Source organism: Micromys minutus, assembly GCF_963924665.1.
Source record: "Micromys minutus genome assembly, chromosome: 1".
NCBI lineage: Eukaryota > Metazoa > Chordata > Mammalia > Rodentia > Muridae > Micromys > Micromys minutus.
The window spans coordinates 181890567-181962655 of NC_137969.1; the positions used below are offsets into that span (position 1 = coordinate 181890567).

The 72089-nt window shown below is 42.2% G+C and overlaps 2 protein-coding genes across 2 annotated transcripts; one reads left to right on the forward strand and one right to left on the reverse strand.

The window, feature by feature from the left end:
- Positions 1-5064: 5064 nt before the first annotated feature.
- AGR2 (anterior gradient 2, protein disulphide isomerase family member) lies at positions 5065-12903 on the forward strand (the record flags this gene model as incomplete). The annotated part of the gene is made up of 7 exons (XM_080937472.1): positions 5065-5203; positions 5464-5527; positions 5642-5694; positions 7023-7096; positions 8172-8235; positions 10686-10769; positions 12826-12903. 7 exons carry the CDS (start codon positions 5065-5067, stop codon positions 12873-12875), a joined length of 528 nt encoding a protein of 175 aa, XP_080793598.1. The 3' UTR covers positions 12876-12903.
- Positions 12904-25554: 12651 nt separating this feature from the next.
- On the reverse strand, positions 25555-52711 carry TSPAN13 (tetraspanin 13). Its single transcript, XM_080939225.1, has 6 exons — positions 52472-52711; positions 34328-34495; positions 33251-33331; positions 32354-32467; positions 31188-31301; positions 25555-26768 (listed from the first exon to the last, which is right to left on the reverse strand). Exons 1-6 carry the CDS (start codon positions 52532-52534, stop codon positions 26694-26696), a joined length of 615 nt encoding a protein of 204 aa, XP_080795351.1. The 5' UTR covers positions 52535-52711; the 3' UTR covers positions 25555-26693.
- Positions 52712-72089: the final 19378 nt, after the last annotated feature.

Below are 72089 nucleotides of genomic sequence, written 5' to 3' on the forward strand. Positions count from 1 at the left end.
AAGCAAAAATAGCCTGGTCTTTCAATAATTGCTAGTTACTATTTGTCTTCAGAACATATACAAGACGGAAATAAACTACTTAGAAATATGGTTGTTTAATGGTCTTTAAACTGTCAGCACAGAAATTTCAAACATAAGCATTCTCATCATAACCTCATATGATAAATCCAAGGATCACTGGTACCATGCTTACTTCTATTGATCCAATAGTTCTACCCATAGAAACCCCCACTCATATATTACCAAAACTATAGACCTAGAATAGCATATCTTTAGCTTTGGAGCAGAGCAAGTTTCCTCCAAAGAGTTAAAAGATACAGGAGAGATACTTTATGTCATGTAAACTTTCTTTTGTAGGCAGACAAACAGAATGCCAATTACCCTATTTTATACAAATATCTAGAAGACACACACACACACACACACACACACACACACACACTTGACTAATTACTGAGATTTTTTAAATTGGAACTCAAGTTTTCACTTCAAAAAATTCATTTCTGTGTTTTGCTCTCATATAGGCTACTGCTATTCAGCCCTTAGTTCAAACTGTTATTTTACAGATTGAAGACACCCAACAAACAATAACTAGAACAATCAATAGCTTTCTAAAAGCCCTACAATTATTTGAGGGCAGGGCTAGGAGCAAAGCCAGGGCTCTTCTACTGCATCATCTTGGACCATCTACCCACTGGATGGTGATAATATCAGGGGTGTCAGTGAACACCCTGAAACTTTAGTTTCCTACCTGTAATGGGGATATATGCAATAGTTCTCATGACATATTAATGAGCATAGAGTGACCAAGGAAGGGGAAGAGACTTGGTATGAACATGGGATTCCTGCTTCAACAGGAATGGCACATCCGGGGAGGCTGAAGCATCAAAGATTTACCTTTTCTCAATTCTGGAGGCTCCATACAGACCACCTGTGTGTCAGCAGGGTTAAGTTCTTCCACCCTTGCCCTATAGATGTGTCTGCACCTACCTCCCCTCTCTACCTAAGTTTTTTTTCCAATGAGAATAATAGCCATATTAGATTAGAACCCAGTCTAAGGATCTAGTTCACTTACTATTCACTTATGTAAACTACCTTTACTTTACTTACTGTGGTGCTTAGGACCAAACTCAGAGCCTTGCACATTCTTCGCAAATGTTCCACCTGCAGAACTGCACCATCAGACCTTAGCTTAATCACTATTTAAGACCCTCTCTCTGTGTATAGGCATCCTCTGTGATCCTGGGTATTTCAACACATAGATTCTTTTGAGATACATCTCAACCACATCTCCTGATAATTAAACAGTCTCTGATTTGCTATAATTCATGGTAATGATATAACAGCTATCTTGGAGTATCCCTGTGTCTAATATCAAGCTGGTAAGGATCTGGTTGTGATCCAGCATGGAGGAAGTAATTATTGCAACATCCTGCACACACTGGGATGTCTGTGGCATCCTTGGTGCATCCATCCTGAAATGAAGCAAATGTCTACAGTAGCTTGGAGAAAGGTGGGTGAAGGTAGGTCTTTTATGCAGCTAAGGCATTACTGTGTGGTCGTTCTTTATGATCTCCTGATGCTGTGATGCACACATACATACACACATACACACACACACACACATACACACACACACGTGTGTGCGTGCACACACACATTTATTTATCTATTTATACATATATATTAATCATCAGGGCAATCCTAGATCACATTAGCCTATTCTTTCTTTCCTCAATAACATCTCCAAGTTTGAAGAGTCTATGGGTGATGATTTGTGGGTTTTATACCTGTAACTAAAGCACATTTTTTTTTAAATGAAGAAGGATATTGTGGAAAATAACATACATGGTGATTAAGCAAGGCCAGCTATATTACTGTAAGAAGGGTTAGAACTATGAATCATCTTTCTTTTAAAAGCTAAATAAATGCAATCTGCCCAAGAGGGAGGAAATTAATATCTATAAACCACAACTTTCATCCAATCACATTCAGACAAATCAGCCTTCAGGCCAATCAAATTTCTTCTTTTAAAGCTTACCTGGATTTGGCACACTGCCCAGCTTTTCCAAAACCACTCACAATAATACCTTCAACAACAATTAAAAACGCTGCTATTCGAACAAAATCAACAGTCTTTTCAATGACTGTTTAAAAAAAGAAAAAGAAAAGAAAAAACAAAACAAGGAACTTTTTAACCCAGAAAGGACAATTGCTTGAGAGAAGGGAAGTTGGCTTCTGAGTTAGCAGCCTGTGGAAACAGGATTAGTGGGTGGGATTGGGGTGTGCTCTGCCCATAAATACAGGCTCAGAGCTGTGCTGGTACATTCAGAAGCTCGGACGGCAACCCTTGAGGCTCACACAAAGCAGGAGGGAGGGGAGCCCAGGTAAGACAATTGACAAGTATTGCGCTTGCTGGAGGAAGTTCTGATTGCTCTGCACAGTTAGCAGGTAGTCAACCCACAAGATTCCCAGGACAGTAAGCAGGATCACACAATCTAGTGGCAGCTTGCAGGGGCCTTTCTTTGACTAAAAGTACTGGAGGTTCACATTTCTGTCTATGTTCAGGGTGACAATTGCCTCCTCAGGAAACTGGAGGTTTGTGAGTGGGAGGGTGAAATCGGGGGTTTTCAAACCTGCGTTAGGGCTCAGAGAATCCTGTGTCAGTCGCTGTTCCACTCCCACTGGATAACGCAAAGGTGCACGGGCTCCTCCAGTGTAAAACCTCAGCTCAGACGCCCCCCCCCCCGGAAATATATTATTGCAAACCAGGAGACAGTGTTCTTAAGGCTTTTATGGTTTTTAAGACTGTCAGGAGAGCTGGGCACTTTCTGAAGCAACAGCAACAGAGCCATAGATTCCTGAAACACGGATATTCATCATTCAAGACAAGACGGGGACAGAGCAGCAGAGAAATGCACCAGTTTCAGGGGGTCAATGTCCCAGGGATGGGAAGGGGCTGCAAATTATCAACCCCCCCATGTCTTCAGACATTGGGGCTTTGTGTTTTGAGAGGTTTACAAAGGAGGTTTGCAGATTAGACTGTGTACAGAATAGAGTGCTTTCGTCGTGAATTCAGAAAGCCATGATTTCAGAGCGGGATGTTTGTACAGCAGTGTTATATTAACCTTTCTTGGCGCATCCTGTCATAAAATGCATGGGACACATCAATAGTTCCAGCCTGTAATCTGTAGAACTATTGCCAGGAGTCCTAAGAGCCACTGATACAGCAACAATTGACAATGGACTAAATGCAGCATGTTACACATTGACTTTTATCGTTTCAATGTATGTAAGTGCTGCTATAAACAATATATAGTCAAATATTTGTTAATAAATCCAAGGAAGTTAATCTGCACTTCTGAACAAGCTTGTATTCTAGAAATATTATAATTCTCATATGAAATACTTTATCCATCTTTAAATATTAAATAGAACTCATAACACTGAGAGGGCTGCTGGGCATTGCTAGATTATAATATACTTGAGTTGTTATCCTAAAAGCTTAGAAGATATAAAAGTCATTATCAGCATGCCTGCGTCCTTATGAGTGTAGAAAAGTATGACATTATATCACTGCTTTGCGTTGGGTCCTTTCTGAGCCACTGTGTGTCCGTATTCTAAGACTTGGATAACAACTGGCCAGTTTCATTTAAGGCATCACTTGGGATTAGTAACTATGCAACATCTTTTTATTCATCTACTCTAGCAAAGGTTCAAGCTCACAGTTTATGAGGGTCTTCCCTCTTCCAAGAACTAAGCCAAGACAATCTACCCTGCTTCCTTTCTAGAGTCTTGTTTGACTTCATTCAAGACCTACATGGAAACTAGAGATGGACACTGTGGTTCTACATTGCTTTCTGGGCAACTTTAGCATTTGGCTTTACCAGCTTCTAAGTCTTCAGCAGCCTGTGGTGTGGCCCATGGGCATCCTTAGTGACATGAAACATAACCTACCTTCTTTGCCCCCACTCACACAGTGTACCTTGTCATGTATAGCCCTGTTAATGATCATCTGCTGCAGCTTTTCTTAGTCATTAACTTCCAAATAACAGAGGGGAGAAAAGAGAACATAACAAAGAAACACCCTGGGTTTCATTCTTAATATCTGGGTCATGTATATCACAGGATACATCTGTGCACTGGAGTAGATGCTCTCCCCTGCCTATACAGACCCAGTAAAAGGTCAAAAATGTTCGTTTGATGTTTATTAGTTCAGAGGTAATTCTATTTGAGAAGATGCTCCACTAGGAGGAGAGAATGGGTCTCCAATGAAGCGAAAAGCTAGTATACTCTAAGTGAAATAAGAGTGTGGCCATGTCATTCATAGTCAGTCTCCAATGGCAATGTGCCCACTGCAGTGGAAGGGTAAAGATTTGTACATTGGGCTGGAGAGATGACTCAGCAGTTAAGAGCACTGACTGTTCCTCAAGAGGTCCTGAGTTCAATTTTCAGCAACCACATGGTGGCTCACAACCATTGGCTGTGTCTGAAGACAGTTGACAGTGAACTCATATACATAAAATAGATAAATAAGTCTAGAAAAAGGATTTGTATGTTTAGGATAACTGTGTCAGGAAAGGCAGTGGGAGTTAACACTCAGAAGTCTTAGCTCTCAGCCTGTTCCCCAAACCTTCCCATCTCTTTGAACTTTAGAGTCTTCATTTACATAGTGAGACACTGGAAGGGAAGAATAAGAGGTACCCCCAAATTACCTTCAAATATTATGCTCTTTTGCTACAACTTTTAAATGTGCATTTCCTAACAGAAACATAGACATTTAACTAGTTGTGTGTTTTCTTAAAGTGAATGTATCAATTCTATTGCAAGATAAGATACAACCAATATTATATATCCACTGATAGATAAAAGCATTAGACAATGGTGGCATAGACCATGAATGGATAGATACCCATAATAAATATCTCCAGGGTTTTCTGCATCCTGGAGAAGGTGACTTTCCACTCGTGCTTGGTGTCTGATCTCAGTGCCGCCTGCTTTCCACAGCTGGGATACCCTCTGTAATGTTTGTTCTCTCCTGTTTATTTCCCGTGTAGATTTGCCATGGAGAAATTTTCAGTGTCTGCAATCCTGCTTCTTGTGGCCATCTCTGGTGCTCTGGCCAAAGACACCACAGTCAAACCTGGAGCCAAAAAGGACCCAAAGGACTCTCGGCCCAAACTACCCCAGACCCTGTCCAGAGGTAGAAGTCGACCTTTTGTTGGCTCCCAATTGTAACTTAATTCATAAAGACTCCCTGACTTTTGGTGTCAAGTGTGTACAATGAAGATATTTAGGGATACCCCCCCCCCAGATTTAGCAGTTTATAATCAATTTCTCTCTGGGGGCTTTTGGTCTTTGGTAATGAGTACCCATTATCCAAGTCTTTACCATTACTGTCCAGCAGCAGGTTTGAGCCCGAAACTGTGATGGATTTAAATACACCAAGTCCTCTTGTTCTAGGTTGGGGAGATCAGCTCATCTGGACCCAGACTTACGAAGAAGCCTTATACAAATCCAAGACAAGGTAAGGCAGAGGGTTACATGGTGCTCCCTCGAGTCTCTCGTTCGCCATCTAGTGGTTACTATCAGATGTTCATGGCATTCTATTAAAAGTCCAATGTCCTTGTCTCTCTCACAGCAACAGACCCTTGATGGTCATTCATCACTTGGACGAATGCCCACACAGTCAAGGTAATTGGTCCTTCTACATTTCTTTTATAGACTTTTATGTCAGTACATGGTATGGTTCACTCAACTTTACATTCCTAGGACCTAGCACTGTTGAACAAGAAAGAATATTTTAAAACATTTTAAAAGAAATTTGAATATTTCCATGTGTTGAATTATCTATTGAATTAACATACTTTGAGTAAGACATTCTGAAGTTCGTGTTCAACTTCTTCCACCTTTTTTGATCCAATCCATTATTAAATATCATCAGATTTACCATTAATGCATAACTTCCAGCCAGCTCTGATTTCACAAACACACCACATGCATGGCTATACAGGCCCCCACATTTGTTGTAATGAACCTATTGCTGTCTCCACTTAATAATCGTAACACAAGGGGCTCCTACTGTTTCATTTCCCAATGCTCTCTGTGCATTATGTAGCCTGTCTTGCCCAGATCCAGGCTCCTGTTGCCTCAGGGCTACCACTTTAGTCCAAGCCAACACCACTCCTTGTCCACGATACCAAAATAATCACCTATGACACAATTCAATGCTCTACCCAGAAGTCAGACCGATGATGTTCAACACAAATTAGATCTTGTCACTCACGCACCTCAGTGGCTTCTCATTGCAAGTAAAATAAAATCCCAATTTGTAGCCTTAGCCTTCAGGGCTAGAACTGATCTGTCCAGTTCGTGGTTTTTCTTTCCCACCAAGAGCATGTGTTCTCCCTCTACCCAGCCTGCCTTCACGCTTCTCATCCTTATTAACCAAGGCTATTATTCATACCCTTCTCGCTGCAGTGGCCCATCTCCAATAGTCTTGACAATCTGCCCCGCCCCCAATAAACCACTCCCTGACCTCAGTATCACCTCCTAAAAGAGATCTGCCACGTCAAACTAATAGTTCTTCAAGACTTTGCTACGCTTTGTTTTCCTGCTATGTGTGTATCTACACATGAAATTGTTACAGGTGTAGCATGCACTGGTTGATGCTGTGATGCCCACATAAGCACCTAAACTCAGGAAGCTGCACATGCTTGCTAGGAATTCCTGGGATTTTCCCTCCTGTATAAAACCACATCTACCGCAAAGTAGCCATTCGGTCAATATGGTTTAAACGTAATAAAGGGGTGAGTGAGCAAATGCATTAGGGAGTGAATGAAAGGAGTGAAGGTTTTCAACACGTCTCAACTGTCCAGAGCAAACATCACAAATCACTTGCTGGAGAGGAAAAGTAGGTCTTGTATTTAAAACACTATTCAACTTAAAAGACAAGAAAAAAATACGGGTTCTAATCAAAGCTGAGATAAATGTTCAAGAAATTTTTTTTTCTTATATTTCAGCTTTAAAGAAAGTGTTTGCTGAAAATAAAGAAATCCAGAAACTGGCAGAGCAGTTTGTTCTCCTCAACCTGGTCGTAAGTCCTCCTCTTCATCCCTCATGTCTCCTCCCGGTTCAATGCCTCATTCGCTTCTTCTGTGTGTCTAAGTCGTGCTGTGTTACCTAGAATCTCCTCCAAGTCCAGACATAAAACATATTTTCCTGTATTAATAATCTTTTTTGGAACAATTTTGTGTTGCGGGTATTGAGCCCAGGACCTGGCATATGCCAGGGGATCGTCTACCACTGAGCCATACCCTCAGCCCTTTGTTAGTAATTTCTGCGGCACACCAGAGGTTTAATGTGGTAATCAATAATCTTATCTGAAAAAAATCACCTCGGTGGTCAAGATCTCTGCGTGGCCATAGTAATTGGTTTCTGTGTTTTGCAAATCACCACCTTTTCCCATCTCCCTACCGTCCTGGCTCACTAATCCTTGTCCCCTCTCCCCCTGGGAGAAAGAGCTCTGACTGTCCCTATCTACCCATGAGCCTTTGGCTTCCTTCCCTACCTGCTGTCTCACTTCCTCATTACCAAGCCTTAGCGCATGCTCTGTAGCAAATGGTCTCCTGCCTCATTCAATCACAGCTTCGTGAATTCGTCCTCCTTGAGTTGTGCTGTTCTGCTTACAGCCCGCTTTACACACTGATCTTTCTTCTCCGTGACACTTGACTTCTCATCCGTGTCGTGAACTCTCTACAGAAGAGATTCCCTGGCAGTACTGGAGGCCCATGGTACAGTCCTAGACGAACCCTCTTTTCTGATTCCATTTTTAAATTAGCACGCAAAGTAATGGAATGCACTGTGGCACTTTCGCGTGCATTTGTTTTTGCTGCCTCCACCCCCACTGGTCTCCTTGCTCACCACTAAAACCCTCCTTCTCTGGATCTATACCATCTTTCTCTTTCAACAGCCCCCCAACCCTCTCCTAATAACCGTGTTTCTTTCTTGTGGTGCCCTTTCTAGTGCCAGGAAGATTTAATAGACGTGGGGGGCTGTGTGTGTGTGTGTGTGTGTGTGTGTGTGTGTGTGTGTGTCTGTGTTGGCAAGTTTCAAAATAACTAAAAATTAAACTAACAGCTGTTTTTGGTTTTGTTTTGTTTTAATCTCAGTATGAAACAACCGACAAGCACCTTTCTCCCGACGGACAGTACGTCCCCAGAATCGTGTTTGTGGGTAAGTGGAGGTCCCGGTCACATAAGACACACTGAAGACGATGCAGCTGCAGCCACACCCTGTCTCCCTACATCACACTCCCCATCCATCTCCCCAACCTCACCAGACACTTTGTGGTAACCAAGGTTAGGCCCCTCTAGCAAGGGGCATGACTTCCTGGGTGGGACTTAGTGTTACCTAAGTCTCACAATATACTATCACCAGAAAGTGTGACCTACTCTCTCCACAAATGTCTTCTCCCCTCTGTTCATTTTACCTCCAAGCACAGCTGCAGAGGGAGTGCCATGGTCCCCTTGCCTGTTGGTGCTACTGGGGGATGGCGAGGCAGAGCTGCATGTATTTCTCCCCACATAACAGGCCCCTGTGGGCCTTCAATAGGTTCTCAGCAAGTGTTTGTTGAGTGGATTAATTAACATGTGAAGCTTGACTTTAACCAGAGCTCATCAAGTGGGCAACCTGGGGAATGTGTCAATGCTTACATTTAAAGTAAAAGGCAGAGAAGCCAATGTCAGGAAAAACAAGGACTGAGCTAGAGCCCTCGTTTGCAGAGGAGTCCAGCACGGAGGGTAAGCTGAGGTCATCTAGCCACTCCCTGTGTGGGACTTTCCTTAAAATGCTCCTGGAAGCTTCTGAGCAGATTCATCCCTTGTTGCCTGCAGCCTTAGTACAGACCCTGAGGCACTAAGTTGCGAAGCTCACTGGTCCTCCGTACAAGCTGGCTGAAAACCAGCTGCCCTGGCTGCACCTCACACCAGAGGCTCCAGATTCTCTAGGGGTGGGATGCAGGAAGCCACGGTTTTCAAGAGCCTTCAGGAAGTCTGAGTGCATCAGCAGGTGTATAAAGGCTTTGCGTTGATCTAATAGGAAGACTGTGGAGGTAACATCACTGAGCCTCTGTTGAACAAATGAACATCTGCATCTGGTAATGTTTGCCCTGCTCTAACATTCTGAAGCAACGAAAATGCTCCCTCCAGGATGTGACAGGCTGCAAACATCCAGCCTTTCTCACATGTCACTTCCCCACTTCAGGACATTCATTTCTGGCCCCAGCCACCACCCTTCCCGTAAGTTTAGAGAATCCAGATTGTGCGTGCTTGGCAGATGCTCTACCATAAATCTCCACCTCAGACCTCAGTCACTCCTTTTAAGACAAAGTGTCTCATTATCCTTCTCCCTGTACATATACCTCTATTGTAAGATATATTATATAGATACATATGTAACATATATATACATATATATAATATTTCTATCTACCCCTTACTGTTCTTCTGGATGAGCGACACCTCTAAAGTGCACTCTTTTCCTCATTAATTACATAACTTCAACTTACATAACAACAAGATAGAACGGATTTGTTTGTTTGTTTGGAGGCTTTGTTGTTTGCTGTCTTTTGCTTTTTGAGACAAAGTTCATGTAGTCCAGGCTAGCCTTAAACTCAATATGTGGCCAAGAAGAACCTTGAACTCCTGATCCTCCTCCCTCCAGGTTCCAAGCATTAAGATTCCCCGAATACACACTGCCATGCCCAACCTGATAGGTAGATTTGTTTTATCTCTATTATTTTTAAAGTACAGGTGATCAACCATAAAATATTTTAAAAGTAAAAATGGGATGTACCGTATGTCTGCAGTTATCTGACCCTGCTGTGCCTCAGGGCTTGCATTAATTGGTTTAATTAAAGAAAGAGGACCAGGGATACAGTTTGGTTGGCAGAGTGCCCAGGCAGCATGCCCAAAGCCCTGGGTTTGATTTCCAAACTGGGCATGGTGGCTTGGTTCTAAAATTCCAGCACTCAGCAGGCCGAGGCAGGAAAACTGTAATGAATTCAGGGCCAGCCTGAGGTATACAGTGAGATTCCTGCTATCCTGGGCTAAAGATTGAGACTTGATCCAAAACAAATAAGCAAACAAAAATAATAACAAAAATAAACAACTTTAAAAAACAAAAGAACCAAAAAGACAGAGAATCAGCCAGAGCCCGGCTAACATTTTGCCCCTCCCCTGCTCACCCCTTGGCGAATCACGTGCTTTATTCCATCCTTCACTTTTCAAACACCTTAGTGGAGGAGACATTATAACCAAACACCAGCATGAAACATGGCTGTTCTATACCAGGGGCAATGGAATCACTTTAAAATCTCACAGTAAGTCTGAAGTAAAGAGACTAATATTTTCACAAAATAGGCGCTGTCCTATTTTCAGAGCATTTTAGATATATGCCAGGGTTCCACAAACATCACGGTTGACTGTTCCCTACACTGCCCTAGACTGCTGGGGGTGGGGGGTGGGAGTAACTCCCTCCTGGGGGTGGGGTAGCAGCACGGACTACCGGAGCTCCACACCGGCCCGAAGCTGCTTCTTTCACAGAGCGTGGCGTTTGTGGCTTCAACACACACAATATAAGCTCCCTGGAAGCAAGCGTTTCATCATTGTACTTGATCTTTGCAGACCCGTCCCTGACGGTGAGGGCAGACATCACTGGAAGATACTCAAACCGTCTCTACGCTTATGAACCTTCGGACACAGCTCTGTGTAAGTGTTACCTCCAGCTGAGAAGTCTATTGCTGTAGGGATGAGGGAGAGGCCCCGACAAGAGGTTGGGCAAGATCTCTGCCCAGGGCTGCCAGAGAATCCGTTTGACCCAGACTAACGTTTTGCCCGTGGGCAAATCGCATGCTTTGCTCCGCGACCCACTTTGTAAACATCTCCATGAAGACTGAGGTCCAGTTAAGGTATCTGTCACCTGCCCCTCCAGTTTTCTCCCTGCACCTCAGCACACAAACCCTTCTGCCACAGAACTACGGCAGGCTTGCTCCAAATGTCTCCCCAATATAATGAAAAGGGAAATAATTTAGTCCGTTTTGCTGTGCTTAAATTCCCGGTCCATTTAAGGACACAGGCAAATGATGTGGAGAGTTGTTAACTCCTCATTTTCTCAGTGGCCAAAGAGGGAGGGGGAGAGACAGGGAGTCCGAAAGAGACCGATTTAAGGCAGATGAGACCAGTGGGAGGGTACACATTTGCACGTGATTAGTTCTTCTTGAAAGAAACTGGATTTTGTCCTAGGACCAGTCCCAGATTATTTTGGTGTCCCCTAGAACCTCCCTATCTGACCTTAGCCATTACCCATATGCTACCTTGGTTTTGGAGTCACAGCAACCACATTACTCGGTGTGCACACTCGAGATACGGTCATGGCCACAGAACCTTTGTATTGGGCTGCGCTGACTTAGTAATTACACTGGGAAGGAAAGCCTGGAGCTGGTGAACAGGAAAGCCCCCATGCAATGTCTCCGGGAAGCACGTCCAGGACAAAGGGCAGCATGTGCCAAGCATGGGTCTCTGAGAGAGTCAGGGTATCTTTACAAGATGGAACTCATTAAGGGCTGGTCTTCTATATAGGTGAAACCACCAAGCCTTCCAGACTTAATAGTTGCTTGTAGAAGTGCATAAGCAGCTTCTTCTGCCTCCCCCCAAAAGTCCCTTTCTGTATCACCAGTTGCTGCTGCTGATCATAATAATCTAGAAGTCTGGGCTCTGGAGCAGTCGTTTTCATTACTTGTCAGCTGTGTGGTTTTCGATAAAATCTCAGCCTCTCTGAGCCTGACCCACTGTTATGAAACAAAGACAAATCGTTTTTTGTAGGGATGAGGAAGTTCATCTGTCTAAAACACACAGTGGACAGGATTCGTTCATACTCCACCCCCTTCTAGAGTAAGTGGCAACTCAACGCACATGACAATATTCCTTGTGAACATGATTTAAAAGTTGCTTCTGAGCTGGGTGAGGTAGTCCCCCACATTTAATGCCAGCAACCAAAAGTTAGATCTCTGTGAGTTCAAGGTCATTCCAGTCTACACAGCAAGTTCCAGACCAGCCAGAAGTACACGGTGAGCCTCTGTCCTACTAAATAAGCAAATTCATTAAATTAGAAGCTAAAATTAAATTTGCTTCTACATTAGCTACAATAACTTGAGGCTGACAGAGGGTGTGCAAGTTCTTTGGGAAGAAGAAACTGGAGGAGAAACTGCTAAAGAAGAACTGAGAACTCGGTTGCCAACAAACTCCATTTTACTTACTTCTACCATGAAATAATAAGACTACCAGCTATTCACCGTAAGACTATAGGGTACTCTGTCAAACAATACATCCAGTCCCTAAATGTTAGGTCTAACACATCACTGGTGTCTGTCTTAGTTAACATTCTATTGCTACAAAGAGACACCATGACCAAGGCAACTTCTTATAGTTTATTAGCAGCTTGTTTACAGGTTCAGAGGATGAGTTCCTGACCATCATGGTGGAAGCGCAGCAGCGGGCAGACAGGCAGCCACAGTGCTGGAGCAATTGCTAAGAGCTGCATTGATATATAAGCAGGAAGCAGGAGAGAGGCTGGGCTGGGCTGGCCTTGGAAACCTCAAAGCTACCTGCCGGCGTCCAACAAGGCCACACCTCCTACCCCTTCCTGAATAGTTCTGCTAACTAGGGACCACACGTGCAAATATCTGAGGTTAGGGGGGACATTCTCATTCAAACCGTAATGCCATGTCTGAGGGTAACGTGACTGTCCTAACTTTTCATCCATCAGTGCTTGACAACATGAAGAAAGCTCTCAAGTTGCTGAAGACAGAGCTGTAGAGCCAACTGTGCACTGCGTCAGAAGACGGGAAGGCAGAAGCACTGTGGACTTACAAATTCCACTACAGTTTAATGTTACAACAGATGTATTTTTTAAACACCCACATGTGGGGAAAGAATATTATTATCTACTACAGTGACGCATGATTTTCTAGAAAATAAAGTCTTGGGAGAACTCCAGCAGAAGAGTGTTGTTTTATTGGTTCTTCATAGAAAAGCTTTTTGAACCAGCCTAGCATGGCAGCCCATGGCTGCCGTCACTGACCTGAACTGGAGGCCAGCTTCAGCTACAGAGTGAGATACTGTCTCAAAAGTGAAGGTTTTTATTATTATTATTATTATTAAAAAAGAAGGAAAGGGGGAAGAAAGGGCTATTTGGTTCTGATTTGCTCACCAAACAGTAACACTGGACACACACATAATGCTCATTGAGAAGCAAGACAAACGTAATCCAATCTACAGTGACAGAAGGTGTCAAGGTTGTTTCTGTCATCCTGACATACTATAGTGCCTTGCTGACACAGGCATGAGCTTACCCTGTAGAAGTGTTAAATAGATTAGGCTTTAGTGTAAACTATGATACAGGAAGTGCCTCCTCCTACACACACACACCAGAATCTCATGCAGAAAGAGCCATTCCCATACTAGGTATAAACTCCTAGGTAGATAATTAGTAATTGCACTGTATGCAGATTTCTGTCCCACTTAGTGATCTCAGGGCACCTCAAGTGGCTGTCCCCAGAAGACTCTTTCAAACAGTCATCTAAAGATCACCTGCACCTCTCAGGACACCTTAAAGAAACCAGGAAGTGCCTCTGTCCAGATACAAATCTCAGGAGCCAGAAACTAGGCTTAGAGTGGGCTCAGGGAGACTGCTTTACCTACACGTGACTGAGAGGAGAGCAAAGGGCAGCAAGAGCCTGTGGGTGAGGCAGAGCTTAGAGGTCACTGCTGTCTGGAAAAGTGACAAAGGCATAGCATGTGGCAGTGAAGCAGCTGTGCTTGCTTTAACTTTATCCTGCCTATCCACATTAAATCCCACGTCATCAGCAGGCGGACTTTCTACCACCCACCTCTGCTGGCCCTCGATGACCTTGGGTGGGTAACTTAACTGGATATCTCCTTTACTGAACGGAAGTTTTGACACCATAGATTTTTCTCAGGATGCTTTTCTACCTCTCACATGGATGACTCTGACAAGTCAGAATGAGCACATGTGGGTGGCCAGGTGACACAAAGCCTAAGCTAGAGTATCACATGGGCCTCAGTTCGCCTCTCACAGGAAAATTACATGTGCTGAAAAAGAGAAACCATTTCCTACAGGAAGCTTCAGACAGGCAGGTAAGATGATTCTGCAGGTAAAAGTGTGTGCTGCTAAGTCTGAGGATTTGATTCAATCCCTAGAATCCACGTGGGAGAAGGAGAAAATAATCCTCTACAAGTTGTCCTCAGACTGCCACATGTGAACCATGGCATACATATATAGAGATATGTAACACACATACACACACACACACACACACACACACACACAGCATTGGGGCTGGAGAAATGATTCAGAGATTAAGAGCACTTACACCTCTTGCAGAAGACCCAGGTTCAGTTCCCAGTACCCACAAGGTGGCTCCCAACAGACTAACTCCAGTTCAAGGGATCTCACAATATTTTGAACTTCATGAGCACTGAGCATACACACAGTATACCTATATACAGGAAACACCATGTGCATGTGTTACCCTATACATGCAGACAAAACACTCATACAAATAAAGCAAAAATAAATAAATCTTTGAAATTTTTTAAAAGTAATGTGTAGGTTGATGTATATATGCAGGTAAGGGCTGTCACTAGTTAGGTCAAGGTGATACATGATTGGACAGTAGAGAGTGGGGCAGGGACAAAGTTTTGGTAAGGCGGGAGAGAATGAGAAGAAGAAGAATCAAGATAGAGCCAAAAGAGAGGTTCTAGACCCAGGTGGTCTTAATTGACAATAGATAGATACGATTATTTCTAAAGGTTTCTATGGGTCAATTTGTCTTATCTAGGTGGGCGGTTTACATCTTTGTCAAATGGTTGTAAGCTTATTGTGTGGATGTATTGTGGACTGGGAATTTAACATATAAATATGTTTGATAAATTATTGATTATTAAATCATGATTTTACCAGGCTGTGGCAAATATGAGCTAAGTTCCCAGATGGAAGGCAGACAGGTAGGAGAGGTCTGCCTGGGTCTGAAAGTACCCAGTGCAGTGAGGAACTGCTGAGATGAAGATCCCCCACAGTGCCATGTGGCCCTAAGGGTGCTGGCACTAACACAGGATAAAAGGTTCTCATTTTAACTTTTACTGCAACAGTAGTGAGTATGGAAAACCAGAAGAGCGGAAGACTTGCTATCTTATATTTGTAGCTACAGGACATATGCACACACACGTCCTAAAAGAGCTTCAGATTCCACCCTGAAAGTACTTGTCCTATACTCATGGAAACATTAGCAACTCCCTCTCTTTCTGCCAAATCCAGCTCCTGACATTCATAATCTCCCATCTGTGCTTAAATTTCAAGTATCTAGACTATTTCATTTACAGAACAGTTCAGATCACCCCAAGACTGGAGCCAAGTGTGAGGAATATTATGTCTAAAAGCTGAAGAAAATGTCAGTAGCCATGGGAATACAAAATGATACAGGACAGTGGGGCTCAAAATACTAAGCATGTAGTAATAACCCAACCTTGCAATCCACATCTGTGTATGCTCGAAAGAACTGAGGCAGGGCACAGATTGTTCTCTGCCCATCTTCACAGCACGATTCACAACAGGTAATGATGAAAAGCAACCCAAGTGAGCATCAGTGGACAAAGGGATAAACAAAGCACAGCTCATACATACAATGGGGCCCCGTTCAATGATCAAGAAGAAAGAAACCTTGGCCTGTGTTACCATGTGACTGAAGCATGAAGACACCATATAAGCTAAGGAAAGCAGGATAGCCATAAAAGACAAATTCTCCCAAAATTGTACCTAGGTACCTAGGGCCTCATGGAGAAAGCAAATCTGGTCATTAGGACCTGGAGAATGAGCAAAGAATTGGGGAGAATTTACTGATCAATGGATGTGGCATCTCAAGTTTGCAAAGAAAACATGGTGTGGAAATGAATCGCCAGTGTGATGACTTGAACAACAATGGCCCCAGAGGCAAGTATGTTGGAAGGCTTGGTCTCTAGCTGAAGAACCTCTTTAGCGTTAGGAGGCATGGCCTCATTGGAAGGGGTGTATCACTGGGAATGGGCTTTGAGGTTTCTGAAGCCCATGCCAGGCCAAGTCTCTTTTGGTCTCCAGCTCTTGGATAAGATGTGAGCACTCACCCATGGCTTTATTCCTGCCTGCCTGGTGCCTTGCACTCCACCATGATACTCAGGATTCACCCTCTAAAACTGCGAGTGAGTCCCCATTAAATGTTTTTTGTTACATTAGCTTGGTCCTGGTGTCTCTTCACATCAGTAAGAAAATAAGACAGATGTTAATACTTGGGAAATATATATGTACTTAATGTCATGAATATATATATATATATATATATATATATATATATATGCCACTTGATAGATAGATAGATAGATAGATAGATAGATAGATAGATAGATATAAAATAGAGATATATAGTTTGGTTTGGTTGTTTTTTCAAGAAAGTATTTCTCTGTGTAGTCTTGGCTGTCCTGAAACTTGTTTTGTAGACCAGGCTGGCCCCAAGAGATTCGCCATCTTCTGCTTCCCACGTGCTAGTATTAAAGGCATGCACCATCACACCCAACTGCCACAAAAATTTTTCCAGTTTTATTTTAGACCCCATAGCTGAGATGGGCATAAAAACTAGCTTTAACTAATTGGTCAGGGGTAGCATAACTTTAATCCCAGTACATGGGAAGTAAGCAGATCTTTGTGAGGAGGAGGCCAGCCTGGTCTACTCAGTGAGTTCTGAGGAAGACAGGAACACATAGAAAAACCTAGTTTCAAAAAAAAAAAAAAAGAAGAAGAAGAAGAAGAAGAAGAACAAAGAACAAAGAATGTAGGTAAATAGACCAGCCATAAGTTAACATAGTTTGCTCAAACAATCATTTTGATTTGGGTCTGTGTTTTTGTTTTCCCCTTGTGTCAGGTACTCTTTTGTAGCTACTGAGGTCTTCGCATTATCTATGCTGAGAATGGCAGACAGGGAGAATGGAAAAGTTCTACACAAGACCAGGACTCTATCCTTTCAATTTAAGAAGCTGTGATCAAGTGGCCCTTGCCGAAGGCCCCTTGCCAAGTCATGACCTCACCTCTTTGAAAAGAATGAGGCACTGAAAGTAAGCAAAAGCAAAAGCAACTTCAACCTGACACACATGGCAAAGTCCATGCTGTGACACATATTTTACTCCCTCGGGATTCACTGGAGAATGAAGTTCCAAGCTAGGTTTCCTAAGGAGCGTAGGGAGAAGAGGCTGGAAACACAGCAGGGGAATCTGGCTTAGCCCTTTTCAACTGGCTCAAAGCAATGGCTTAAGGACAGCTGGACTCGAGTATAACAGGACATTCAAGAAAAACTGTAACGCAAGGCTGGAAACTTGCTGCTCTTGAAAAGGATCCAAGTTTGGCTTCCGGTACCCACATCAGAAATGTCTGTAATCCAGCTCTAGGGAATCTATCTCCCTCTTCTGGCCTCCATGGGCTCTGCAGTGACATATACATAACCCACATACACATACGTGTAGTTTTAAAATTAACTTTAAAAATTAAAAGAAAAATGGCAATGGGGCTACTCATGTCCTTTTGCTGTCTCTCCTCAAACACGGACTGCACAACAGCCCTTACTGAACAGAAGACTAGTGAAGTTGGTCTTCAATGTCTCTGTCATAGCCAATAATGCAAAACCATTCCCACAAGAGCAGGTTTGCTTGTACAACTACAATGTACCTTTTCGTATAATCTACTCTGTAGAAATGAGCTCCCATGTCAGTACTTTCTCAGCTAACAAGTAAAACATTTGTGTATATTCAATGTATTTATAAGGGGATGAATAAACTTAGGCAGGGTTAAACAAATATTTAGAAACATAGGAGGGTTTGGCTCAAAGAAGCTAAGAAGGAAATGCCAGGTTTCCTCTCCCTCTCTGGAAGATTCCATCTGGCAGTGTATTTTCCAGGTTGAGCATGCAGAACTGGTTTTCACAGCAAACACTCTGTGGCCCACAGAGATGAACTTCACCCGCAGTGAGCTCAGATGTGAAAGATTACAGCCAAGCCTTGCTCCTTTGCACTAGCTGTATTTTCCCAAGCTAAAATTTCACATTTAACATCAAGGCTGACTGAGCAAATGTTCTAAGAACATTCCTCTAAATGGAAGATGTAAACAGGGGACCGGAGAACTGCTTAAGTAGTGAGTTCCTTTTAGAAGGAGTTACAAGGTTCGGATGGAAGGGACCGAGGGTTTGCTGTAGCTTGAGATTCCCCACTCCTCTACCCTAGGCACCATACACTGTGACAGAATTTTGTCCACATGGGAAGTACCAACCTTGCAGTCAGGACTTGCCAGAGCTTTGTGGGCTCATGGCTGAACCATACGAAGAAGACACCATAAAACAGCAGATGTCTTAGTCAGGGTTTCCATTCCTGCACAAACATCGTGACCAAGCAAGTTGGGGAGGAAAGGGTTTATTCAGCTTACACTTCCATACTGCTGTTTATCACCAAAGGAAGTCAGGACTGGAACTCAAGCAGGTCAGGAAGCAGGAGCTGATGCAAGGCCATAAGGGATGTTACTTACTGGTTTGCTTCCCTTGGCTTGCTCAGTCTGTTTTCTTATAGAACCCAGGTCTACCAGCCCAGGGATGGCACCACCCACAATGGGCTGGGCCCTCCCCCTTGATCATTAGTTAAGAAAATGCCTTAGAGCTGGATCTCATGGAGGCATTTCCTCAACGGAGGCTCCTTTCTCTGTGATAACTCCAGCTTGTGTCAAGTTGACACAGAATCAGCCAGTACAGCAGATGTGTGTCTGCAATCAGAAACAAACAGGGATCCCAGCATCATAGAAGGATAGTCACTACCTTCAGACCCTAGGCAAAAAGAAAGCCAGATTCATCTGACAGAGAAGCCCCAGCTCCTGAAAATATGCACCCTACCTGGCACATCATTTATTTATGTTCACTTACACCATCCAGCAATTTCATAGTCCTAATGATTCACCATGGGGTGTGTGAGCACATGAGTAGGAGAATTACCTTAGGTCTGTATACAACAAACATTAGGTTAGTTTACAACAAAGACCAACAGATGAGGATCATCCACAGAACTATCAGGAATTCAAATGGCAACTCATGGATGTGTTAGAACTGAGAAAATTTAAGGAAAGTGTCACTAATTTTGGATTGCATTTACCATTAATAAAACAAATCCTGACTTCTTAGGCTACAAAAAAAGAGAATGATCTCCCAAGACTGGGAGGGTATGGCAAAAGCAATACTAGAACCTGGGTCACGTTTACAATGGTTATCATGGTGGAGAGAAGAGGTGAAGGAGATATAAATAAATTAAAGGACAAAATAAAGCCTTAGGTATCAATATTTCTAAAGATCAGCTGCTTTGTGAAGGCCATTTTGCTAGGTAGAGGTTCAGATTAAATATGATAAATAACTATGTTGTTTGGCAGGCTTAAATGCCTGGGACAAAGTTGCAGAAGCATGGACAAAACTTGGACTATCTTTTCAAGTCATGCAAGGTCCAAAAGAAACATTCCCTGACTTTTTGCAAAGGTTGACTTCCTCTGTAGAAATGAGTATATCAGATCCATTAGCAAGAAAGGCACTAATCGAGTCTTTGGCTTTTGAAAATGAGAATGCTGAATGAAAAAAAGTAATCAGACCACTGAAGGCATGGTCAGCATCAATAGATAATGGATTAGCTGAATGCATTAGATATACAACTGATGTTAGACCTCGCTTGTTTGGTAGAATCTTAATAAAAAAAGAAAGCAAGCCATTGAAAGCATTTCTAAATATAGCACTGGAGAAATTGATAAATTTTAGGAAATCAGTGTTTTGTAAGCAACTGGTTTCTTTGAATGTGGGCTCCACAGGAATTCTTGGATTGCTTAGCCTGGCACATGACACTCCAATTGTTTTAAATTGTCTTAATTACCAAAATGCAGATGGTTATATGTTTGGTGATTAAGGTATTACAAATCCTTTATGAGAGAGGTTAAAATAGAGCCCAAAGAAAAAAGGAAGCTGCTGAATGGAATCAATCTGTACTTTTGATGATTTCTGGTTGATGGACCAGTTGCATGCTATTTTTGGAGAGAGACTCTGTATCTGTGTTAACAGGAAAGGAGAAAAGGCTTTGGACCCTTTCCAAAGTGATATGGAACAGGTATGGTAGGGGAAGACACACACACACACACACACACACACACACACACACACACACACAATGATCTTGGCTATATACAGAAAACAATAAGATCAAGCAGGGCAGGTGCCATGATTTGCTCATTCCTCTTCATGAGAAAAGGCCAGTAACTGGCTTAGACATAAAAATGTCTCTAGCCAAAACTTCAGCTAAAATTAGACAATAAATCTTGTTGGTTACAAAATTCTTAAGATCTACCATGCCATACTTCACATGGCATGAATGAAGATTCATTACAATTGGTTATTGATCAAATGAACTCATAAAATAGACAGTTGTCTTCCACCTGTTCAAACAAGGGGCACAAATCCATCCTTAGCTGACCTGTGCACCTCAAACGATCCATGTCAATAGCAGCGCTAAAAAATTGGCTGTAAGATTCATATTGCAGAATGGAACACCAAGATGCAGCTCTGACAAGACTCGTGCTCTGGGACACTGAAATGATCCACTGTTCAAATCCCCTGCCTGCCGATGCTCTTTCCAGAGACTAGCTTAAAGAACAGCTCCAGGAATAGCTGGAGGTTCCCAGTGACCTCAGTTCATCCAGTCTTTCAGACAAATCCAGTCAGAACTTTAGTCAAGCCCTGAGCCTTCTAACCTTCTAAGCATAGACGGGATAAGCAATATGAAGTCTTAAGTCTGATTTTTCCAGTTTTCTACCTTTCTCCACTCTTTAAAATTACCCATGGGCGAACACACACACACACACACACACACACACACACACACACACAAACTCATTGCCCATATTCAGCAAGAAGCAGCCATGGAGCCTCATCATCCCTATTCTTTGGGTCTAAATGTCTGGTTATGGTTATTTTATAATTATAGATAGGTTGTCATTTTAAGAAATAATTTGGAAATGGTTTTAATTTTAGACAAGGATGAAACTAAATAGAGAGCTCAGACTTGGGAATTTCTTATCTTTCCTTTCCTCTTTATCCTTTCTTTCTTAGGCAAAGAGAAAAGGATTGAAAGAAAAAAAAAGGGATATAGTAATAAGAAATTAGGTATGTGGGAATGGATTACTAAATTTATTCTTTAAAAAGTACTGTATAACAACAAAGATATATGCACCACAATGTTCATAGCGGCTCTATTTATAATAGCCAGAAGCTGGAAGGAACCCAGATGTCCTTCAGAAGATGAATGGATACAAAAATTGTGGTACATATACACAATGGAATACTACTCAGCCACCAGAAACAATGACTTAACCAAATTCTTAAGAAAATGGCTGCATCTAGAGAAGATCATCCGGAGTGAGATAACCCAGTCACAAAAGAACAGACATAATATGCAGTCACTGATAGTGGGATGCTAACCCCAGAGGCTTGCACTCCCCCAGAAACAACTCACAGACTGTATGAAGTCCAAGAAATAAAGAAAACAAAAAATATACATATATTTATAAAACAAGAAGACTTTGACTATTTCCATGTTGCGTTTTGTTTTGCATGTACTTTACGCTTATTGTAACTATTAGGTTTTCAATGCATACTGTCAAGCCCTTGAAAAAAATCAAGTACTGACTAAAAAAATATATTCACATGGTTTTATGTAAAACTTATTTTAATGTCTGAAAAAACAGTACTGACAAAAATGTATAATTTAAAAAAAAAAAAGAAAAAGAAACTTTAAGCCCAAATTAAGGCAGTATTATTGGATTTCAGTCTAATTTTTAAAATTCTGTTGAGTTCCTCTAACCATGAATGTACACTGGATTTCTAGGATTGATTCGTTAATTCACTCATTAATAACATGGAGTGTCTGGCAGGCAGAAAATCTTCAATAAATGCTCATTACAATGTCATAGTCACACACGTCTATCTACATAAGAATGCTGACATGGGCTCTTCATGGTCTGCAAGATTTAAACTGTTTACATAGTATGTTCAGTTTATAATAGATAGAGTTTTGTTGTGAGTTTGTGTACTGACTGGTTTTTCATGTCAACTTGACACAAGCTGGAGTTATCACAGAGAAAGGAGCCTCTCTTAAGGAAATGCCTCCATAAGATTGAGCTGTAAGGCATTTTCCCAGTTAGTGATCAAGGGTGGAAGGACCCATTGTGGTGGTGCCATTCCAGGGCTGGTGGTCCTGGGTTCTACAAGGAAGCAGGCTGAGCAAGCCAGGGGAAGCAAGCCAGTAAGTAACATCCCTCCATGGCCTCTGCATCAGCTCCTGCTTCCTCTCCTGCTTGAGTTCCAGTCCTGACTTCCTTTGGTGATGAACAGCAATGTGGAAGTGTAAGCTGAATAAACCCTTTCCTCCCCCCCCCAAAAAAAAGTACTGTATAATCTTACATTGATAGAAATTTTTATATTTGATGCAAAATTGAAGTTATATTCCCTTACACTGGCACAGAATGCATATATTAATACAAATTCAAGGTTTTCATTGGTATAAATCTTTGTATATTAATACAAAATTTAAAATTATTTTTGTTTAGTCTTAGAAAGGCACTGGCCTATGCAACTCATTTAAGAATACAAGGCTTAGACCCAGTCCTTTTAATAACTATTACAAACTATTAAAGATGATTAAGTACTCTAAGTTAATAGTGAGATAGTGAAACTCATGGTCATACAGGATTCCAGTTTAGTTAATTACAATAGGTGTTTTTAATATTAAATAGTGACTACCTAAGAATAACCAATGTTTGACAATTAGGTTATGTGTGTATACACATATATATCATATATAGTTTTTAAAAGTGTCAGAGATCCACAGAATAAGACGTCTAATGTTATTTCATTAAAGGTCATTTGACTATGAGGCTCCTGACAGTACCACCATTCCTCTCCAAGGAAGACATTGAGCATCATTATCTCCAGGTGAAGGTGCTTCAATCCAGGCAAGGTAGCCAGAGAAAGAATTGCCTTAATTCATCTACAGACAAAACAAAAAAACAAACAAACAAAAACCTATTCAAAAAAGGACAAACAGAGGTGGGATAGTCGACTGCTAACCTCTGCCAAGACAGGTTATGCTAGTCTTTCATAATTCCTGCTTCATTTAAGGTCTGAGAGATGGCTCTGGGCCAGAAAGCTGAAGACAGATGCTCCAATGTTAGAGGAAATGTAGGGACTGTTCAGGAAGCCAGCTGTCTCTACAAATTGTATAATTTTGGAAACTAGGACTTTGTACTTTCTACATATTAGGTAATATTTAATACCTTCTCAGATCTGATGGGGTTGAAGACTAGTTTTGGTCTCATAACTAAACTTAAGTTGTTTAGCATTTTAAAAGTTCCAAATTTGAAAGGATGGATTTCAGATGGTAATACAAGTTAAAATCAACATAATTCAGGCACAGAATTGTGAACTCCTTAAGTTAGGATAGATAATAGTGCTTTATCTAAATTGACAAATATGATGGACTGGATGTTAGGTATATATCATATACTATAATTTGCATAATTGTTATAGTTATGCTCAATTTATATCTGAGAAAAAGAGCCTTTTGATTGGACAAAAATGGGGAAATACTGTGGGTTGCCATGATGCTGTTCATATTCTGATGTAAATTCTGCTTCCTCAAAAGGGGTTATGGCCGATGTGCAATGCATCATGGACCCAGTTGATCTCATGTAAACCTTCTCCCCATTTTTAACTGGTTAATAAAGGCTAGAGCCGGTGATTGGGCAGTGGGGGGGAAGAGGTGGGACATGAGGTCTTAGGGAGGAAAACAAGTAAAGAGGAAGGCGAGGGAGGAGAGAGGTGGAAGAGGAGGAAGAGATGGGAGAGCAGAACCTCATGGCCAGGAGAAACTGCAAGTAGAAAACGGTCTTTCTTATACCTTGGAATAAGTTAGTATAGTGTTAGATCTGCCCAATCTAGGCATATAGCTTATTATAATAACTGGATTGTGTATGTTTTATATTGAGGTTGAAAATTCCAGCAACAGGTCTAAAGCTACACTGGGCCATAAAGAGGTCAAAATAAGTCTGGCATACATAGGAAGGCCTGTCTCAAAAGATAGAAACCAAATCAAACAAAAATACTCCCCAGGGCCAGATCCTAATTTAAAAAACAAAACCAAAAACCAAATTTACTTTGTGTGTGTGTGTGTGTGAGAGGGGGGGGGACGGGGGGGATGCATAAGTGCGCAGAGAGAGGTGTAAGATCTCCTGCAGCTACTGGAGTTACAGACCTTGGTGAGCCACCAATGTGTGTGCTGGGAAAGGAACTCACGTCCTTCTCAAAAGCAGAGTGACTTGTTAATAGTTAAACCATTTCTCCAAGCCCCCAGATCCTGACTTTTGCATGTCTTGACTCCAATAAAACGATTGTAATTAGACCAAAAGCCATGTTATAGGTGGGTTCTCTATGCAGATTTCCATTTGCAGTCATTTGTACCAAGATGATTATGCTAGGATTCCAGAACCTCGTAGGGTATTTTCATCTGCAGCTGAATAAACAGAAAAAATACAGGAAAGAAAACAGAATCCACCCTCTCCTTTCATGAGTCACTTCTCTCATTTTATAGCATAAGCAGTTCTGCCCAGGTGGCCTTGGTGTTCGGCATGACACCCTAGAAATAGCATGGCTCTACTTCTGTACAAGACTTGCCAGAAGCAGAATAAGAGAAGAGTCAGAACAGCAAAATGTCCTAAGGTGCACTCACTCCTCTGTGCACTGACCATTTACAAACCTCTTAGCATCAACTTCCAATCACCAATAATGTTTCACATGCTACTCAGAACCAAGACAAGAAATTAACTGTCACTAACAGAAAAAAATGTGTATACTCTTTCCATATAAATATGAATGGCTTCTTCAAATAAATAAAAATACTTTTCTCGTCATACAGATAACATTAACCAATAAAAATGTTCAACAAAGCACTTGAGGACCAGCAGATTATTTATAAGTAACAGGGCTTGCCATTTAACCTGATTATCTGAGTTGGGTCCCTGGGACCCATATTGTAACAGTAGAGAACCAATTTTTACAAACTGTCCTCTGATCTACACACACACACACACACACACACACACACACAACTTAAACATGCATACAGACATGTACAATTTTTTTTTTAACTTAAAGGATTTGGGGATAACTACCAACAGGCATCATGGTGGGAGTTTATTGCCAAGGCTTAGTTAAAACAACATCTTGGGGGAATAATAAAAGACTATGGAAAAAGCAGAGGGAAGGATGCCTACTTACCTTGTCAATGTTTCTAGTACCTTCTTTTGATTCAAACATCCAATTACAAAGGACGATTTTCAGCTTTTATTTTTTTAATTTAATATACAGAGCCACAAACACCATTTCTCTCTCAACTTATGGGAGGTAGAACATTCAAATATATTTGGATTTGATAACTTGCTGTCACAATTTCAAGAAATGTTATTAAAAAGTTATTTTTTGACAGGTGGCACGTGCCTTTAATCCCAGCACTTGGTAGGCAGAGGCAGGCGGATCCCTGTAAGTTCAAGGCCATCCTGGTCTACAGAGCTAGTTCTAGGACAACCAAGGCTACACAAAGAAACCCTGTCTTGAAAAAAAAAAAAAGGTTACTTTTTAAAGATAATCAAATTATCTATTTGTGACATGGCCTGACAATGTATTGATTGCAAGTTGTTTACATATACAGTGTTTTGAACTTCATATTTTTAAATGTCAGATTATGAAGCTATACACTCTATCTTCCTCAAATTCATCCCATTTTGAGAGCTGAAGATAAATGTTACACAACAAAACATTTCCCAAATGGTATCTCTTTTGCTCTTGACTAAAAAGTCAAAAATTAAACTTCATTTTCCTAAAGACACAGCTATTTCTAGAATACATGGATGTGATCCTGACAGACTGCTAGAACTAAATTATCACTTCCTGCTAACACTTTTCACTACAATGTAGCTTTCCCAAGAGACAAAAAGTATCAGGAACTTAGATTTCTCCTAATGAACTCAACACAACAGAGTCTCTTTCTTTCCGGTTTCATAAAACATCAACTGTCTTGGGTGAAGAAGCCTCCTGCACAGCGCAGTACTCTGAACAATTAACCCGGTGTGATGAAGACCTCCGTTCACAATATCATCTACCCAGGGGTGCCATACATAGTTTACAGCAGGTAAAAATGCTAAGAAAGGCCCACGGTGGACAGTGCCAGACACTGACGACAGGAGATTACAGGGACCACTGAGGGTCAGGGTACACCAGAAACGTCAATCACTTTTTCAGCAATGGAAAGAGGGGAAAAAAAGATTGGAGAAAGTTAGGAGTGAAATGTTTAATTCCATCATTGATAGTGTGGTCTTCAGATACTGTTTCCTCTGTCACAGGAACAAATTGGTTTAACTTGAGATTCGAGAAAGAGGACCAGATCAACACAGGAAAGTTTCTCCTTGTCTTCTCGTCAAAGGAAAGCACTCGGGTTGGCACGAGGGTCTTTCTGGTTCCGGTATCTGTAGGTCAGCCAAACACCCAGGATCTGGGATTGAAAGAAGGAAGAGACAAGTTTTGAATCAATTTTGTCAATCAACAGGATAAGTAAAACTTCTGGATTACTTTTGCCTGGTTTCTGATCAAAGAGGAGATTCAGGCAAATCAAAGGTTGGGCACTAATAAATCTAAAGTCTGAATACTGTGTTAGATGTTAGACTGCATGTTCCTTCCCCAACAATGCATAAAACCTGCAAATGTTTCTTTACAAGAGGTAAAAGGCCTTAGAAGGTGTGGTTATGTTAGGGAGAGCTTATCCGGGTGGGCTCAAAGGTGCAAGTCACTGTGGTGCTGATAAGGAGACGACATGGACAAAGAAAGGCACAGATAAGGTGTGCTGATCTGGGCAGGAAGCAGGGTCCACACGGGAAGCTGGATCTGAAGTTCAAACAGCAAGCTTGACTTTTCCATTTTGATAAATAGCCAAATGTGCACTTTGCATGGCTTTTGCATTTATCTTTATTGTTTTTAATGTTGTGTATGTGCACATGTGTAGGAGGGCCCCCAAGAGGCACTGCAGCCTCTTGTTACAGGTGACTGTTAGAGGTGACTGGCAGCCACCTGACCCGGGTGCTGGGAAGCAAATTTGGGCTGTGAACCTAAATCTTCCTCTCCGAGATAATGTCCTAAGCAGCAGGAATGACTGAGCCCTGTCAAAAGTTTTAATAACAAAAATATCTAGAGTTAGTTATTAAATCAAATGTTGGTAAATTTTTCTCAAATAGTAGAATTTAAGTTATTGTTGTTTTATTCGTTTGTTTGTGTGTTTGACAGGCTCTCACTATGTATACCAGGCTTGCCTGGGATTCAGAGCAAATCGCCTGCCTCTACTTCCAAAGTGCTACAATTAAAAATGTGCACCAGCAACTCCATTCTACCAACATCTCTTGACTATTCCCATATTCCCTCATTTTATACCAAGACATGCATCGCTAGGGGGAAGTGGGCTGGGTGGGAATGACATTCCAGACACAGGAGGCAATTGTGTAAATATTATCACACTAAAAGGAATTCTGGGATCCGCCTGACTCAGTGGGTGGAGGCCCTTGCTAGAACCTCATGGCCTGAGCTCTTTGACTTGATTCCCAGGACCCGAATAGTAAAAGGAGAAAACAGACTCCCAGAAGCTGTCCTCTGACCTCCACACACACATATCACGGCACAAGTGCACCCACACAAGGTAAATACACAAGTTTAACTTTTTTAAAAGGTGGCGTGAGGTGGCTAAGGTGTGTAATGAGAAGGCTGATGATCTGAGTTCACCGTTCAGGAACTGTAAGTGGGGAATGAGAGATCCAGTTCCAGAGGGTGCCCTTGTGTTCCTGACACGCCCACTATGGCACACGCATGTTGCCTCCCAACACACACACATACAATAAAACGTAATTTTAAAAAAAGAAACTAAAGTGGTGTTCAGATTAAGTGATCCCATTTATGGTTAAATTTTAACCATATAAAATGCAGATTGTTTTTTTTTTTTGCAATTTTGTAAGGACATATGTTACTCTTGTAAGCAGCCAATTATCCCTCTATAGCTACACACACAAACACTGCTAAAGGAATTATTTGGTTCATATTCCTCTGCTGTTTAAAACAGAAGTGTGATGCAGACATCTCGTGTGTCAATAAGACCCACTGTCTTTTTCCAATAGGGCACAGTATGTCATATATTAGTAAATTCATTAGTGGCCACAAAACAATAACAAGCCCCCCATATACCGAGTACTGCTCAAAGCACTCCAAGTTCTACATGCACTGGCTCCTTTGGTCCTAACACAGGAGAGCAGCCACCTGTGGCTATTCTTCTCAGAGGGTGAGACACAGATGGGAAGGAGATGTGTGAGGGTTAGCAAGGTTAAATTCCTTGCCCCAGAGGACACACAATTAGGACGCAGGTGCACTCAGTTCCCAACCCTATTCCATGTTCTGCTCTTGGATAATGCATCTCCACCCAACCAGCATATTGGCAAGAAGTCAAAGGACCCCAAATATTTACTATAACATAAATGTCCTGAGGGCTGGAGAGACTCCTCAGCTGTTAGAAGAGCACCTGCTGTTCCTAAAGAGCACTAGACTTGGTTCCCCACATCTAGTGACTCAGAGCCGTCTGTACCTCCAGATCCGTAAGTCCTGACATCCCCTGCTGGCCTCTCCTGACAGGCACACTCATGTGCACATCGCTACTACAGACACGTATTTATATATACAATTAAAAATAAATCTTTAAAAGTTGCTTATAAATAGCTTTGTGCATCCACTTTATGTTGTTATACAATTATTTCCATAAAATAAAATAACAGGCATAAATTTTTTTTTTGGTTAAAACAGAATTTCTGCAGCTCACACCGATAACACTAGCAGCCAGGAGGCTAAGACAAAGGGATACAAGACCAGCAGGGGCTGTATACTAAGACCCCAGCTCAAAAACAAAATGTTCTCTTGATAGATATTGCCAATTTAGTATTGAAAATTTAACATGGGATACAAAATTAGCATTCCGGTTTTGCTTAATATATAAAAGTTTACTCATTACAAATATATCAATGTAATATAAACATATACAAATAACAGTAGTTACCTGCAGGTTATAGAAAGGCAGTGATAAAAAGGGGGGATGACTTCAGAGTCGATTTTTTAATGTTAAAAGTAACATTTTTTATACTTCTTTTATTTTTCCTTGTATTAATATTTTATAATTGCAACTTTTCCTTCTTTTCTCTCTCCAAACCTCCTATATCTCCTTTAAATTCATACATTTTCTTACATTAATTATCACTGCATGCATAAATACATATTTATATACATGTATAATCCTAAACATAACCTTCTTAGTCCAGATAATATTATCTTTGTGTATATTTTTAGGGCTGCCTATTTGGTATTAGATAATCATTAGTGTGCTCTTCTCTGGAAAAGACCACTTCACCTCTCTTGCTTCCAGTTTTCCTCAGCTCCCAGCCTTGATTTTTTTTCCCTCAAGACAGGGTTTCTCTATGTAGCCCAGGCTATCCTGGTACTTGCTCTGTAGATCAAGCTGGCCTCAACTCAAGAGATCCACCTACTTCTGCCTTCCGAGTGGTGAGGTTAAAAGTGTGCACCACCACCACGCTTCAGCAAAGAAAATTCTTAAAGGCAAATGTTTACATGCACATATGCATCGTGTGTATATTTTATGTTAACATATAGACACATTATAATTAACATATATAACATATTAACATATATTGACATGGTCTCCTTAATACAAAACTTAACTATAATCTATTGTGTACACTAGAAAGAAAAGTCCAGAGATAATCTACGCAAATCCAATTTCATTTATTATAATTTACAGAGGTCCAAACGGATCAACAATGTCACCCCATCATAAAGTTTATGACAATTTGTCAGATGTTCTGATTCTAAGCTAAGGACAACCCCCATCGCACCGAGTAATCAAGGAAAATGAGCCTTGGAACCTTTTGAGTCTCATGTTTTGTGCTGAAGGACAATGCCACATCTTCTAGGCATAGAGAGCTGATCTCCCTATGAGTTTTATTCCCAAGTGTGGGACCTGGGGTTGCTTCAGACTGTCCACAGCAGCTGACTACGATTTACCTCAAGCTCTAGCAGAGAAGGCATTATGCAGCCAGCTGCAGACAGTATATGACATTTGCAATCCTAGTGACTTTTCAGAGGATATATAAATGCTAGGGCCCTGAGAGGCAGTGTGGGTTGTTGGTTCCCATGGTTGTAGTTTGTTACATAATTGGACACAAAGAAATGACAAGAAGAGAAAAACCAGACATCCTGAGGGCAAAGATCAAACCTGCCCCAAAAAACTTTATGCCCTGATCAGCAGGAAGTAGTCTACCGGTAATAGACAATATCGCTGAATATAAGCAGGCTCATTTTGGGGGAAGCTCTCAGGCAAGTTCATCAGTCCCAAGAAATGAGGCCAGGAAGTTGCCATGGAGATAGATGGGAGGCGATAAAGAGCAGGGATAGGGAAAGAAAGGGGAGTCTAGGGAGAGGGAGAAGGAGATAGAGAGGGAGGGAATGACAGGGGAAGGAAGGAAAGGAGGGAGAGAGGGAAGGAAGGAGGGGAGGGAGGAAGGGGAAAATAAAAATGTCTATGAAAGGAAGAGCTGGGGAAAGCCTAGCTCCTGGTCTGAAAAGTTCAGCACAGAGGGTGAGGTTTCATGTCCTATAACAGACAGGGCCTGAGAGATGCTGGGAGAACCTGGAAGTCAGGGCTACTTTGCTATGTAAACTATGCACCTCAGCTGCTTGTCCCACATCTGAAACAGTCACCCCCTTTCCCCTCTATTCGTTTTTTCTCTCCTATCTAGTATTGGGGGGTTGAAATGGTGAAAAGAGGGTGGGAAAAAAGGAAAACCCACAAAATAGCCAAAGTCCAGCTACATACCTCTGTAAAACTGAAGAAGAGGCCAATGCCACCAACAAATCTCAAAACCTCTCCAGCGTACTCTCCGATTATGGGGGCGCATGAGGAGCACTTCTGGATACTTTTAGCACAGCTCTATGTCAATAAAAGGAAAGACTTGTTACTTCAGAATATGCTTACAAAAACAGAGCCAAAATTCAGGCCTAGGGTGCCCCATCCAATTTGAGCATAAATTTTAAACTGTGTGTAGATGAGATGGTCATTTCCTGTATATACTATGTCATCAGTCCATCCCCTTCTAGAAACTGGGAATATAATTGGTAGATGTCTAGATTGCATTGTGTAAGATTTCATCCAAGGAACAGAGATTCTCATGCTAAGCTGCTTGCATTGCTAAATGAGATATTCAGGTCATGACAGCCCAGCTGTGGTGATCTGAATATGAATGATACCCGATAAGCTCATATATTTAAATGCTTGGTTACCATGGAGTGGAACTGTTTGAAAGAATTGTAAGGATTAGGGGGTGTGGTCTGGCTTGAGTAAGTGTGTCTGTCACTGGGGTTGGGCTTTGAAAGCCTATGCTAGCTTTTCTAGCACCGTGCCTGTATGCTGAGATGCTCCCTTCCGTGGTGATAATGGGAAACCTGATACTGTAAGCAGGCCCAAATTAAACGCCTTCGCTTGTAAGAGTTGTCTTAGTCATGGTGTCTCTTCACAGAAATACTAGTCAATAGGTGACAACTAGTAGTCACCAAGACACCAGCTGATTGCCACAAAGCAAACAGGGCTTATAATCCTTACAACTACAATTAGTCAAGGTGTACAAACAACCATGAAGCCTTCTTGTCTCTGCTGAACACCTCATTTCAGCCTCCCAAGATTCTGCTGTGATGGCCCCTGTCAACTATCAGCATGACAAAAATCTAGAATCACCTGAGAGACAGGCCTCTGTGCAGTGGTTGTTTGTTTTGCAGTGTATTTTCACAGGCAAAAAGATAGATATGGTGCACCTCACTGGACATGGGTGAACAAATGTGACAGTAGTACATGTGAAAAATATAACAGAGGCATATATGTCAATCAATTTTGAAACATAATTCAGCATCAGGAAGACCACTTCTCTGTCAATCATTATTGAACTGTATGGAAAACATAAAAACAAAAAAGCAGCATTTTGGACTCACAGCTGGACAGGTGTCATTTGGGTTATAATTTCGGAAGCCACAGCAGTTCAAATTCCTCTGGATGTCATTTCTAGCACTTGCTGTATTGTTCCATCCAACCTCCAGTAGTTGACCCTAAGAAATTAAAACGTATCACCCCTATGTAAAATACAGAGGCAAGCCCGTGGCTATACGAAATCAACAGCCTCAAAGCTATTACAATTTTTCAAAAGCTTGTCCCTTGATCTGAAAAAAAAAAAAAAAGGTACTATTTCTAGCCTACAAATAAAAAAGGTCCTGGTTTTTACAACCGATTTAAAAACAGTAGTTGGTTCCAAGGCATAAAATGTTAACAAAATACAGAGTTTCAGCTGCTCTGAGACAGAAACCCATATTTTTTTTCTTATAAATTAAGAATCTGAAAGGAGTAGTTGATAGAAGGAAACCACAGACTCTCCAGCAACTGCACAGCAGTGGGGAAAGACAGGAACTGTCTCTTAATAACAGCAAACTTTGCCCAGTGAGAGTTCTATCTTATTTATGGATACAAATTACCAGGATCTGATGCCATCTTTCCCTACAATCACTTCCACCAGCCACTTAACAGGGAGAGACTTAGCTAAGGGAGTAAAATGGCATTCATGACGAGAAGAAACAGCTTTATCCTCTAGTCATTCCTCCCAACATTTCCGTATTCATGCCACGTTGTATAATAAAAGTAGAATCAAACAAAAGCTTTGCTTTGCTGGCCAGAGTGGCGCGTGCCTTTGATACCAACACTCAGGAGGCAGAGGCTGGTGGATCTCAGTGAGTTTGAGGCCAACCTGCTCTAAATAGTGAGTTCTAGGACAGACAGAGCTACACAGTAAGACCCTATCTCAGAAACAAAGTATCCTTTACAGAAAACCCTTTACTTACCTGTTGCTCCCGATTCAGAGCTAAACACGCACAAGATACCGAAAACTGAACAATGAATACGAGTAAGAGGATAATCATATACTGAGTTGCCAGTTAAGGACGTTTCCATTATTACTTATTTACCCACTGTATGTGAACACATGTGCAGGGCGTATGCACACGTGAGTATGTATGCACGGGCGTGGGGGTACACATGTGCCATGGTGTTAATGCAGAGGACAACTTGCTGGAGTCAGTTCTCTCTGCTACCTTGTAGGTACTGTATTGAGCACAAGTCATCTCACTTGGCAGCAGGTGGCTTTACCTGCGTCAGGGGACATGGTAAATGCCCTGGAAGAGCATAAAGCAGAGATGTTGGCAAAAACTTTCAAGCATACACAAAGCAATTCGCCTACACAAAATTATTCTTTTGCTAATACACTATGACTATACATTCATTTAGGAAAATGTACATGACTAAATACACCGGGCACGGAGGGTGACACCTGTAAGCCCGTGGCCTAAGGAGCGGACACAGGGAGACTGCCCAAGCTTGGGGTCAGCCTCGTCTACAGAGAACACGTCTCAAAAACAAAGCAAAACAACAACACAACAGCACAAGGAAAAAGAGAGAGAGGGAATTTTATTTTGAAAAACCCACATCCAAAATGAAATACAAATTCTGAAACCTGCAAAGTAGAAGAAAAGAGACAAATGTATACGTTTTCTTAAAACTAAGAGTAGAGAATGCACTGTGGGCTTCTCAACCAAAAAATAACGTGTTGGGAAGGCCTAGAAGTCATGAAATGAGTTCAATTCAACTCTGAATTTTCGAAAGAAAATCAGATCCACGCCCAACTTGCAGAACACTTTAGGTTAAGGTGGGATAAGGAAGGGTTGGGGAATAACTAAACACAAGGCTTTCTCTTTACAGACATTCCTAAATCATCTTTCTAGGAGTTGCTTTCCAGCAATGTATTCCCTAATAGTAATATTAAATTAGTAGCAACCATCGAAACATCATCACATATTCGATAATGAGAACTTCACCTGATGGAAGTAAAAAGAAAAAAAAAATCTGATTTTTTAAAAGGATACAAAAAATAGCAACACCTGGTGGTGTTTTACGGCTCCAATCAGCCCCACTAAGGCGATCAGGAACAGGAAGATGCCCACAGCAATGACCACGCCCACCACTCGGAGACTGGAGATCAGCCCAAAGCCGATGCCCCAAGCAGCAATCCCAATGAGCAGCAGACTGACCAACTGTGAAGAGATGGGAGAGGTTCAGTGTTACACACCAGCACTATTCAGGTATTTACATCTTAGCATCTTCCCTACAACAGCAAGAGTCCCCCTCGGAACCTGCTGCATACACCACATTCAAGTGGTGTTGTTTGTACACAATTGCTGATATCCTGCTTTAAGCTTCAAACCATCCCTGGGTGACTTAGACTAATTACTGCAATGTCAAGGCAAATTGCCTGGCAACGTTACCCCAAATAGCCAGGGGAAATAACGACAAAAAAAAAAACAAACAAAAAACAGAAAACAAAAAAACAGATCCCGGATACTGAAATAATTTCTGATCTAGTTGGTTAGAAGCATGGATGTGAAACCCATAGACAGAGAAAGCTGACTGAAACCCACAAGGTTCAGTTGATGGTACTGTTTCAATTAACTTAAAGTAATACTCCATCATGCTTAAAAAAAAAAAAGATTAACAATAATCCAGAAAGCAACCATGCGGTCTCAGAGGTCATCCGGATCATGATGCCTACCCAGGAGCAACTGTAAGCTAGCCCAGTAGCAGCTTACATGTTTTTAACATGTAAAACTAGGCACCGACACACTTCAGTCCATCACTCTGATGTGCTCTATGAAAATTACCTTTAGCTTTACAGCCCAGTCGGCCCGCAGACCCCTCTGTTCTCCTGCTCCCCAAAAGGCCGAGCCAACCCTCCCTCCCCTAACAAGCTGTATCCCTCAAATGTAAAGCGATTGCTTCCTTGTCCTCCAATCTGTTCCCCTCGCTGTCTCTCTGGGCGCCGAAGGCAATGCGAATGTAGGTTCTCTATGCTCTAACCTCCAGGATGTAGAGCCGTAGACGGGCAGGAGAGCATTAAAACCATCAAGACTGACACAGGGTGGGGAGGTTGCTATTTGAAATGAACTGGCAGCTAAGGAAGAAGAGCGTACGCCCTGTTCCAGTGTATGGTTTATCAGACACTACCTAAAGAGCTAGCACTCTTGTGTGTAAGACAGGGCTAACAAAACTCGAAGCTATAACTCCTTTATAAAAAAATAGCAAATCAATGGTAAAGCACATGGGGATTATGATTAACCCTAGTAAACACGGACAGTCTGACACCGTTTCAGAGAAGGGTGGAGGAGGGTCAACAGAGCAGACCAGGTCTGAGCGCCTTCAGTACACATGGGGTCAAACATCTCCAGGAGCCGTGAGTTAGTGTAATGCCCAGTCTGGAAAAACCAAAATTCAAAACTAGACTTTTCTCTAGCATCGCACTACTAAAAGGATTGGTAAACTCTTGTTTAGAAACATATAAATTACTATTTAACTTTTTCCCCTGCTCATATGTGCCACTGTTTATGTGCAAAGCAATATTAAACACGGTTCATATGCACTGATTAAAAAGTTATTTACATATATTGAGATATTAAAAAAAACTGCTAAATATTGTGCATCTATTTCTATTTTTACCCAAAGCATTTTCTTTTTCGAGTCTTGGTCAAAGAGTCAAAACACAGGGGGGATAAAGAAAGAAACCATCTGTGGGACCACAGAGCTAGTTTCAGGTGAAACCATCACAACAGCTCACACACACACACACACACACACACACACACACACACACACACACACACACACTCCCTCAGGTTCCATCTCCCTTCCTCAGGTGCTCCTTATTCATCTCCTCCCGAGTTTAAACAGTGGTGAGCTGAGAAAAAGCACTCTGTCCCTTCACAAGTGAGCTTATTTCTGACTCTGTAACACCCAAATGCGTCACATTCCATTTCACAACCACAAAAGGAGCCCGAGGGGGATGTGAGGAAGGGACTCACCTCTGCCTGGCATAGCATAACCACAGTATCTTGGTACAGGCACAGGAAATGCTCCGCAAGCACACACATCAGAGTAGCAACAATTAGTGGTCTCCAGAAGCAGAACCAACACAAAATATGTGCATGTGTGTGTGTGTGTGTGTGTATATATATATATCTTTATATATCTTTTGAGGCCCATGACAACCAGGACTGGCACAGACCCAGCACACTGGAAACTGAGCAGAACCCAGCACACTGGAAACTGAGCAGAACCCCTTTTTCCTTAGGAAACATCAGTGGAGGTAAAGCCTTCTTCCCCACACTGAGGAGGATAGTCTGACTCACTTAATCAACTGATTGTAAATGCTGATTATAGAACCCTTAAAGCTGTACCTAGACTAGCATTTGACCAAACAACTGAGGATCTCGGCACCCTGTGTCCATGGTAACACAGATTACACATCCCACTGGCTAACACCAAGTTCTGGACCAAGAGGCTCATTTACTAATTCAGGTAAAGTTGTGGGACAAGACTACTGATTTGTATTTGCATTTCACTTAATATAACAAATCCTTCTGGGCTAGGAACTGGGTTCAGCAGGTAAAAGGACTTGCCACACAAGCCTGCTGCCCAAGTCTGACCCTGGAACCCAGTAAAATGCTGCACTCAGTGGCATCATCTGTGTGTGTGTGTGTGTGTGTGTGTGTGTGTGTGTGTGTGTGTGTGTGTGTGTAACCATTCATAGCTATTCTGCTGTAACAAAGACAACAGGATGGATTTCGCTTGTTGGCTATAGTTTACTGGCTTTTGCTCTTGAAGTCAGTAGAGAAATGATTGAAAGTTAACAAGAGGACAAATAATTACTATGTCAGTTTTTTATAAAGTAGGTCACAGTATAATACAATTAAAACAAACAAAAAAAGGAGGTAACACAATAAGGCAAAGAATGCACCAAAACTACAGGCTCACTAAAAAAAGTGCATTTCCCATTACGATAGGAGGCGTCCCCCTGACTTCCAGGGCCTTCGCAGACGCCACAGCCCTCTCTGAGCACAGGAGTTCACCATGATTATAGTACAAAATACCCTCCGAAGGCCACTGTCCACAAGATGAGTACATCAGACAGACCAAGGGAACTTTGAGGCTGGGATTAAATTGCAAATCTCCTGAGGTAACTTTTTAAAGATCATTTTTATTTGTCTTATGTATATAAGTACACTGTCACTGTCTTCAGACATACCAGAAGAAGGCATCAGATCCCATTACAGATAATTGTGAGCCACTATGTGATTGCTAGGAATTGAACTCAGGACATCTGGACGGAGAGTCAGTGCTCTTAACCCCCGAGCCGTCTCTCCAGCCCTAACTTTCAAATCTAAAAAAAAAAAAACCAGGGCTACTCTCAATTATGTGACTAAGATTTAAATAATCTTAGAGTCCTTGCAAGAGTAGGAGGAGGGTCAGAATCTGAAAAGGACTTTGCTGGGGGAAGCAGGGTGTAGTCCCCAAGGTCTGGCAATGGCATTATACTAGCACTGAAGGCAGAGGAAGAGGTTCTATGCCAAGGAATGGAAGGATCAGATGCTAGGAAACACTCTCCCTTCCCAACAAGAGCAGCAGAGACCTGCTCCTGAGTTCTGAGTCCTGGTGTGGAGTACAACCTGTTATTTTAGGCCATCACACATGCAACACTTTGCTAAAAACAGGAAACATTCCGTGCTTTTGAAAGTTTGTCTGGTTAAAACAACCAGAGTAGACTGCATAGGAGTACAGACTCATCAGAATCCAAGGTGAGTGCTCAGCGTCTTTGAGGACAGGCCTCACTTGGCATACCACAGGTGGCTCTGAAGTACCATGAATTACTCCTAGTTGGGCATGATGGCCACTTGGAAGGCTGAGGCACAAGGATTTCCAAGAGTTCAAGATCAGCCTGGACTATGTACCAAGTACTAAGCTAACAGGCAGACCTCCATTATAAGACTCTGCCTTTGGAAAACAAGAAAGGTATGGGGGATGGAGAGATGGTTCACTCATTCAGAGCAATTGCTGCTCTTCCAGAGGACCCAGGTTTGATTCTCCAGGATCCACATGGCAGATCAGAACCATCTTTAGGTCCAGTTCCAGATCTCCAATGCACACTCGTGACCTCTAGGGGCACCTAGCACATATGCAGACATACATGCAGGCAAAACATTTGAAAAATAAATCAATTAAGACATTTTTAGGGGTGAGAGTGGGTGTGGGAGTTGGTTTGGCAGTTAAAAGCTCTGACCTGAGTTTAATCCCCATGATGAAGGGGAAAAAAAAAAAACAACTCCCAAAACCTCCGAGCACAATGGAACGTGAGCACTCATACATTATAAACACATGCCCATTAACTGGTTAACTCATTAAAATCAAGCAACAGTTCTTCCTGCTCAAATGTATTTTAAACAAATGAAAATTGGTTTCAGTACACTCAGAGAAACTACAGGAAATCTCGCAGGCCTCCCCAGAGCAAGGAGAACTGAAAGCTCTCACTGTCCGGGCCAAGCTGGCAGAAGACAGCTGACTGAGGCAGGGGACTGGCAGGAGCAGAGTCTGAAGGAGATTCTGGTTTTAGCCCAAGCAGAACTAGATGGGGGAACTGAGACCCACGCACAGCTGGGAACTGCAGAAAGCTCGTCTCTCACAGTTAAGTACAGTGGAAGACCGCAAAGATTTCTGGATATCCTCAAAAGCTATGTAAGAAAAAGAAGCAGCAACCCTTCTAGACACAGAATCCACACACACAGGAATCTGCAGGCCAAACAATCCAGATGAAACCTGATCACCAGCTGTAATGACAGAGGGGTGAGGGAGAAAAAAAAAAAAAAAAAAAACCCTCAGAGAAGCAAACTAAAATGACTCGTGAGAGATATAGCAGTCCCAACCCCCAATCCAGTCCCAGGTTTTCAAATGACAAGCTTAACAGTTACCAATCAAAATTCTCAAAACACGTTAGAGAAAGAGGACATCTATAGGAAAGCCACACAGGGCTAGAGCTCCCAAGAACTCTCTGCAACAAAGCGAGACATTTAAATTATCTAAAGAAGGGCTGGGCGTGGTGGTGCATGCCTTTAATTCCAGCATTCTAGAGGCAAAGGCAGGAAGTTACACAGTGAGTTCCAGGACAGCCCCCAAATAAAAACTAACTGCAGGGACTTAAAAAAATAAAAACAAATTGGGGAGTCATAATTTATAGACATAGACTTGGAAAGGAACCAGATACATCAAAGAAAGGAGAGGACCAAGGAGTGTAATGAGTAAAGGTGACCAAGCTGACCACCTGGTTGAAATCCCTGGGACCCACGTCGTGGAAGGAGAGAACCAAGAAGCACAAGTTGTCCTATGACCTCCACGCAATAGTGACACAAATGTCCATCCCCAATAAGTAAATGTAACTTTAAAACTGAATTTACAAATAGCGACCAGGGGAAGACGCGTGGGCTGCAGCTAGAGCATGACCGTAGTGGTGAACACTTACAACCCCAAGGCTTCAGAAGCATGGGCAGAAGGGTGAGGTGCGAAAGTCATCCTCACCTAAACAACCACAAGATACCAGACTAATCAACTGCTCTGTGCTCCGAGAGATTCTGGCAGACAAGCAGAGAAGGAAAAAAAAAAATAGCACCCTTCAAACATTAATGTTTAATTGTATCTTTTTTTTTTTTTCAATTTATTGTATGCATGTGAGTACACTGTAGCCGTCTTCAGACAGGCCAGAAGAGGGCATCGGATCCCATTACAGATGGTTGTGAGCCACCATGTGGATGCTGGGAATTGGAAGAGTAGTCAGTGCTCTTAGCCGCTGAGTCATCTCTCCAGCCCCAAACACATTAATTTTGAAGAAAAAAGTAATCCCCACAAAATTTCCCTGACAAAGGACACCTAAGAAAACCCAAAGCAAAAAAAGTCATACTTTTCCTATTCTGTGGAGCCAGGCTTCAACCCGAATCCCCCAAGTCCTGAGCTGGTTAGGCCTTTTGAGCTTTACCTCTCGATGAATAGAACTGTCCTTATGACAGAGGTCCCACGAACTTTGTCAGCAGAAGCTACGCTGTGCTTATAACAAAATCTGTACAATTCAGCTGCTAAGTTCGCAGGACTCCACCATGTTTTCTTCTGTGTCCATGGGGCACCTATGTAGTCAACTAGGAAATGTTAATGGCGCTTTCTTATACGAGCGACAACTATGACAACTTCCACTTGGCTTTCCCCTGTCAATTAGACCTTTCTCCCTCACCCAGCCTTAGAACTTACTGCCTCCAAAGCCCAGAACTTCAGGGAAAATATTTTTCTTAGTCTTTCAAATAGTTTCTGTTGGTCCATCTACGAGTTATCGAGTGCCTTCCTATACTTCACTGCCAGTGAGGAAAAAGGAAAGCTTACACACGAGGGATGTACACTCAAATGCCACTGGCAGCAGCTCCCTGACTCCACACAAGTGTAGCAAAAAGCCCTTCCCAGGTGCAGGGGACCCCACGGCTGTGCTTTGCCGGGTGTGGTTAAGGCCCTGAGTTAGATTGCCAGCACAAAAATACACGAATGATCTCCCCCAGGTCCATCACACCTGAACAGTCTGAAATGTGACCGGAGATAGCACCTGAGGCCCCACCCATGCACACACCAGCACAAACACACAAACACACATCCCCATTTGTAAAGGATATTCCCAAAAAGAATGCAGACTCGGTCCTCTGATGCAAAACAAATTCTGCATCTATGATTGCGAACGGTGAAATTGCATGAACATGAACTTATTTGAACTAATCAACTTATCTGATTAAAACCCAAAAATTGGAACTGGAGAGACTGCTCAGAAACTAAGAGCACCTGCTGTTCTTGCAGAGGACCCAGGCTCGGTTCCCACATAAGAGCTCACAACCATCTGCAACCCCAGTTCCAAGGGTTCAACACACTGTTTTGGACTTCCTAAGTGGATATACACATGGCAGGCAAGACACTCATACATAGAAAGTACAAATAAATTGAGCTGTTTTTTAAAAAGAGGCTGAAGAGACGGCTCAGCAGTTAGGAGTCAATACCACTCTTACAGGGGACCCATGTTCAGTTTCCAACACGCATATTAGCAGCTCACAACAGGCCTAGGGATCCAAGGCCTTCTTCTGATCTCCACAGGCTCTATGTGAATGTGCCCAAATGTATACTCAGACACTTACACATACATTCAATTAAAAATAAAAGCAAATCTTTAAAAAAAAGAAAAACCAGAACCCCCAAATAAATTAAAGTCTTATAATGTAAATGATCTGAAAATAATGTATATGCTTGTATGTGTTTGGCATTTATAACATATAATTGAAACCTGCCAAATAATCAAAAGTAATGTTTCTATTCTATCTAAATATATTTAGGTATAATTTAATGCCTAATAATATAATAAATATTATAAATTCCTAAAGATGTTTAGTGTACCTATAAAACAGGATTATCACGTTTAAACTTTACTAAACGGAGACTTTTTGATAAGGAAACAACTTATTTCTCAACAGTGATAATTAAATATTACCACTGGTTCACAATTTTAAGGATAATGAGATTATATGTCCCAAGTCGGTAATCTAAAAATTACAGATTCAAAGGAAATGAATTCTAGCTGCATAATTAAAAAGTCTAGGCCTGTCGCTATGCCTTGGTAGACAAAGCAATGGCAAAGATTCTTTTGTTGAAAAATAATAACAGTTTCCTTATGAAAGCAATTGTAACAGAAAGTAAATTTAGACCTATGACAAATAGTTTCCTTCCTCTGGCACAATGATGATAAAAACAGACTGTAGCTCTGTTAACTCCTTGAGAGTTAGTTGTATTTTCATGAGCAGGAAGCACCAGCCTTTCCTGTTTTCCCTTTAAAACAAAGAAAACTTGATATATAAAAAAGAGCTCTAAGAGGGAGTTAAAAGGGCTGTGATGGAAAAGGCACACAACAGCAAGATTATGCAAGTGTCCAAATCCAGTGTAGCTTCCCCTGGGTAAATCCCCAGGGGACTAAGCAGTGACACGGCCATTGCACCATGAAGGGACATAGATGGTATCAGCTAAGGCTCAGGACAGCACAGGCCAAAGAACAGCACCACAGTGCCGGTTCAGAAACCTAATTGAAAAGAAGACTTTGGAAGGCATCAGGTTAGATGCGGTCCTGAAGGTCAGCTCTTGATGATGAATTAGAAGGTCCTGAGCTGCACACTGCTCTAGAGCCATGTGAGACCTTTCTCCATATAATGATGCAGTGAAGTGTCAGCCCTTGATCTGAACTCTTAAGCCCTACGTAGACTGTGAGGAGTTTACCTTTTCCTTATTATCCAGTCTGTTATATTCGATTAAGGCAACATAAAATGGATTAAGATACATAGTAACAAAAGTAACACATCGTTACTTATCAATTGCTATAATGAGACATATTATGACCAAGGCAACTTGTAGAAAGAAATAATAAAAAGAGTCTATGGAGGGCTTACACTGTCAGAGGGTGAGTCCGTGAGCAATGATGGCAAGCAGGTCAGCCGACAGGCAGGCATGGCACTAGAGTAGCAGCTGAGAGCTTACATCTTTATTAACAAGGCAGAGAGAAAGTGTGTGGTAACTGAGAATAGTCAGGGCTTTTGGAACCTCATTGCTCACCTCCCACGACACACCTCCTCCAACAAGACCACACCTCCTAATCCTTACCAAGCAGTTCCACCAGCTAGAGACCAGATGTTCAAATACAGGAGCCATTTTCATTCAAACTACCATAGACACTAATATGAGGAGTAAGGCTTTGGAAGCCAGGTTGTTTAGCTTGTTCTCATGCTGGCATCCTTCCTACCTTATCTTAAGTCTGTACTCCTCTGGTCTTAAGATCCAGGATGTGAGCAGTCTGGAGGTGAGTCATTAACTACCACTCCCCAGCCACAGCCATCTCTGTCTTCTTTAGAGGAGCCTATACACCTCAGGTGCCTGCAGTCAATACATGTGTTGACTTTCCATTCCAGGCACTTGGCTAAATGCTTAGTGGTCAGCCCAGACTGCTGGATAAAGGGTTCTCACTCTTCCTCATGACTGTACTGGGAAATGCTGCTCATTCTCCAATCTATACATTATTTCAGAGAAAGAATCTCAGTCCAACCATGTTCCAGATTGCTCTTTGTATATGTAATACATAAAGTGGTATTGTTTCATCAAATATCCACACCATTCAAAAACAAAATGAGTAAGTATGTCCACGCAATCCCAGAATTTGGAAGACAGAGGTAAGATAGGCACTATATGCTTGATGCTAGCCTGGTCTACATATTGAATTCCAAGTCATGGTTACCTAACAAAGCCCGGTCTCAAAAAATGGGGGTTGAAGGGAAGGTAGAGGGGAAGAGATGGTTCAGTCGTTAAAGAAACTTGCTGCTCTGGCGGAAGACCCAGACTTGGTTCCCAGTACCCCACATGAAGGGTCAGAAGTATTTATAGAGAACCTGATGCACTCTTCTGACTTCCTCAGACACCAGACATGCACATGGTACACAGGCAAAATACCTAGATGCATAATATAAAAATAAATTACATTTTAAGTTAATTAAAAAATAAAAAGTAGGTGCTGTATGAGAATAGTCAGGGCTTTTAGAACCTCAAGACTCACCCCCAGTAACACACTGGTCATTGGCTAAATGCACTTGCTATTCTTCCAGAGGAGCTCGGCTTGATTCCTGACACCAACATGCTGGCTTGTATCCTCTATAACTCCAGTTCTAAGGGAATAGATACCCTATTCTGACTTCCACAGGCTCCTGCACACATGAGGTACACATAGATATACTCAGTCACACACACACACACTCACACACAATAAAATAAATACAAAGAAAGGAAGAAGAAGAGACCAGCCAGCTTGGTGTTGTGAGGCACATCTTCAGTGCCGGCATGTGGGAGGCAATGGCAGGGATCTCTATGCGCCTGAGTCCAACCACTCTACACAGCAAGTTCAGGTCAGCCAGAGCTACGCAGTGAGACTCTGTCCTCAAAATAAGTAGTAGTAGCTGTGGTGACATAGCAGACAATAAACCTTAAAACATTATTCTGAGAGTCGGACAGTGGTATGGACAGCGCCATCCAAAATGTGACATTTAAGGAGACGAAGGCCTCAAATCACCCTCCCCAAAAGGCTTCATCAAGCATTCTGCCATGAACTTGTGATTTCAAAGATGGAGCACACTGACAGATTGATAAGGCAGAACACCAGGTTTAAGACGTGAAAAGCCCATGAGTAATACAAACATTGCTAAGTAGCATGAAGCCAAAGTGTGCTCTCCAGTGAGATTCCTTGAAGGACACAAATCTGAAGTGCTTTTGCACATATCCTGGTGGTGTTCTCTACAGGACCATTGTTTTTGCTTAGGAGGTACAAAAACAAAGCATTTGGCTCCTGCAATGAAATTATATAAAAGGGAAAAGAAAGGAATCCTAACTTATCTGTTTTCCAGGGTCAATTATTTTGAAATGGCAACCACAGCTGCCGACGAAGTCCCACCCCTTTTTCTCTTCAAAACAGTTAAAAAAAAAAAAAAAAAAAAAAAGGTGAGGGGGGTGTTTACTGCCAGAACAGCCTATGCTGACTTCTGCATTCAATAACCAATACTGGATACCACATTGATGAGGCAGAGGAAGCCTAGCTGCCTCTCAACAACTAATGCTAGGATAGCGCTGGACGTTCAGCAAACAATGGAGACATGGTCCTTACTGACGTTATTGTTTTAAATAAAACAGGGTCGGGAGAGAACAGTTTTTTTTTCAATGACTTTATGTTAAATCCAATCATTAGTGCACAGGGACGGAGCATGACGGGTAGGGTAGCAGCTTACCACACACCAAGCCCTGGGTTCAGTCCCCAACGCTGAATAACCCAGGGGCAGTGGTGAGTGCCTGCACTCAACGGCTCACTTCATCATCATTGTCCCTTTATCAGCCCCACTTGAGGCCCAGGTTCAGTCCCATCTCCTGGACACTGAGCTACATTCAGTTTCTTCAACAACAAACTACTATCAAGTTCTCCTGCTTAAACAGATACTCCTTTCTTGTCTCCTTGGTAGATGCCACCTGGTTACCTAGACCTTGCAATGTCATTGCTCTGGTCCGTGGACCATCGGCCTTCTTGAGCTACTTCCGCTGACTTACTGACTCATCCAATCACAACTCTTAACATTCTCGATGCTCATGGTACTGTAACGGTAACTCCTGGTAGCCCTCTTCCCTGAAGTTCAATGCCGCTAGTCTCGAAGGCTAGCTGACAACATGCCTGAGAATCTCTTGACATCACATTTAATCCTGAACCTTCTCTAGTTTTGTTAATAATGGCAATTCCATCCTTCCAGGGGACTGGGCCACAGCTGTGAGTCATCTGTCATTTACTTTTTCTCCAGCACCCCATTTTCAATCCATTAGAAATTGGCATGGTCCTACCCGCAACACAGGCCCAGAATCTGTCTACTTCTTTGACTTTGGCTAGTAGCACTCTACCCCAAGCTTCTGTCACAGCAGTGACTTTGCAAGTCCCCATGCTTCTGCATGTACATCTTTTTATCACTCTGAGGAGATGACTAGTTTGGAAACAGAAAGGAATGACAAAAGACAATCCCTCTTACTCTCTTGGTTTCTGTTTCTCCTTGGCTGACAGTAAGGGATTTTTGACATCACTAATCAGAATACTACATAAGAATTGTGTTCCCCTTTCTCAGAAACTTCACTAACAATTGTTACAATGACCAGTGTCCTTGTTATCTAAGGAAGGATATCTCCAGCTAGCAACAGCACACCAACAGTAGGAACTGCTCCTCCTCCTCTTTTCCTTCTCTCCTCCTCCTTTCTCCTTCTTCTTCCTCCTCCTCCCCCCCTTTCCTCCCCAATCTTTTTCTGAGTAACCTCCACCATCTCTACTTCTTCAGAGCGCTCATCCTCTCTGGACTGTGGCAACTAGCAGAAATCACACCCCTGCCAAAGCTTGTGTGTGCGCACACACACACACACACACACACACACACACACACACACACTACTGCTGTGGACAATCTGAAGCAGCCCCATAGCTCACACCTGGGATTAAAACAAAATACATGTTTACATAACGTAACTGAGTTTTTAAGGAAACCAAAACACTCCCTACAGATATCTAACTGCCTCTGCCTCCTGAGTGCTGGGGTTATAGGCATGTGCCACAACTGCCCGGCAGTCAATACTTCTCACAAGTCAAAGACTTGTTTTTACTATGGATACGAACTCTTCTTTTCTGGAACATGTTGACTTAATAGCAACCTGTATGTGTCAAAATCCCAATGGCTTCAAAATCTTTGATTATAGCACACAGGTTTATAATTCAAAAGTTTCAAATAATTTACCTTTCATACTTGAAGCCATGGTACATGTTAAGTTTTCTACACACTACATTATTTTATCTTTGACACAATTCCATGAGGGAAGAATAAAATATTATCAATTTGCAACTGAAAAGACTGTAGATTTTAAAAAAAAAAATGCTGTTTGGTTTAAGGGTAGAGTTGGAAAAACTGAGTTCCTGAATAAATCCAGGGACATTTTTCTATCATGAACTATATAATGAACTTTTATAATGTATTTTATAATGAACTTTTTAAAAATTCTATTATAAAATACATTCTAATTTTCTTTTTTAATTACATCCACCTATTTGTTTATTCACTGTGTAGGGTGAGTGGAGCACACACATGCCACCGTGCACATGGGTTGCACATGGGTTGCACATGGGTTGGTCAGAGGGTAACTTACAAGAATCTTCCACCATGAAGGTCCAAAGACTGAGCCGGGAGCCTCAGGCTCCTCTTAAGACAACATTCATATTTTAGACATGTTAAAACAGACATCACTCACATCTTAGGATGACAGCCATCAGGTCAACTTTTAATGTTTCAGGAGAACCCTTCCCAAAGCAAGCAAAGATACAGAGCACCGATTTTCAAGCTGGGGGTCCAACAATTTTCTCAGGGGTCACCTGAGACCACAGGAAAGCACAGACATTATATTAATATTCATAACAGTAGCAAAATCACTGTTGTGAAGCAGCAACAAAAATAATTTTATGGTTGGGGTCACCACAGCATGAGGAACTGCATTAAAGGGTCACAGCATTGGGAAGGTTGAGGACCCCTGATGTAGAAGAAAATAAACTGTAAAATGGGTAACTTACCAAGAAAAGAAGAAAGCAAAAGAATTTAGCTAGGCATGGCAAGAAATGTCCGCAGTTCTAGTATTCGAAGGCTGAATCAGAAAGATAGCAAGTTCAAGGCCAATTAGAGCGGAACAGTGAAGACTCAAATTAAGAAAAAGAGAAAAACCTGGGAAGGTTTTTAGCTAAGTGAACATATATATACACACACAAAACTATAACTTCTTAAATTTCTGATTTTAACTTCTGAAGTTAAAACCCATATATTAAACCGTCTGTATGATAAATCAAACCATGCCTATAGTTTAAATTTAAAAAAAAATGGCTATTAACAAACCATACCAATGGGGCTGGGGAGATGGCTCAGCGGTTAAGACCACTGACTGCTCTTCCAGAGCTGAGTTCAAATCCCAGCAAACACATGGTGGCTCACAGCCATCTGTAATGGGATCTATTGCTCTCTTCTGGTGTGTCTGAAGACAGCTACAGTGTACCATCTATAGATATAAAACAGCCATGCAATTCTCTTTTATTTGGGACTGGGGGAGGGGAAGACATGTTCTCCCTACATAGTTAAAGTTGTCCTCGCACTTGTGACCATCCTCCTGCCTCAGCCCAAGTGCTAACTGAAATGAACCATCACCAGAAGCTGGCAGTGCAGGCTTCTTTTGATGGTTATTATTTTATGTATCTGTGTGTGGTGGAGTACACATTACAACATATCTATAAAGGTGAGAGAGGAATTTGGAGGAGTCCATTTTTCCTTCCACCACGTGGGCTTGGGGACGATAACTCCTGGTGTCACGTGCCTTTGCTCGCCCTCAGTTAGCACAGCAGGGCAACTCTGAAAGGCCAAAATACAGGAAGAACATTTTGGGTCATATTTTTCTGTTTGATTCTTTTTTGCATAATCACCTATCCAAATCCTCATTTTCTTTAGGTTACATTCTCTCTTGTAGCTAATCACTTTTTGAAATTTGAAATCTGAATTGTTGGAAAGTGTTATAAACTTTTAAAATGCAGGGCCGGGAATGTAAGTGAGTGGGAAGGTACCTGTTCAAGCAAGGGCAAAGGCTAGTACCAGGACGAAAAAGTAAACTTTCAAAGTGTTACATATCTTACCACATTTACTTCACTTCTTATAACTTCCTGTAAATAACTATAATTCTTAACATTTGTGAAACTACTTGGACTTAAAACACTTTCAGAGGCTGGGGGGATAACTTTGTGGTTGAAGGCTCTGGTTGCCCATGCAGGGCAGGTTCAATTCCCAGCAGCCCACATGGTGACTAACGACTATCTGCCCCTGCAGTTCCAGGGGACCCCATTCCTCTTCCAGCACTAGGTGCTTACGGTACACAGACGTGTTTGCACATAAACACCCATACACGTAAATAAGCATATTAGTGTAAAAATATGACATTATAGAGTATGGTGGTAGATCTATGTCATCCTGGCACTGAAGAAACTGAGTCAGTGATTTTGAATACAAGAAGCATTTTAGTGACGATTTTTGGAGATTACTTGTAAATGAGCTTTAGACATCAGGAGCTTTAGACACAGAGGGTTCTGAAATTCCAGTCTCTGGTGAAAATCTAAACGGCTGGCATCATAGGTAAGTATCTGAAACCATCCGTAAGTCTTCCTATGAAATCTGGAGACAGTTTTAAAATGCTACCAATTTGAATTTGAGATATATGGTATTTCTGGTTCACAACTGGAAGTAAAACTTCTCCTTTTGCTCTTGGAATTTTGTGTATTTGATTAACCATTTAGATAAACTGCTAAACAATTGAAAGAAAAAAGAAGCCAAGGCAGGAAGATTCCAAGTTTTAGGGCAACCTGGGCTACATAGTTAAGTTCACGGCCAGGCTAGGCAAGACCCTGTCTCAAAGTAAATAAAGTAGTTAATCTTCCAAACTAATTTTAATCTATATTTGTTTCCTAAAGATATGAAAGTGACTTGCAAACCATCTCTTCAAACTTCCTCAATTCAAACATCCCTTCCTTATTCCTAACTCAGAAAAGGATTTTACTCAGTCCTCCATTGCATGGTGTCTAAGCCCTTACACATCATTTAATATCCCCAACTAAGATCCTTCACACAGGGCAAAAAAATAGCTTCTATATGTATTCATTTCCTATGGATTTCAGTAGCATACAAGATATGCAAAGGTTTATTGGCAAAATACAGTCCTCAGGACCATATGCAGTAAAGAAGAAACAGCCTCATCAAAACATACTTACTTTAGAGTCCAGTTTGCTTTGCTACTGCGTATCCAGGCTGAGCCTAATGTCATCACATACTAACCCACACTGTGGACTAAAGAAGCTCGTCATCTTTAAATACAGGAAGTTCTGAAGCAAGTGGTCTTTCCCTTACAACACACTGACTGGACTTCCCCTTTTCACCTACACGTAGATTGTTTACACACAGTACATTAACCGGAGGTTATGTCAGTACTGGGTTCCCTCAGTTAAAAGATGTCTGGCAGAAAAGAAAAAGCCACCATTAACCACTATACGCTCACTGGATTCCCAAGACAAATTCGGGGATGTTCCTTCCAACTTGTTTTAGGGACCTGCTTTCTAGTTCTAGACTGGTCATACTGAGAAATCTCTGGCTGCTTTGATCACTTGCTTGGTTGATAGAGCCCCCAACTTCCTCAGGAAAGGCTTCAAAGCAACAGCGATGAAGTCTAACACAGGCATGCATGGGCCTTTCCTCCGGCACTCCAGCTCTCACACTCAGAAATGACCTCATCTTTAATCCTGCAGCACTGAGTAGAACTTGGGCAGTTACCAGGCCCAGAGTAGAACCTACAAAAGATCTTTTTATTCCTCCTAAAAAAAATACCCCCTAATCCCCAAATCCAACTCTGTTAGCAATCACACCTCCCCCCACCACCCCCGTCTTAAAATGTGGAGAGACAGTTAAGACACAGATGCTTATGTTTAACTACATGTTTAAAATCTAGTCCATTCACCTCTTGCTGTTACATTCACTACATCATAACCTATTTGCAATGCTTCGGAGGAAGTGCTTAGATAGTAACTTATTGTCCTTTGTCTAAAACAGTCTAAGACTTAAAAAGCCTAGCCATATTTATAGTCCCATGAATTTCCAATTAATTAAGTTTTACTGCATACCTGATAAAAAAAATCAATAATACACACTTTGGAGGTCAATAGTTTAGGACAGATATTAAATAATCTTAACATATCCCTTTAGAGTCAACTTTTCTTTCTCCAGGCTTTCATGACATGCTGTAAATACAGCTAGAAATAATGTCTTGAGAGCACTACTAGTTGATTTGGGAAAAAAATATTTTTTCATTTTTAAAAAAATGTATGGATTGCACATTGATGTCTCCAGATAGCTGAAGAAGCACAGAAGCAGCCGTTGTACACTGGGCTGTGTGTAAGCAGACACTGTAAGATGGAGAATCAGGTAAACAGATGACTGAATCACTGAAGGGGGAGGGGGACTCGGGCACAAAACAGAATGTGACATTCTAAGCAGATCACTCATGTTAATAAGAGAAAATAGTTCAAGAATGGATGGGAATCGTCAATATAGCAATACAGTAAACATGCCTCACACCAGACAGGTGAACCTCAGTATGAAACTTGGTGTGTATCTCCAATTACAAGGAGCTGTCTCACCGTGTGTTCTAGAATTTTTCTTCCAAGTGTACCATTTGTGAACATGTTGACTGGATTCCTAAGAACTAGCCAGAAAAGCACATCAGCCATCGATGCCTATTTCCGGCTCGCGGCAAAGCTTTACTATCACATTCAGACCAAAAAAAAAAAAAGGTAAAATGCCCGTGACTCGGTGCCTCAGCTTGTCAACCACAAGCGGCCTCTCTTGTCCACAGATGTAACCTAAGCTGGCCCAGATGACCTGGCTCTGCTAATGCAGGGAAACTGGGTTTGTTTTCAGGGTGGGTGTTGCAAGTACCAGGTGTATTTATAGAAGAGAACAAGTCCCCGGTGGAATGAGATGACCAAAGGGAAGTTTCTTCCACGCAGTAGAGGCAGCTTGTGGAAAGGTCTAGGTTCCACTGCTTGGTTCCAGCCCAGACTCACAGACTACCAGCTATGAAAACTCAGTAAGGCCTTTTCTGGTCTTCACCGTTATAAAATTTAGACAACTCCAATTGCCACAGATAAACAACAAAATGACAAATGAAAAGGCTGGGGTGTTGAAGGTTTTCAATAAACATCACCTCATCTTCCTGCCACAATTATGCCTCAAAAAAAAAAAATCAAATTGAGCTTTCCACGTTATAACTGGATATGGTGATAAGCAGGAAGGGGGAAAAAAGCAAAAATAAAAACGACTTGGGTGGAGGATTATATACTGAAGGACTTCGCCTAAAATGGAACTAGAATATTGACAAGGGGAGGGGAGAGAGAGAGCATGGGAAAAGCATCAAGTTGCGACCTCACTGGCAGGGACATCAACAAAGAGACTTTATGTAAGCACGAAACAAACTTCGGAAGCCGCGGATATCCTGTGAACCTGCTCCATGGCCTCCATTCAAACGTCAGCTCTGAGAGCTGAGCCAGAAGCGCGCCATCCACAGGCCGCCTGTTCCATTCCAGGCCCGAGCTATCCAGCAAACCTGACCCCCAAGCCCGGGCCGCTCTCCAGCCCCGAACACGCTCCAGATGGGATGGCCAGCCGAGAGCGTGCGGCTTGAGGGACTGAGATGGGAGCGTGGGGAGTGATGAGAGAGTGGAGAGGGACGCGAAAGTGAAGGGCTGCAGAGAGCAGGGCGAGGGGCGAGCGCCACAATGAAGGACTGGCGGAGGGAGACTGCGACAAGCAGGCTCGGGGTCCCGGGCGGGGGCTGCGGGCGAAGCCGGGGCGTGGGAAGCCCGCAAGGGGCGCGGGATGGGGCACAGGCGAATACTCAAACGAGGAGGTGGCCCCCGCAGGTGCCACCAGGCGCGGGCTACTCACTGTGTATAGCAGGTTGAGTGCGCACAGGCAGTTCTTGGAGCACGAGAAGCCCCCGCACACCATCGTGGCGCGTGGGCTAGCGGGCGCCTGCGGGTCGAGGCGTCCTCCGTGGGGCTGGGCTAGTAGCAGCTGGATCCTGGCCTCCTGGGCCTGTGGCCGGGAATGGGCTCGGGGCTCGGGTTCAGGGTTCAAGCTCGGGGCTGCAGTGCCGCGCCCGCAGCGGCTCCCACCCTCTCTGCAACCTGCGGCCGCAGCAGATCCGCCGATCGCGCGCCCCGCCCCGCCGCCCCGTCTCGCCCTGCACTCTGATTGGCCACTGCCGGGGAACAAAGGTAGAGATATGCAAATCAATGCGCTCCTCAGGCCCGGGTCCCGGAGAGGCGGGGCAGCTCTGCGGGGGAGGAGTGGGAGGAGGGGACCTAGCCGGTCTGAAGGGAGCTGGGCCTCAGATTCTAGAGACTGTGGCCTCCATATCATCCCCACCCCTCCACCCTAGCCTAGGTGAGCAGCGGAGGGCGGGGCTCCACGCTGGCAGGAGAAATGACAACACCTCTCTCCATTCTTGCCCTGTGGGTGACGTGGCACCATTTTGAATGAGATGGTAGAACAAATCGAAGCACCTGGCCTCGTTTGAATGAAAGAAGACAAGAATGAAAGATTTACAGAGAACAAGGGTGGAAGCAATGAAAGGAAAAACAGAAGTGAAAGACTAAAATGAGCAAATAAAAACCCGTTTCAACCTAGGTAAGAAATGTAAGCTGTGATTGTGACAGATTTCAATTCAAGAGGACTTAGTCTACAGGGGTTTGGGAAATACTAATAAACCTTATGAATACATATGTGCAAAAGAAATCAAGAATCTTTATTCTTGTAGTGGGGTCCTGGAGTTTAGCGGTTTATTTTTGCATAAGAGCTAGGAAGCCTTTCAGAAACAGACTCAGTTAATTTATCATCACTTTTCTTGCTGCATGTTAAATCCTGATTTCTTGCCTCTAACTAGAATATTAGAAATATATCACGCACTTTTTGACAGACCCCCTAGCATAGAATAAAGAGTTTTATCAGATGCTGTCAGTCCAGCTGACGTGTTTTAAGGCACCCACTACTATGTTCCAACTGTTAAGATGGTAGTAAAGCCTTGGTTACTTCCTAGTATTTTCTACCAATCGAAATTCTACCAATAGATTTTATAAAGAGATTTTTTTAAGTGCCTGAAGTGTTGGCTCAGCTGTTAACAGCACTTACTGCCCTTGAAGAGGACCCCAGCACCCAAATGGCCCTCACAATGCCTGTAACTCCAGTCCCAGGGAATCCAGTGCCCTCTTTTGACCTCAATGGGCATCTGCCTTGCACATGGTACACAGATATACTCCTAAAATACTAAAATAGATCTATAAAAGAGAGAGATTTTCAAATTTATTGTTCATTTTGAGTCTAGAACTTCTCACAGTTAGGTGAATATATGTGTAAAAATGAAAATCGTTGATTTAAACAGGTTAATTAAATGCCTTCTCTTCAAGTACTACAGCCTCTTCATACTTTCTTTAAACCTCACCATACAGACAAAACACTAGTGTATTTTCATGTTCTTTGTAATCCTTCTCAATCTTGTATGTATTCCCAGAAACATTTTTTTAAAATTACTATGGGAAATGATCGTCCACAACAAACTATACTTCTCATTTTTTTAATCCGGAATTTAGGGACCTGTGTAGTGATGTGTTATAGTCTTAAATTTCAGTACTCTGAAAGCAGAGGCAAGCAGATCTCTGTGAGTTCCAGATCAGTCAAAGCTGCACAGAGAGACTCTGTTTTTAAACCGTATATATATAAATAAACTAAGCAATTTACAAAGAAGTGTCAGCAAGAAAATCTGAGACTTCAACACCAATATCCTATCAAAATAAAGGTGGAAGTAATTATTTCAGTAATTATTTCTCAAGCTTTTCTCTTCTACATACTTTGTGTGTTTTAAACATTTTTGAAAGATTTGGATGAGCCAGAAAATTGAATGTAGACACCAAGCTTGATAGTACATAGCTATAATCTCAACCGTGGGAAAGCAGAGGCAGGAGCATTATGAGTTGGAGACTAGCCTAGACTAAGGAAGAAAATCTATCTCCAAAAAAAGGAAAAAAGAAAGAAAGGGAGGGAGGGGGAGAGAGAAAGAGAGAGAGAGAGAGAGAGAGAGAGAGAGAGAGACAAGGAAGGAAGAAAGGAGGAAAGAAAGAAAGGAAGGAAGAAAGAAAGAAAAGAAAGGAAGGAAGGAAGAAAGACAGACAAACGTGGAGAGATTGGTTCAGCAGTTAAGACAGCATGTGGCTCTTGTGAAGGACAGGATCGCACTCCCAGAATTCACAACTCCACGGGACCCATCACTTCTGCCTTCAGGACACACCTGCACTCAAGTGCACATATAGTCACATAACTAGAAATAGCACGGATTTTTAAAAATCTTTTTAAGTACTGAAAGGGCATCAGGTGCTGAGGAGGTGGAGAGAGGCAGGTAGGGCCCTGGGGCTCAGCAGCCAGCCAGTCTAGCCTATGCAGAGAGCTCTGAGCTGCTGAGTCTGTGTCTTAAGTAGGTGGAAAGCAACTGATGAATGATACTTCAGGTTGTCTTCCTGCCTCCTCGTGCATGCACATACGTGCTAGAGCACCCGAATATCCATGCTCTGGCACACAATCATGCATGCACATCCACAAGGACATGTACACAAACAAAATAAAAACTGGATTTGGGCCATTGCTTGTCGCCTGCTGAAAACTGGTGTCTGTTACATCAGCTCAGTTGTTAACTGAAACAGGAAGGCAGGCTTCAGAAAACGTGTTTTGGTATCAAGCGTTATGATCCATTCATGAAGAAATAAACGATGTCACCCTCAGTAGACTAGTAATGAAGTGACGTGCTGATTGCCTCCTACCCAGCAGATGGAGAAACTGCTAAATCCACTCTACCCCTCCCCTGCTCTCCTGACTCCTTTTCCTTCCTTTGCTCTGCTTGCTCTTTGTTCGTTCTCTCTGTCTAGCTTTTGTCCTTATTGTTATTATTATTTTTTATTTTGTTGTCCTATCTACATATATAGCCCAAGCTAACATCCGACTACTTCAGCTCCCAGATGTTGCAGATACAGACATGCGCCAGCTGTTCGGGATGGGATTCTGTGCCATGGCAAAGACAAATTCTTGTGAATCTCTCCAGATCCTCCAAGAGTCAACATGCCGAGACTAGGTTAAAGGTGTGAGAGCTTAATTGGAGAGGAAAACTTCGGTGTGGGAAGAAACAGGAGTCTGGGAATGCTAGGCCCGTACCACACAAGGGTACCAGCACAAGGATGAAGAAAAGAAGGAAAGGGGAAGGGGCAGGAAAAAAAGGAAGAGAGTCTCAGTGTGACACAACTTTAAGATCTGCAAAGGCAGCTATAGTTGAAAACAGTTTAGTGTCTCCCTAAGACCCCATGGACTGAAAATTAACCCCCTTTGTGTGGTTTAAGAAAATGGGAATATCATCTGACTTCATCTTTGGGAGGTGATTCAGGTTAGATAGCATCATTGGGGTGAAACCCCTGTGATTGTATCTTGACAGCATTATGATAAGAACGAGAAGCTTTTGCAGGACATAACTCAAGATCATCTGACCAGAAAACTTCCTCTCCTCTAGAGAGCTTTGAATGAACAAGGACGTGCTACTCACATTTCTGGGGAAGAAAAGCCACAAACCATCTTATCTAGCTGGGATCCCCTGTGAGCTACGGAACCAACCCACCAGACATGATGGACCGTGTGCCCACCCATATAACAGAGGCAAGACTGTGGTAGAAGAAACAACTATTTTCTGTTGGGTTTGGGCTCTGCCTTCTATAGGAGGGATTATATGGTTAGTGTTAATTATCTAATCAAAAGTAAGGCTGTGAAAGCATGGGCCCTAGCAGGGAGAGAGGCACTGCAACTGTAGTTTCCTTAAATGGAAATGTAAAATTGCCTTCTCAGTGTGTGCTTACAGTAGACTGCACTGCTTTAACCTTGGTCAGAGAAGCTGATTTTTCTTACAGCACGTGACAGTTGCTGCAAAAGTGATAACTGGCGAAAGACCCGAGAGAAAGTGACTGCTGAATGCTCAGACCTAAATAAGAAACATATATATCACCCACGCCTAGGCTCAGGGACTATTCCGGAAGAGCAGGTGAAGAGAATGCAAAAGCCAGAAGATGGTGGGTTAGTGCTGCAAAGCACTGTCATCTGGAAGTGCCGTGGCTGTTGCACTCATAAACACCCAGCAGCTGCTGTGACCTGTACACGCTGGGCCTCATCCACATTCCATCACCGGTGGGGGTTGGGCTTTCGAGCCCCCTCAGGAGCTATTGGCAGTTAATGATTGCTGGGGGCGGGGAAATCAAAATATTCAATGGCAAGTCAAATTGTCTGATCTAGTAAAAACCTTCACTGCCCATGCAAACAAGTCTGGACTGAAGTCATCTGAAATAATAATAGTAATAATAATAATAATAATAATAATAATAATAATAATAATAACAACAACAACAACTCAGTGGGTCACTACATCAGCAACAAAAGAACATGAAAGGACAACTGGTTTTTAAAAAGGGGGATTCATCTGGAGAAAGGAGGACAAATAAACTTTGGTGTTTATATATAACAATGAATTCTTGTTGAAACTCACCCAGTCTGTGGTGAACTACTGACTACAGAGAGTGAATGAATGAATACCAAGGCTTCTCAGAAGTCTGAACACAAAATTAGATAGACATAAATTATTCACAACTGTTTGTAGTCATATAACATGTCAATGCTATAGTAACTTCAAATTGTTTCATCTAGAATCTGTTGTGCTATGTCTAAGTGTACTTAGTCTATATTTCCATACTCTATACAGTATGATTATTAGGTAAATTACAGAGTTTACATGTTCAATGTTTTAAGTGCAACTGCTAGAGTTAAATTATTTCTAATAACAAATTTCATTACAATTTGTAGGCCCATTATTCCTACGATAGTCTTATAAGCAAACAAAAAATCAAAGTTTATTTTGTGACGAATGTCAAACTTTTATATTGAGTGAAATATGGGGGGGGGGGGCGGTGAGTGACTTTTTTGCCCAACAGTGAGACAAAGAGGCTAGTCACCAGCAGTCTCTCTCTTTCCACACCCAGTTCTTGTGTAATTTCTCTGTTACCCTAGCCTATTTATTATATTTGTGTTCATGTGTGTATGTGTACACATGTGACTGAAAAAGATAGAAGAAACTATTGAATTCTCTATAGCTAGAATAAATTACAGAAGGTTATGAGCCACCAGATATGAGAATCTTGTTTACTTATTTATCTATCTAGGTGTACTTTTTATTTTATTGTATGTGTACGAATATGATATGTATATATATATATATATATCATATTCATGCACCAGATGACCTGGAACTGGAGTTATTGGTGACTGTGAGCCTCCATGTGGGTGCTGGGAACAAAACCCAGAACCTCCTCTACAAGAGCAGAAAGTGCTCTTAACTACTTAGCTATTCCTTCAGCCCACCAGCCTATTTTTTTCTTGATCTTTCGCCAGATTTTAGCAATTAAATATGACAAATTCCCCATTCTTACAACAATGTTCTGTGTCCTTTTGCTACACAATATGGTTCACTATTCATGCCAGAATAGTTTGATCCAGAATTTTAACATGTTTTTCTTCTAAACCATAAATTAAAAGTCAAGGTTTTTTTTTTTTCCTTTTTCCTTCCTTCCTTCCTTCTTTCCTTCCTTCCTTCCTTCCTTTCTTCCTTCCTTCCTTCTTTCCTTCCTTCCTTTCTTTCTTCCTACCTTCCTTCCTTTCTTTCTTTCTTTCTTTCTTTCTTCCTTCTTTCCTTCCTTCCTTCCTTCCTTCCTTTCCTTCCTTTCTTTCCTTCTTTTCCTTCCTTCTTTCTTTTCTTTCTTCATTTCTCCCTTTCTCTCTCTCTCTCTCTCTCTCTCTCTCTCTCTCTCTCTCTCTCTCTCTCTCTCTCTCTCTCTCTCTCTCTCTCTCTCTCTCTCTCTCTCTCTCTCCCTCTCTCTCTCTCTCTCTGCCCTCCCCCATGCTTTTTGTCATATTCGAATGGCTCTAAGTCCATGGTGTACTTGCTGTAGGTGATGCTCTTGCTGTGTAGTGCCAGCATGAACACTTTGCTTCTGAGTTTCTGAGTGAGCCTTCCTAGTAACATAGTGACTACTGCAGCATTACATGCAATTCGAGGGATGGATTCTAAGTCCAGCCTCATGAATAAGCAAACCCAGCCTGGCCACTGATCAGGATAAAGGCTTGATTAACAGGTAAACATTTATTCCTTTTATCTCTTGTTCACATCTTCCACTCCCTCCCTTTCCTTTTCACGCTAGCAGTGCAGTCCTGAGAGTACTGGCTCAAGTGAACAAAAAAATATTCTCAATATCCTACCACACCTAAGGAATTTCCTACCGGCATATCCTATTTGAACTCTGAGACCTGAGTCTGTTTCCATTTATTAATGTACTATGTTACTAGGAAATGAATTGTAGGCTTCATGCATGCTAGGCAAATATTCTACCACTGAAAACCATCCCCAGTTCTCTCTCACCCACCCTCTTCCCTACATACATACCTTCCTCCCTCTCTCTCCCTTCCTTACTTCTCTCCTATACTTCCTCCCCCATTTCTTTTTGCAGTATTTTGAACCAGGGTCTCAAGCTGTATCGTTGGCTGGCCTGGAACCTGATATGCACATCATGCTAGTCTCTTGAAGACCTTCTTGCCTCTGTCTCAGGAGCACTAGGATTAAAGGCATGCACTACCTTGCCAAGATCTATTCTCCTGTTGATATTGTAGGTTAATATTTATTAAATTCACTTATCCAATAGCAGCCTCATAAAATGCCTGCATTCTTTCATATGAAAGCTAATCACAAAAGCTTAATTTCACATGTAACAGAGTAATAATAAATGACTAGAACCGGGATGTGGCTCTGCAGTGCAGTACATGCCTGGCATGCACAAGGTCCTAAGTTCAGTTCTCCACATTGCATAAAGCGGTGTCACGGTGCACACGTGTAATTCCAGCCCTCGGGAGGCAGAAGGAGAAGGAGCAACACCTCAAAGTCATCCTTGACTACTCAGCGAGCTGCCTTTAGAAAGAAAACTTAAGGGGAAACACAAGCAGGTTGATGTGTGTGAGTCTGTCTGGAGTACTGTCCTGTTTAAGAAAGAAGTGAGCCCCGGCTGACTAAGGCTGACTAAATATTTTTAAATGTATGAAGAAAACTTGGGGGAAAAAAAACCATAAACACAGTTTAGAAGAAATGTTTCTTTCTGCCTGTTATCTCTGAACAGCTTAGGCATTCTAAAAGTAAGATGGATGTAGTTTGATTTAGCTCCTGGTGTGCTGGCAGCCCTCCAAGCTACAAACATCTCAAATATCCATCTTCAGCTGAAATTGCTAGCCAAAACCCTAGTACATCCACCCAATGAAAACCTACACAGTACCAGAATGAGAGAGCGCACACCACCTCAATATTTTGGCTGTGTCTCACAAAACATGGAGTTGAGTAAAAGGAACCGGAGATACTAAGACATATAATGCATGATCTTCTTCACAATAAGCTAGAAGCATCCGCATTTAGAGATGAATCCATACAAAACAGTGAGAGGCTGATAACCACTAAAGGCCAGAAAGTAGTATATATTCGTAGGGAAAGAATATTCGGAAATGTCTCTGTCTAGGCAAGGGCTAGAGGGCACTCTTGGTGATGAGATTCTACCTAGACTGTCATTTTGCAATTCCTCTGGATAAGCTGATGGGTGTGTGGAGGGGCAGGTAGGGATTACCTATAGCCTAACGTACCAATAATCTGAATTTTGGATCATATGAACAGTGCTATTGAAGGAAAGTAATAAGAAAACCACCTGTGTTTTATCAGACAGTTTCCCCACACTCGTTTTTCTTTAGATTACTGCCTGTTTACTAGGAAATGTCCTAGGTAGATAGCCTTTGTCAAAGTGTTTTTTGAATGCCACCAAAAATTACAATATTGTCTTTGTAATATTTCTGGCACAGTCTAACAATCTAGGGCAGAGAGACATCGTTTTTGGAAATAGAATATCAGCCCTCAATCATATCCTGTTTACACAACCTCGAATGCACTAGAACATGTTGTTTATTACTTAACCCAAGCAGACGGCTTGCCAACAATTTTGAGATATTATATACCAACTGAGGAATTGTTATTATCCTCCACCCTGGTTTCCCTGAGAATTTTACAATATATCCAGTTTCTAGGTTGGAAATTATCTCTTAGAAGCTGAAAAGCTTTGTTCTTTATCAGTCCAAAGATACTGTGATAATTGATACTCTGTTTTTTAAAGTTTTTACCTTCTCCTTTGAAAGGTCACGAAATCTTGTTTTTAACTGAAAATTCTAGAATTTTTTTTTCAGAAATTCTTGTGAGATGTACAAAATCAAGATTGAGTACAAAAGTAAATACCTTAGTGAAAAAGCCAACGAATTATAAATTTTTGCAAGTAAGTGATTAAAATCTACAAAATTTTTCAAACCCTGAAGAATATAACACAGGGTGGTTTTGTTAGCTTTTGCTTTTTACTCAGCATGCTCACTTCACGTCTGACTGTTGAAATCCTCAAATTGAACTGCCTGCTACAGCAGCTACCCTCCTAGCTTGAGCTGTTGTTTCTTCATGGACTCCCCTTCCTAATTTGATGATCTTATGTCTCAGCCTCTCACATACTGGGACTGCAAATATATACCAACCATTTGTGGCTAACAATTATTAGCATTGATATTTATTATTATTATTATTATTATTATTATTATTATTATTATTATTATTATTATTATTATTATTACAGTGTTAGGGATTAAGCCTAGTACTTTGCATCTGTACTCAATCACTGAGAGACATCCCCAGTCACATCCCCTTCCATTCTTATTAGCCTAGGTTATCTGCTCTCTGCCCACAATCTCTCTAGGTAATACTATATAGATTCAGGAAAGTCTCATTACTTAACTCTATACCACAGTGACCCGAATTTAACAGCTTAAAGCTGTAATTCTTCTATGATAGCTCTTGGTTTTCAGCAACATTTGACTCTATTGTTCTATGTCCTATTGAGTACTGAGAGGGCACTATTCAAGTGACATCCAGGCTGGTCTTGGAGTGTCAAACCGTCCCCGCTGGGAACCACCACAGTCTGCATCCCATATGTTCTCAAGACCTCTCTGTAAGCGAAGAGCAGACAAATGGGGGAATGAGCAAACACAAAGAGTTCAGTCCCTTATTTAGGGAACAGACCTGCAGAGGGGTAGGTCTAAGTAAGAGCTAGAGCCTGCTAGTGACTTACAAGTTGGGGCAATTATAACACAGAACGGAGGAGAGAAAGGACGTTGAAAACTTTCCTTCTCTAGGCAAGGATTGGCTGTTTCTGGGAGTGATCCCCAAATGTAGCACAGTGGTACAAGAATAACACACGAGAAACACTGAGGAAAACAGGTATAGAATGCTGTCGCTATGGTTTCAAGAAACTGTCAGCATTTAATGAAAATGGAGGGACTTTTCAAAATGGTGTGGCTCTGGCTAACCCTCTCTGTAGGATCTCTCCATTGAGGTTGTTGGGTTTTCTACACAGTGCTAAGGCACAGAGGGAAACTGCCCCCCCCCAAAAAAAATTCTCAACACAGACACTGGATCTCTTCTTCTGTATTCTACTGGGCAAAATAGACATAGTAAGTCATGATAGAAAAATACAGAAAATTATGAGGATGGGGAGGAAAAGGGACCCATCTTCTAAAGTATGGGTAAAGCCTTTTCCAGCTGAGAGTAAAGAATTCCAGCACAATACAATTAACAGTTGCTGTAGGGACTGCCTCCATGGAAATTATATCCCTTGAGTAGAAAGATACTTTCAAATAAAAATGTTAAAAGGGGGATGATCCATGCCTAAGGCCTGCATGTATGTATTCAGCGCACCCTTACTCCTTTCCCCAGACATTTCCTGGGAACCACTCAACCAAGATAGTCAGCTTTTGTTTACAATTAAAACAACTTCACTTTCCCTGCGAGTCTTGTGATCTAGGAAATGACCTCATCACCTGTAATCCTATGGGGTCCCCCTCAGGAGCTGCCTTCTGATCTCACGTGTATGGATTTCTTAGCAACACTTTAAAGATAGTAACTTCAGCACCTCATATAATCCTGTATGGCTGTTAAGATGATGATGCAAACTCTTTTGAGATGTTCACAGTCATGTTCCTGAATGCCTTACTCTTCCCTGGGTAATATTAACCCATGTGTTTAAGTCTATTCTAAAAACCTGTTTTAATAAACCTGAACTCTATCCTATACTGACATCTGGAAATTCCTTTCTGCAGTGAAGTCAAGAATCCAGCTTTACCTAAGTAAGGGATCTCTGAAAATAAGTCCTCCTGCTTCTGCTTCAGAGTGTGGAGCTGTGTCTCCAGTGGACACCCCCCCCCCCCCCGCGCCATCTCTAGCATAGGTCATCCCAAATTCCAGGAGAGAGGAAATAGACCCAACTTCTTTTAAAAAACAAAAACAAACAACAACAAAACCCCTACTTTTTAATTTATTCATTTTTTTTAATTTAGTAGGCCTAGAAATCAAACACAGCTTTGTATATATAAGGTAAGCCTGTTGCTAACTGAGCCACACCCCAGCTCTCAATTATTTTCTTTTGCAGTTGCTAGGGACAGAACACTAATCTTGTACATGCTAGGCAAACCCTAGCCTTTTCATTAACTTTTATGTTCTCTCTTCTAGAGACAAGGTCTTTTTACAAAGCCTAACCTGGCCTTGAACTCATGGTCTTTCTAGTTCATCCTCCCAAATTCTTACACTATTTCCTAAGAAGCAACCTCTTGCTGGGAGTTATAGTAGAGCGTGAACACTATTATTAACTCTGTGGTGACTTTATCCCAGTCCTTCATTGCTACCAATAAACCAGCTCCATAGAGTTATAAACACTGAATTCAGAAAGAGGCTGGGATTGGAAATGCTTAAAGATTCTCATGGGCTACACATTCAAAATGGTTTCTTGGCCTTATCCTGAAACCTCATCCAGGAGGGCTAAAATAGTTGAGAGATGTTGGCTTTTTTATGCGTGACTTAAGCCTCCTCCTAGCACAGCAAGATCATGGTAATTGAGCTTCTTATGTGCTGTCTTGTTTTTTCTATATTGCACATTCCAAGACATCACTCAGCCAATTTTATCACATTTTCCTACTCCAGTCCAAACCACAGCCAGCATGGAAGGATAAAGGACTGTATAAAAAACAGAAGACACGGGGGGGGGGGGGTGAAAGAACAGGACACTCAACTTTCTCTTTCTGGCTTCTACAACTGCTTATGCCCCCCCCACCCACCCCCCACACACAACCTTATAGGGTAAGGGTCTATGATTCTCTGAAGAATGATATCCTGGACTCGAATAGTATGTAAATGCCTAGAGTGTTTTATTCTGCAGAAGTCGAGCATGCTGGGGTTTCCCATTCTAAAATTGAGACAACCAAATGAGCTTGCAGGTCTGATTTAAAATTAATTAGAGGAATTCTGGGGGTAGATGACCTTTATCTTACTCCATTTCTAGGAACATTCCAGAACCATTACTCTTGCTGGGGAGGTTTGTTTGGAAACTGTTGCTGACCCATTGCCCTTGCTTCAGGCCAGGTGGTAGGGCAGCTTCTGATGGCAGGGCAGTGTCTGACTAGCTACCTGAAACCTGGGCTTTTTGTTGTTTTTGTTTTTGTTTATTTCAAGTAACTGACTTTTCTGGGCTTGCCTGGACTTGCCCAGATATTAGGCCTAATCTTCTGAACTTTCAATTTGAAGTCTGTCATGGAGTCAGCCTACCCTTCTCAATACTAGCGAATTTTCACAGAACACCGAAGTATGGAAATACATTTGCAGAACTCCTCTGAGACCCTGTGAGAGACTTGCTTATACTCTGGCCACCTGCTGCCCTCCGCCTCCAGCCCGAGTAGCTATGCTCCTTAGAGAAGATTTTAACTTCCATCTATTCCCTACCCAGGACCAAAAACAACCACTTTAAATTCATCCTGAATGCCATTTTAGTTCAAAATCCTCAACAGCATTTGTCATCATAAAAGTTCCTTAATATGACATGCAAGGCTTTTCAAAGTTTGAACTCTCTTCCTACTGACCTTCGATTACTCTTTGATCTAATAGCATTGATGTATGCTTACTTATCTGATATCTTCTAGCCTAATCCTTCCCAACTTCTAGGTCTGTGATAGGCAGTGTACCAGTCAGACATAGTAAATCCTGCCTTAATAGCAAATGTGAAATAGTGCGAACGTTTACTCAAGCACATTTTTGCCTGAACAGCTGTCCTGCATGTACCTACCAGCAACCCAGAGAGTTTCCATTTCACCACACTGGTACCTGGAGAACAGACACATACATCCTCCACTCAGAGGTGGTCTGTGAGGGCGTGGGGCTCAGTAGTGCAGGTACTATCTAGCACCTGTAAAGCTCTGGGTTCAACCCTAAACACTGGAAGGAATAGATCCATGCACTTTCTATTTGCTGCACCTTGACTAGAATGAATCCAGTGGCCAGTGTGGTGATGCAGAAATATAATCCCAGTCCTCGGGAAGCCGGAACATCTGAGGAGATCAGTAGTTCAAACTAGCCTGGCCCATGTGGGAACACTCAAGGCAAGACTGGGTTCCGTGGTGAGACAAAGCAAATGGTGATATTACCAAAGCAAAGCAAAAGACAAACAAAAGCAAACAAACAACAATACCACCCCCCCTCCAAACAACAACAAAAAAATCAAATACAAAAAAAGCCCCTGGATGGGATAATGGGTAATGAGCAGGTGCCTGGTCATGCCTACCACTCAGCGGCACCTGCCAATCCCTCCCAGGTGCTGTCAGTCTCTCAGAACCATTTAAAAATATACACAAAATTCCACCAAGGGAAGTACATTTGCATCCTTAAATATGCTGTTCTCTTCTCGTTCCCATCAAATTTTAGGTAGCTAGTGAATGTTTACTGAATAAACACAATATTTAAATATCTAAACTGGCCAATGTGCATTACTGACTTAACCGTTAAGCATCTGAGTAAATTATGAAACTTGTTTCTATGCATTCCTTCCCTTTCCTTGGCTTGTTTCGTTTTATTGTGCTGGGGTCTACCACTGAGCTATCACCAAAACAGGGGTGTGTGTGTGTGTGTGTGTGTGTGTGTGTGTGTGAGTGTGTGTGTGTGTATTGTTTTTGACAGGGCCTTGATTTATAGCCCAAATTGATCATGAAATCAAGACCTTACCTCATCTAGCACTAAGTGCTAGAGTGACAGGTGTGTGCCACCCCCTGGCTACTTGTTTTTACGAGTGGTATGAGCTTCTAACAGTTTTAAAGACAGTAAAGCTAGGACTGAGCCTTTCCAATTCTATCCCTGGCTGCCCAACAGAACTGCTATATTCCAAGTCCAGATCCTACTCACTGACCCAGCAGATGTCAGCTGCTTGAACTCTATACATCTCAAAGGAAGACCAGCTTGAAGCCGGCTTCCCCGGAGTCCTCCGCCCAAATAAGTGTGAAGTGCTTTGCATACCTGAAGTCTTGGACCAGACTGTATTTATGGAAGTTGCCCACTGCTCCAGTGAGAGAAGGGAGAAAACTCTGAACAGCTGTAGTTGACCTAAGGTGCTGGCGGAACACACTAGAAGCCAGCTGTCACAGCGAGGATGAACACTGCTTGTAGTTTGTCACATTCTGCAAGAGTTGTCACACATTATTTCTACGAAAATTATGTGTATTCCGTGGGACTCCACTGGGAGGAGACACCTAGAAATCCATACCTGCTTCTTTCAGATCTTTCGGTATGTGCCTGAAAAGTATAATAGTCTTTTTGTTTACGTCTCTTACACATACTTATTTTTTGTGGACTTTGCACACATACACAAAATATTTGATCAACTCTACCTCCCCTGCCCTCTTCCAACTTTTTTCAGAACTTTCCTCCCAAACTACGTCCTTCTCCCTCTCCCACTTTCATAATTTCATGTCCTATTTTGTTTGTTTGTTTAAGACAGGCTCTGGTCATGGAGCTGTAACTAGCCTGAAACTCACTGTGTAGAGACCGCCAGGCCTTAAACTCACAGAAATATGTATATTTCAGTTTCCCAGGTGCCAGTATTAAAGGCATGCAGCCCCATGCCCAACTTCATGTACTTAAAAAGAAACTCCTACCTCACCGAGTCTAAGTAGTTCTGCCTGTATGCACATGCTTGCAGGGCCATTCACTTGGGAATCGGCAGCCTGTCAGAGGCCATACCCGTGAAGAGAACTAATTCTCATTTCTCCCAACAGTCATCAACTGCTACAAGCCTTAAAAAATTAGGAAACTCAGCTAGAAGTGTGTGTGTTGGGGGGGGGGGGGTCTTGTGAACTCTGTCTCGCTCTTGATGCAGTTTCGAATGGCTTGCTCTTGTTCAGATCTTGATCCGGCACCTGAAAGCTGCCGCGCACTCATGAGAGCAGTGTCCCTATCATGTATAGAAGACACTGTTTTGCATTAGTCCGCCCTGATGTCTGGATCTTCCGGTTGTTTTTCAGTCCTCAAGGCTTGAGGTCTCAGCTGGTCTTCAGTAAGTACCAGTGAATGAATCAACTTGCCAGTGAGCAGAAAGGGAAGCAGAAAGAGCAAAAGCTCCCTTCGTCCGTGTCCTTTACATAGGCTGTTACCAGAAGGAGTGGCCCAGATTCAGGGAGGCTTTCCCCATCTCAGAAGATCTGCATCAAAGGTAGGTCTTCTCACTTTAAATGATTTAATTAAGGAAAATCCTCAAGGTGTACCCAGCTGCTTGGGTTTTAGTTAATTCCAGATATAGTCAAATTGATAACTAAGAACAGCCAGCACACTTGCAATAATATGGTTGTGGTGAGGATGATCGTAATGACTGCTCTTAGATAGGGTCTAGTTTTATAACTCCAGCTGTCCTTGAAATCGTATAGATCAGGCTGGCCTCATATATGCAACAATCCTTCTCTCTCAGTCTCCTAAGTGCTAGGTTTCCTTATGCCCAGAATTTGTGTTGCTCATTATAGGACAGTGGCAGAGCTGCATAAGGAAAACTGGCTTATATATTAATTTATAGTCTTAAAAGTGACAAGGGTAGGATCTTAAAGACAGAGTATTTCAGGAAAACCAATAATCTTTTTTTCCATATGAATAGGATGTTGGAAACATCCAACAAAAGCTCCTGAAACTAACAGTAGCTTACCTAGTGTTCCAACTAAGAATCTCATAGATAAACAAACAAAACCAGAATTAAATTCTTGCTTATGCTGTTGCATAGTGTCAGCAGGTTCCAATTGATAGAGATGCTGTCATACAATAAAAGATTCCTAGGGTCATCGTCTTACACAAGGGACCACAAACAACTCATACTGGCTTTCTTCAATGCCCAGACACTTCCCACAACCCATTTTCTGAAATAATTATTTCCAGGACTTCTGTAGTCTTCCAGATATAGTAAGCAGTATTCACCTCTACCCATGCTATGAGCTGAGGCCCCGAGAAGATATGCAGATGGAACACACTGTGGTCTCCTCTCGCCTCTTATAGCTCACTGTGTGTGTATAAATGCTGTGCTGTCAGGGTCCCGGTAGTCGACTCTGCTGTTATGTGTTGGGTGTGCACTTCATGTCCAGGTAACTGGTTTCACTAGCTTCTCCCTTGCTAAAAGTAAACAATTCTGCAAAAGTAGCACTTGTAACTCATAAGATGTTCATTCTGCCCTATCTGCAAAGATGGGCCTTAGGGTTGATTAGCAGCAAGCAGCATTGGTTTTGGGAAAGACCAGTGGTCTGATCCAGGTGAACCTTCCAGCCTTACTTGGATAGGGTGGGCTTTGGGGTGGACCACCAAAGGACACCAGCCTGAGAATGTGTGACAGGAAGAAGCCAAAGGCATGAAAGCCATCTAAGTGAAGCTTCTGTATGAATCAACAAACCCTGTCTTTCTCTGTGGCTCCATGAGGCCCTAACTAAGGGACTTCCTAAGACCCTTGAGACAGGTATTCCCCTAGGTGTTAAGTTAAAGAGCAAATCAGTTGAGAAAGATTTGTTGAATGAAATTTTACTCAATGTATTGTCTTGATCTCTAAAACCAAACTATGTGCCTCATATGAGGACAAATTCAATTGAAAAAAATGTCTTGCCCTTCCATTTTTAAGCAAATAATATTTACTTTAAATTTACCTGAAACGTGTAACTGAAAATGCTTTCTTTTCTCTTTGAAATGCATAAAAATTTAGAGAAAACTAGATTAGTATTTAGCAAGCTTCATGACCTACCCAGAGAAGAAATTTTTCCTCTGGGGGGAAAAAGATAATTATCTGCTAGAAAGGTCATCATATTCAGATATTGTCATAGCAACATCAACCAGCAAACGGGGCGGGGGGGGGGGTGAGGTCCGATACAGCAGCTGTAGAAGAAAGTAAGATTCTTTGTCTTTGTAGTCTCTTAGTAGACTGCCCATGCCTGTGTGTAACATTCTGGGTAATTCTTTCTCAAGGGTAGTGTGTTCTTTGCCTGTTACCTTTGTGGAGATTTCAGAGAAGAGTTTTTCTTAAAGTCTGTTTCCTCAATGATACATAATGTGTAAAAGCAGCCGTGCTAGGGAGATAAACCTGGCTCATGTTCACTCTTCTCCAGAATATTTTTGCTTTGCTCATTATAGTTTTCAGTCAGTATTAAATTAGCTCTTTTATGGTTGTATTACACACACACACACACACACACACACACACACACACACACAATATGACCTTAGGTAGATTTTTTTTACTCTGGGTAATACATTGGGCATCTAGGACATCTAGAATTGTAACACATACAATTCTTGGATATTGCTGCATCCAACAAAGATTGAAGATGGGCAACCATCCTCTAAGAATCTGGGGGAAGGAGAAAAAGGAAATATTCTAAGTCAATAGCAAAAGCAAAGGAGAGAAATAAAGATCAGAGCTGAGTGACTGTGGGGACTGTGGCTGCCATCAAATCCAGTTCATAAGATCCCAAGCCCATGCATCAGCACGTGAACCCAGCTCTACTCAGACCTTTGAATAAATTGCCATTGGTCACTGTTAGGATTCTAGCCAAAGTCTGCCCTGCAGTTACCAGGCCACCACCAGGTATGCTCCACCCCTCAGTAACCCTGACACTATAAAAGGGCTGCTTGCCCCCCCCCCCCACTCTCTAGTTCTTACTCTCTTGCTCCCTTATCCCTTTGTCCCTCCTCTCCCCATTCCCTCACTCCCCCCAGGCTTATGGCAGCCTCTTTTCTACTACTCCTCTTCTCTCTCTCTCTCTCTCTCTCTCTCTCTCTCTCTCTCTCTCTGTCTCTCTCTCTCTCCCCCCCACTACCCTCTTAGCTCCCCTCACCATGCCCTGCATAAACTCTATTCTATACTATACTATACTGTCATGTAGCTGGTCCCTAAGGGGGAAGGGATACCCAACAGGGGCCCGCCAGAGGCAACCCCTTCCTCCACACCTCACCACACCTCCATAGAACATACAACCCCACACTCTCTTTATCTTTTTCCTTAGTCACGTTTCTGTTTGTATCTGAAATTACCACCATCTTGGACGCCTTGCAGATCTGCATGTTGATAGAACTGGGTTGTGTCCATCCCTATTAGTTAGCTGAGTCATTATTTTGGTTTGAATTTTGAAGAGAAAAATGTGAGGAGAATCGTTGGCAATGAGACTTATTATTTCCACTTTACCGCGATCAAAGAAGTAAAAAGAAATCAAGAAAGAAAAAGCAGATAGACTAGTGGAGAACGGAAGAAATTCACATTACACAGATGTCTAAGACACAGACTTATTTTATTTTTCGTTTAATATGCAGGATTCAGAACAGGGCCCACACAAACTAAAACTTAATAAACGTTTGATTTCAAGAAGTATCAGAAGGCAGGATGGCTGAACAGGGTGAGAAAATGGGAAAAGACAAGCCAAGAATAATCCCAAAGACAAACAGCAGGACCTGTATGGGTCCTGAACTGGAGCTAAGGAGCTCGGGAAGCCTGGGAGGCACCTGCTGTCTTTGACCTTTGAGTTGCTAATTTATTGATTAAAGACTTTTTAATCTATGCTTAGTTTTCTATCAGTTGCCTTTGAAAAGCCTTGCTGGCTGACCCCGGAGGAAATTGTTTCTCCGCTCCAATGGACCAAGAAAGATGAAGTAACAGAGTCAAGTCCTCCCGATCTGTCCCTGGGGCTATCCTCGCTGGGTCTAGCCTCCGCTGTGGGTAGCTTTGCTGCTGAATGTGAAAAAGACTCTCAGGTGGTGGATATTTTTCCTTTGGGTGGGGGGTGTTCTGTTTTCTTTTCATGTGGATCTCTTTGTTTGGGTGATGTCATCTGCTGCTACTCATTCTTTCTCTTTTTCTTAAATCTTGTTTAGAAATTGTATTTTTCCCCTTACACCTTTATTTATGCATATGCTATTCATTCTTTAAGGCAGCCTCTTCCAATTAATTATTCAGAATTACCAAACCTCCAAACAGAACTACTTGTGATATTTTGATGTTGGGTTCTTGAGAGTGGCCCTGTCTACTCTTCAAGTTTATTAGTGAGACTAAGAATCTGTCCTAAGATTCCTCCAGTAACATCTTCTGTGTAGCACGCATTCATTCTTCACACCAAACCTCCAAGGGACACTTGCAAAAGATCTTGCAGTCTCCTTTTGTTCTAAGAATACATTTCCCTCAGACAAAATGGCTCAGCTTTTCTATTCTTTGCTAAGCCCTGACAGCCTTGGACTAGATCCCTGGAGCCCACTTGGTAGAACCGAAGAACCAGCTATGGCAGGTTGTCCTTTGACCTCTACATGGGTGCCATGGCAAACTTGTGCCACTTCCCCCATCCCCCCCCCACCCCCCACACACAATAAGTAAAAATGAGAAAAATGCAAATTATTCAACTTGACCTACCAGGGCTGATGTGTTTATAAAAAGATAAAGAGGGAAGGGGTATGTTTTATGGATGTGTGGTGAGGTATGGGAGAAGGGGGTACCTCAGTGGGCCCAAGCTGAGGTACCCCTTTCCTCTGAGGGACCAGTTACATGATGATATAGTATAGAACAGAGTTTAGTCAGGGCATGAGGAGGGGAGTTAAAACGTAATAAAGATGGTAATAAAGGCAGAGAGGTGGGGGAGGGAGAGGAGGAGGAGGAGGAGAGAAGAGAAGAGGAGAGAAGAGAAGAGAAGAGAAGAGAAGAGAAGAGAAGAGAAGAGAAGAGAAGAGAAGAGAAGAGAAGTAGATGCCGGCCATGAGCACGTGGAAGGAGGGGAAGAAGGGAATAGGGAGAGTGGAAGCAGGAAGAGAAGAGTAAGAGAGGAACAAGAGAGAAAGGTGGGGGCAAGCAGCCCCTCTTATAATGAGTCAGAAATACCTGGGTATTGCCAGACAACTGTGGGGTGGAGCATACCTGGTGTTGGCAGGCTTACTGTTACCTTCCATCACCATGCCTCCATATGTCACTGTCCTCTTTTTATGTTTGTCCTGGACCCCATTAGA

Coding starts and splice junctions, on each gene's coding strand:
- TSPAN13 (XM_080939225.1), bottom strand. CDS start 52,534: ATGGTGTGCGGGGGCTTCTCGTGCTCCAAGAACTGCCTGTGCGCACTC. Junction 33,332..34,327: donor ACCAGGTGTTGCTATTTTTT/GTATCCTTTTAA, acceptor CTGGCAACTCAG/TATATGATTATCCTCTTACT. Junction 31,302..32,353: donor CAAATGACACCTGTCCAGCT/GTGAGTCCAAAA, acceptor TTATTGACATAG/AGCTGTGCTAAAAGTATCCA.